The sequence below is a fragment of the Haemaphysalis longicornis genome, unplaced genomic scaffold, assembly GCF_048455015.1.
Source record: "Haemaphysalis longicornis isolate Haplotype H1 unplaced genomic scaffold, Haemaphysalis longicornis Haplotype H1 scaffold_7, whole genome shotgun sequence".
Lineage (NCBI taxonomy): Eukaryota > Metazoa > Arthropoda > Arachnida > Ixodida > Ixodidae > Haemaphysalis > Haemaphysalis longicornis.
In genome coordinates this window covers 172,477,586-172,549,674 of record NW_027526422.1, presented here as the reverse complement: position 1 = coordinate 172,549,674, position 72,089 = coordinate 172,477,586, and the positions used below count along the sequence as shown (strand labels likewise).

The window sequence follows — 72,089 nt, the reverse complement described above, 5'->3', positions numbered from 1 at the left end:
GTGCGGAGAGGCCCTATCCGTAGTGCACATACTAATCACATGCAAGGCACTTCACACAACACGACACAAACACTTCAGAGAACTCTACAGACAACATATTCCCCTACATCCATCTTTTTTCCTAGGTGACGATGCCATTGTTTCCGTCAAACGTGTGTTTGAGTATTTGTCAGAAGTCAAGTTTTTAAACCTCATTTCCTATCACGCATCATGAAATCTGGCCCTTTACACCAGCCATCCTCACTGTCTTTTATTGATTTTACTTTTGTTCTTGCTTATTGATTTCAGTGTCTAAGTTCTCACCTCTCATATCTAACCACTGTTTTGGCGCTCTTTGCCCTAGTTGGCCTTGCGCCATTAACATCCAACCATCATCATCATCATGAATCAGTAAATGCAGGTTTCATTCATTGCCCCGTCAGGCGATACATCCCCAACCCCCGCCGGTTTTTTAAATCCAGCGGTTTGGGCATGGCACTACCGCCTGCCGTGGTCGACTAGCATGCGTCAAGTGCACACAACACGATCACCCATCAGACAACTGCCCATCGCAAAACCTCATGTGTGCTAACTGCCAGGGGCCCCACGGGGCCTACTCTAGAACATGCGAGAAATTCAAACAGGAGAAGGAGATCATCAAGGTGAAAGTCACTGAGAACCTTACCTTCCCAGAGGTGCGAAAGAGGTTCGCCTCTTTCCCCCTGGGGAGGTACGCCGACGCAGCTCGCCGGGGGGCGGAGCGGCGTCTCGTTTCCACAGGGACCCAGTTCAGCGAGTCTGACCTGGGCCCTCCTCCGCCCCCCCCTGGGTTGCCTCTGGCAGCCCAACCCGCCATCACGCCGCTTGCTGAGGCAGCAGCGGTTGTGGTGGCAACCTCTTCCGTCGGGACAGGTGTCACTCCCGCCTCTGTCTCCCCATCCTCCAGTGCGTTGGAGGGTACCGAGGTGATGGACACCACGGGCCCCGCACCGGCTCCCACCGTCACCGCACCGCCCGTGCCACCTCTGGTGCCCCGGACGCCCTCGGCGGTGGCGGCTCAAACGAAGGGCTCCCGAGGGGGGGGCCAAGTCCGGGGGGCCGTGTCCGTCGGGCACCCCTCGGACATCCTACGACGAGATGGATGTCGGGCCGTTCCTGCCTGCAACGCAGCGCAAGGAGCGGCCTCCGACGCCCAAGCCAGCAGCAGAAAGGCCCAAAAAGCCAAATCCTAGAGTAACAGCCCCGAAAGACACATGAACACACATACACACAGACTTCAGTAGCTTCTAAATCTCCATAATGGGAAGAGAAAATATTACTCAATGGAACTGTAGAGGCCTCATTAAAAATCTTGATGATGTCCATGAGATATTGCATTCAAACCAGCCAAGTGTGATGTGTCTTCAGGAGACGCATTTGAATCCCAATCACACAAATTTCTTAAATAGGTACATGGTATTCAGAAAGGATAGGGTTGGCTGCACACACTCTTCGGGCGGTGTAGCCATAATAGCCCGAAAATCCCTAGCATGCCATCCTATCACTCTCAACACCGTCCTTGAGGCTGTAGCAATACGCACAATAATTTTTAATAGGTTGGTAACGGTATGCTCAATTTACATTCGTCCTGATTACCTATGCACTTTCCAGCTCTGACTTCGAGGCGCTGGTCGACCAGCTGCCCGAACCGTACATCCTAACAGGCGACCTTAATGCAGACAACTCTCTTTGGGGCTCCTCCAGAACGGATGCCCGAGGTCGCCTGATAGAGAAATTTCTTACATCTTCAGGAGCATGCCTTTTCAACAAAAAGCAGCCTACATACCATAACTTAGGACATAATACATACTCACATCTCGACTTGGATGTTGGTTCTGCAATTCTCTTTCCATGTCTTGAGTGGGGCGTGGGCACTGACCCATATGGTAGTGACCATTTCCCCACTTCCCTAGCATATAGGTAAAGGCCCATGCAGTCCATCTTCCCATAAAAGGTTTAATGAATCAAAAGCAAACTGGAGCACATTCACACAAACATCTCAACTACACCACACATCCATAAAACACCTACACGTGGAGGAAGCCGCCCAACTCGTCACAGCGCACATCCTTGACGCCGCCGAAAAGTCCATTCCCCACGCCTCTGGTGCCCCGCGCAACCAGAGGAGGCCGTGGTGGAATGAGGACTGCAGGCGGGCGCGAGAGGCCCAGAACAAGGCGTGGGGTGTCCTTCGCCGGTACCCCACATCAGATAATCTCATTTCGTTTAAACGGGCCAAGGCTTTTGGGAAGCGAGTGCGCCGTGAGGCGAAAAGGGAGAGTTGGCGCACCTTCCTCACTTCCATCAACTCGTACACTGACGCGCGAAAAGTATGGGCACGAATACATAAACTAAAAGGACAACAGACACACAGCCTGCCCCTGGTTAGTACAACAGGGGACACACTGGAAGACCAGGGTAACACACTCGCACAACACTTCCAACATGTGTCCAGTTCAGCACACTACACCAACACTTTCATAAAACACAAAACATCCTGTGAGAAGAAGTCCTTGAGAGACAGTAATAAGTCGACCTCATCTTATTACACCCCCTTCTCACTGCATGAGCTGAAGATCGCACTTAGTACTTGTAAACCTTCAGCTCCAGGCGCAGACAACATTACATACACTATGATTCAACACTTGCACACAGACACACTTGAAACCCTCCTTCACCTCTATAACAAAATATTTCTTTCGGGGCACCTCCCAGGGTCATGGAGGGAGGCCATCGTAGTGGCCTTTCTGAAAGAAGGGAAGGACCCTTCCTCTCCCACAAGTTATCGTCCCATCGCCCTCACAAGCTGCCTGTGTAAGCTGTTCGAGAAGATGATCAATAGGAGACTCATGTACTTCTTAGAGTACAACGGTCTTCTCGACAGCTGCCAGGCTGGCTTCAGGGCTGGGAGATCCACCAGTGATCAACTGGTTGCATTGGAAACATATCTAAAAGATGCCTTCATTCATAAGCAGTATTGTATAACAGTCTTCTTCGATATGGAGAAGGCCTATGACACGGCCTGGCGGTACGGCATCTTGTGTGACCTCAAGTCGTTTGGTGTTTCTGGCAACATGCTGAACACGCTCAGTAGCTACATGTCGGAAAGGACCTTTCGAGTGAGGGGTGGCAGTGCCCTTTCGAATGTATACGTGCAGGAAAATGGCGTCCCTCAAGGCGGTGTCTTGAGCTGCACACTGTTTATTGTTAAGATGAACTCACTTGGAAAGGCATTGCCACCAACCATTTCCTGTTCTATATATGTAGATGACGTTCAAATATCTTTTAAGTCCTGTAACTTCTCAGTTTGTGAACGCCAAGTCCAGCTTGGGGTGAACCAACTTGCTGGCTGGGCAGACACAAACGGTTTTAAACTGAACCCTGGGAAGAGTACTTGTGTTGTGTTCTCCCGCAAGCGCGGGATTAAGGCAGAACCGGAGATCACCCTTCATCGCGCTTCTATCCCTGTAAAAAAGGTGCACAAGTTTTTAGGTGTCATATTAGATGAAAAACTCACGTTCATACCACACATCAAACAACTTAAACATAAATGCCTGAAAACACTGAACATTCTCAAAGTCCTCTCCCACCAGTCGTATGGTGCAGACAAAGAACTCCTTCTTCGCGTCTTTACCGCCTTAGTCGGGTCTCGGCTAGACTACGGTAGTGTTGTGTATGGGTCGGCATCAAAAACAGCACTAAAAATGCTTGACCCAGTTCTCCATTTGGGCCTGCGCCTTGCGTGTGGTGCGTTCCGCACTAGCCCGGCCCAGAGTCTGTACGCTGTAAGTAACAAGTGGTGCCTGGAACATCAACGAATGTACATAGATTTATTATATGCTTTTAAGGTCTCATCATTCAATAACCATCCTTTTAAACCTGTCCTCAACGATACATCAACAACCCAGCTATTCTCAAATCGTCCATCTGTTCCTTTGCCCTACTCTCTGAGGGTGAGAGAGGAAGCTTCAGGTATTTCCATTGGGTTTTTAGATGTCTGTACATCATCATCATTTTCTGACGTTATACCACCATGGCAACTGCAGCCTGTTTGTTGTGATGTTTCTTTCATGAAAATAGATAAAAACAGGGTTCCGAGAGCTGCGATTGTGCAGCATTTCTTGTCGCTTCAGGATAAATATAAATGTGCCGAATTCTATAGCGATGCCTCGAAAACTTCAACAACAGTGTCGTGCGCCGCTCATGGTCCCAACTTTATTGCTTGCAGAACCATGAGTGTACACACCACTATCTTCTCTGCAGAAGCATATGGCATCTTACTCATCGTTCAGCACATTCTTAAAAAACAAATTCCTAAGTCCGTCATCTTCACAGACTCTTTGAGCGTTGTGCGTACATTCTCTTCACACAGACCCAGGAAAAACCACATTGTCAATCTTGTCTTTAATTTCATAATGTCAATATATGCAAATAATCTTCAACTGATCCTGTGCTGGGTTCCAGGCCATGCTGGAATCGCGGGGAATGAGACCGCAGATGCCCCGCACGGGGCACCTTGAGCAATCTTGGTGACGGTACTGGCGATACCGCGGACCCCGAGCCCCCAAACATAAGCTGGATCCAACCGTGGCGATGTGTTTATAGGTGGAGGGTTAGAAACCACGAACGGTGGCCGTCGGAGCCCAGGTCAAGCTCCGGCGGATGGGCTCCCTGTCTGTTCACCAGGCAGGGAGCTCCGGGACCTCTTTGACTACCAGGGTAAGGTCAAGGAAGAAAGTACCCCCGTCTCCCTGCTTTTTCCTATGCCATATGGATAAATCAAAACCCCCCCCAGACGTGATCGGCCCCCTAAAAGGGGCCGCACCGAAGTATCTTTTCCTTCTTTGTCTTCTATCTCGCTCCCAAAGCCAGATAACTACCCTTGTTTTTTGATCATGGAATCTGTGGACAAATCGAAGCCGGTTTCCTCTCAATCGGTATTTCTTGTTTCTAAATACCTTGAAGGTATCATCGGCAAAACATGACGCCAAAAAACTCAGAACTGGTGAAGTGCTAGTTGAAGTTAAAACCAAGCAGCAATCTACAATCCTCCTGAAACAAACCCGCATGGCAGATCTGGAGATCAGGGTCACACCCCACCGCAGCCTCAACAGTTGTCAAGGTGTGATCTCTGAGGCAGATCTCCTAACCGAGACAGAGACTGATCTGCTCGAAGGCCTAAAAGAACAAGGCGTGACAGCAGTAAGGCGCATCGTCATCAGGAGAGAGAACAAAGAAATAGCCACCAAACATCTGATCCTGACTTTTGACCGCTGCACACTGCCCGAGCATGTCAACGCAGGTTTCATCCGTTGTTCTGTCCGGCCGTACATCCCGAACCCGAGGCGCTGTTTCAAGTGCCAGAGGTTCGGGCATGGTACCAACTCCTGTCGAGGCAGAACAACATGTGCCAAATGCGCCCAGCATGATCATCTCTCTGACAACTGCACTGCAACCAACTTCACCTCCCCGAATTGCCAGGGTCCACACGCAGCATACTCTCGCGCTTGTGAAAAGTTTCATCTTGAAAAAAAAACATTAACCTTAAGATAACCGAAAACATCACCTTCCCAGAGGCGCGAAAGAGGTTCGCCTCCTTCCCTCTGGGCAGGTACGCCGACGCAGCTCGCCGGGGGGCGGAGCGGCGTTTGGTTTCGGCGGGGACCCAGTACCGCGAGTCGGACTTGGTCCCGCCCCCGCCCCCCCCTGGGTTGCCTATGGCAGCCCAACCTACCTCTGCACCGCCCGCTCACCCAGCAGCGGCTGTGGTGGCAACAACGTCTGTTGGGGATGCCGCTGCATCCACTGCTTCCTCTCCACCGGCCCAAAGCACACGCAAGGGCACGGAGATGGAGACGGAGGCAGTCGCAGCGACCCCCTCCCCCGCCTCACTGCCTGTGCCACCTGTGGTGCTCCCCATGCCTTCGGCACTGGCAGCGCAGGCAAAGAACACCCGAAAGGGTACCACGTCAAGGGGGCCCAGTCCGCTGGCCACTCCCTTGCCATCAGATGACGACATGGACGTCGAGCCCTTCCGGCTTTCATCGCAGCGGAAGGAACGGGATGCGACGTCCAGGTCAGTAGAGAAGGTCAGAAAACCCCTTCCAAGAGTGCAAGCCCCGAAAGACCCTACATAGTCACACTCCAGTAGCTCTAATACATCATAATGGGAAGAGAAAATATCGTTCAATGGAACTGCAGAGGCCTTCTGAATAATCTTGACGACGTGCATGAGATTCTGCATGCCAATCAGCCAAGTTTAATGTGTGTCCAGGAAACACATCTTAATTCCAAACACACAAATTTCTTGAATAGTTACCTGGTATACAGGAAAGACGGGGATGGCTGCACACACTCTTCTGGCGGTGTGGCCATAATTGCCCGCAAATCCTTAGCATGCCACCCTGTCACCTTGAACACTGTCCTTGAGGCTGTAGCAATTCGAACAATAATATTTAATAGGTTGATAACGGTATGCTCCATATACATTCCTCCTGATGTCTCACTCTCGAGCTCTGACTTCGAGGCGCTGGTTGACCAACTGCCCGAACCATACATCCTTACAGGCGACCTTAATGCTCACAACTCTCTTTGGGGCTCTTCCAGAACGGATGCCCGAGGTCGCCTGATAGAGAAATTCCTTACATCTTCTGGAGCATGCCTTTTCAACAATAAACAGCCTACATACCATAACATAGGACATAACACATACTCATGTCTTGACTTGGCTATTGGTTCTGCAATTCTCTTTCCATGTCTTGAATGGGGCGTGGGCACAGACCCATATGGTAGTGACCATTTCCCCACTTCATTAACGTATATAGGTACAGGCCCGAGCAGTCCATCTACCCATAAAAGGTTTAATGAAGCAAGAGCTAACTGGAACACATTTACAGAGACATCCAAACTACACCACACATCCATAGGACACCTACACGTTGAAGAAGCTACCCAACTCCTCACGGCGCGCATCCTCGACGCCGCCGAAAAGTCCATTCCCCACGCCTCTGGTGCCCCGCGCAACCAGCGGAGGCCGTGGTGGAATGAGGACTGTAGGCGGGCGCGAGAGGCCCAGAACAAGGCGTGGGGTGTCCTTCGTCGGTACCCCACGTCGAGTAACCTCCTCTTGTTCAAACGGGCCAAGGCGTTAGGAAAACGTGTGCGTCGTGAGGCGAAAAGGGAGAGTTGGCCCACCTTCCTCACTTCCATCAATTCATACACTGATACACACAAAGTCTGGACACGAATACGAAAACTAAAAGGACAACAGACACACAGCCTGCCCCTGGTTAGTACAACAGGGGACACACTGGAAGACCAGGCTAACACACTTGCACAACACTTCGAACACGTGTCCAGTTCAGCACACTACACAAACACTTTCATAAAACACAAAACATCTGTAGAAAAGAAGTCCCTGCGTGATCACAACAAGTCGCACACTTCTTACAATTGTCCTTTTTCAATTCATGAGCTGAAGGTTGCTCTCAGCACATGTAAGCCTTCAGCTCCAGGTGCAGACGAAATCACATACACCATGATACAACACCTACACCCAGACACTCTTGAAACACTCCTACATCTATACAACAACATATGGCTTTCGGGGCACGTTCCTCGCTCATGGAGGGAGGCCATAGTGGTGGCTTTCTTGAAGGAAGGAAAGGATCCTTCCTCTCCCGCCAGTTATCGTCCCATTGCCCTGACAAGCTGCCTGTGTAAGCTCTTTGAGAAGATGATAAACAGGAGACTCGTGTACTTCTTAGAGTACCATGGTCTTGTCGAGAGCTGCCAGGCAGGCTTCAGGGCGGGGCGATCTACAAATGACCAACTTGTCGCTCTTGAGTCGTACATAAAGGACGCTTTCATTCACAAACAGTTTTGCACAATGGTGTTTTTTGACCTTGAGAAGGCCTATGACACCGCCTGGCGCTGCGGGATCCTCAGTGACCTGAAGTCATTTGGTGTCTCAGGGAACATGATGAACATTCTTGCTAGTTATTTGTCCGAAAGAACTTTTCGTGTGAGAGTTGGTAGCGCACTCTCAAGGGTTCATGTACAAGAAAACGGCGTTCCGCAAGGTGGAGTTTTAAGCTGCACTCTTTTCATAGTTAAAATGAACTCCCTTGGAAAGGCATTGCCACCTACAATTTCTTATTCCATGTATGTAGACGACGTCCAGGTATCTTTTAAATCGTGCAATATGTCCATCTGTGAGCGTCAAGTCCAGCTCGCTGTCAAAAAACTTGCCAGCTGGGCAGACAAGAATGGGTTTCAACTTAATCCAGAAAAAAGCACCTGTGTTGTCTTCTCCAGGAAGCGTGGGATCCATCCGGACCCAGACATTACACTTAATGGCGTTTCGCTTCCTGTGAGGAAGGAACACAAGTTTTTAGGAGTGGTGTTGGATGAAAAACTTACATTCATACCTCACATTAAGCAATTGAAACATAAATGTCTAAAGGCTCTCAACATTCTTAAAATCTTGTCCCACCAGTCTTATGGAACGGACAAGCAACTCCTCTTACGTATTTTCACAAGCCTAGTGGGGTCCCGATTGGACTATGGAAGCGTCATTTATGGGTCTGCAACAAAAACGGCACTGAAAATGCTCGACCCAGTGCTGCATCTGGGTCTTCGCCTTGCATGTGGTGCTTTTCGCACTAGCCCAGTCGAGAGCCTCTACGCCGAGTGTGATAAATGGTCCCTATATCACCAGAGGATTTACATGGATTTGTTGTATGCCTCGAAAATCATGGCCCTGACCAACCACCCTTTTAATTCTACCATTAATAACACATCCTCACAACAACTGTTCTTAAATCGTCCATCCATCTCTCTGCCCTTTTCACTTAGGGTAAGAGGAAGCCTCTGAGCATGAGGTACCCTTTTTAGACATTCACAAGACACCCATTACTGATTTTATACCACCATGGAATCTGCGCCCTGTGCTCTGTGACCTGTCTTTTACGCATCTTGATAAGAACAGGGCACCAAGAATTGCGATTCAGCAGCATTTCATGTATCTGCAGGATAAATACAGGACTGCAGAGTTTTTCACTGATGCTTCCAAAACATTCACTGCGGTGTCTTGTGCTGCTCATGGACCCAATTTTGAAGGAGGTAGAGCCATGAATGCAAAGACAAGTATTTTTTCGGCAGAAGCATATGGCATCTTTCTGGCTGTAAATCACATAGTTGAACATAATATTCCTAAATCTATCATCTATACAGATTCGCTGAGCGTCGTCCGTGCATTATCATCCGGAAAGTCATCGAAAAACCATGTAGTTAAGCTTCTCTTGAAATCAATTATGCTGGCGTATTCTTCAAACCTTGAGGTGACTGTGTGTTGGGTGCCAGGCCACTCTGGCATCGGCGGAAATGAACTGGCGGATGAAATGGCCGCCAATGCTGCACCCCGAAACACAGTAAACATAACAACACTTCCTTACACAGACCTCAAGCCACACATAAGACAGCAACTCCGTAAAACGTGGCAAGCAGACTGGAGCAAACAGACAGACAACAAACTACACGTAATAAAACCACACTTGGGACAATACACTACTGACTCACACAACAGGCACATTGAAGTTACCTTAGCTAGATTACGGATAGGCCATACACATGTGACGCACTCGCACCTGCTCACGGGATCTCCAAGACCCCTGTGTAGCAGGTGTGGGGAGGGCCTATCCGTAGTCCACATACTCATACAATGCAAGGAACTTGACACAACACGACACAAACACTTCAGAGAACTCTACAGACAACATATTCCCCTACACCCGTCTCTGTTTCTAGGTGACGATGCCATGGTTTCTGTAAAACGCGTTTTTAAATACTTGTCAGATGTTAAGTTTTTAAACCTCAATCACATCTGGCCCTATACACCAGCCATCACCATTATCTTTTTTGATCTTACTATGTCCGGTTTACTCTTTTTATACCTACCTTTTGTGGTAATCACTTGTTTTCATTAAATAACTTCTCTGGCGCTCTTTGCCCTCGTCGGCCTTGCGCCATTAAACACCAACCATCATCATCGAGACCGCAGATGAAATGGCCGCCACTGCTGCACTTGCAAACACAATGGACATAACAACAATACCCTACACTGACCTCAAGCCACACATCCGACAACACCTTCGCAAAACATGGCAAGCCGACTGGAATACACAGACAGACAACAAGTTACACATAATAAAGCCACACTTAGGACAATACACTAGTGACTCACACAACAGATTTATCGAAGTTGCCCTAGCTAGATTACGGATAGGCCACACACACGCGACACACTCCCATCTGCTCACTGGATCTCCAAGACCCCTGTGTAGCAGGTGTGGGGAGGGCCTATCCGTACTTCACATCCTCATTGCATGCAAAGCACTCCAGACAACAAGACGCAAGCACTTCCCTCAACTCTACAGACAACATATTCCACTACACCCAGCACTCTTTCTAGCGGATGATCCCGTGATTCCTGTGCAGCGCACTTTTAAGTTTCTCAGTGACATCAAGTTTTTACATCTCATTTCCTATCACGCGTAGTTTTTTAAAGCTTTATTTCATACCACGCACCATCACAACCTGGCCCTTTACACCAGCCATCCTCACTGTCTTTTATTGATTTTACTTTTGTTCTTGCTTACTGATTTCAGTGTCTACGTTTTCACCTCTCATATTTAACCACTGTTTTGGCGCTCTTTGCCCCAGTTGGCCTTGCGCCATTAACATCCAACCATCATCATCATATATAACAAGATATGGCTTTCGGGGCACATTCCAAACTCCTGGAAGGAGGCTGTAGTTGTAGCTTTCCTGAAAGAGGGAAAGGACCCGTCGTCCCCCTCAAGATACCGTCCTATAGCCCTGACGAGCTGCCTGTGCAAGCTCTTCGAGAAGATGGTAAATCGCAGGCTCGTGTACTTCCTCGAGTACAACGGTCTTCTCGAGAGCTGCCAGGCAGGCTTTAGGGTGGGGCGATCGACGAACGATCAACTGGTAGCTCTTGACTCGTATATCAAGGATGCCTTCGCGCATAAGCAGTATTGTTTAACTGTCTTTTTCGACCTTGAAAAGGCATACGACACCGCTTGGCGTTATGGGATCCTTAGTGACCTCAAGTCATTCGGTGTTTCGGGTAACATGTTGAACACTCTTGTTAGTTACTTGTCAGACAGAACGTTTCGAGTAAGAGTTGGTTGTGCACTCTCAAACGTTTACGTGCAAGAAAATGGCGTGCCACAGGGTGGCGTGTTGAGCTGCACTCTCTTCATAGTAAAAATGAACTCTCTTGGTAAGGCACTGCCACCCACAATCTCTTATTCCATGTATGTAGATGACGTGCAGATATTCTATAAATCATGTAATATGTCAATCTGCGAACGTCAAGTCAAGCTTGGTGTCAAGAAACTTGCCGGCTGGGCAGACAAGAACGGTTTTAAATTAAATCCTGTAAAAAGCTCCTGCGTTGTGTTCTCCAGGAAGCGCGGGGTCCATCCGGACCCAGACATTACTCTTAATGGCGTGTCGCTTCTTGTGAATAAGGAGCACAAGTTCTTAGGTGTGGTGTTTGATCACAAACTCACATTCATTCCCCACATCAGGGAGCTTAAAAATAAATGTCTCAAAACAATGAATATACTTAAGGTTCTTTCCCACCAATCCTATGGTTCCGACAAAGAACTCTTGCTTCGCTTGTATACTGCTTTGGTTGGGTCTCGTTTGGACTATGGCAGTGTGGTGTATGGGTCGGCGACTAAGACAGCCTTGCGAATTCTTGACCCAGTTCTACACCTGGGCCTTCGTCTTTCGTCGGGTGCTTTCCGCACTAGCCCTGCTGAGAGTCTCTATGTTGAGTGTAATAAGTGGAGCCTTGAGAACCAACGAACATACATGGACTTGCTTTATGCTTTTAAAATTTCATCGCTGAATAACCATCCTTTTTATCCTGTCTTTAACGACACATCCACATCTCTGCTCTTTGTAAATCGCCCATCCGTTCCTCTGCCCTTTTCACTTCGAGTGAAAGAGCGAGCCTCGGATCTGAGCGCTTCGTTTTTAGACGTGTAGAGGTCATCCTTTTCAAACAGTTTACCGCCTTGGCAAGTTCGTCCTGTGTCGTGCGACCTTTCTTTTATGAAACTTGACAAAAATCGGGTACCGCAGGCTGCAATACTGCAGCACTTTCTGTCTCTGCAGTTTAAATACCCACTTGCAGAATTTTCCAGTGACGCGTCTAAAACCTCCACCATGGTCTCCTGCGCTGCTCATGGTCCGGATTTCAGTGCAGCCAGAACCATGAGCGTCCACACAACAATTTTCTCAGCAGAAGCGTATGGAAGTTTACTGATTGTACGACACATACTTGAAAATCATATTCCAAAGTCTATCATCTACACAGATTCCTTGAGTGTTGTTCGCGCACTGTCATCGCATACACCCCCCAAAAACCACATAGTTAATCTTGTATTTAACACTATCATGTCTGTGTATGCGCAGAAGCATCAGCTGCTCCTCTGCTGGTTCCCAGGACACGCTGGGATCGCTGGGAACGAGTTGGCAGACGAGAGGGCTGCTGCTGCTGCACTCAGGAACACTGTGGACATTACAACGGTACCCTACACAGACCTCAAGCCACACATAAGACAACACTTGCGCAGAACATGGTAAACCCACTGGAGTGAACAGACAACAAGTTACACGCTATAAAACCACGCTTGGGACCGTACACCACTGACACACGCAGCAGACACACAGAAGTCGCCTTGGGTAGGCTGCGGATAGGGCACACCCATGCGACGCACTCGTATCTGCTGACGGGATCTTCTAGACCCCAGTGCAGTAGGTGCGGAGAGGCCCTATCCGTAGTGCACATACTAATCACATGCAAGGCACTTCACACAACACGACACAAACACTTCAGAGAACACTACAGACAACATATCCCCCTACATCCATCGTTTTTCCTAGGTGATGATGCCATTGTTTCCGTGAAACGTGTGTTTGAGTATTTGTCCGACGTCAAGTTTTTAAACCTCATTTCCTATCACGCATCATGAAATCTGGCCCTATACACCAGCCATGCTCATTGTCGTGTTGTGATTTTACTTTTGTTTTTGCTGATTTTACTTAGTGTTTAAGGATTCACCCCTATCATCGACTATTGTTTTGGCGCTCTTTGCCCCAGTTGGCCTTGCGCCATAAACATCCAACGATCATCATCATGCACCACGACTAATTAGATCTTACTCACTACAAGGTGAAACGGGAAAGCCCGGCCCCGTCCACTGAGCCGCCACGGCCGCAGAGCGCCGTAGAGCGCTCTGCGGCCGTGGAGCGCCGTAGAGCGCCGCGTACCTCCCGTTGCGGCCAGAGAGTCGTGGGTTCGAAACCGGGCATGGCCTAAGTATTTTTTTTATAGTAGAGTGCGGACGCCGCCGCCGCGGGACATAGACCCGAGCAAGAGATGCTTCGCATCTAAAATAGAAAAGCCCCCCCTCACATCTAAAATAGAAAAGCCCCCCCTCCCACCCACATCGATGTAGCAATGTCAACAAGCTGTTTGGGAGATACTATCAGTTGTCTTGTTCAATGAAACGATTCATTCAAAACAAAATGGAAATTGGAAATTAGCTTCTCCGCAAGTGTATATATGCTCGGTAAAATAAACTCTGAACAACGGTATGAACATAAAATACAACAATACTTTCCTACATTTAGGCTTTGATTTCTACCTGGAGAGTGAAGCTACGACGTAGCAGTCTTCCTATACAGTGTTTTTTTTTTCTTTTTGAATAAAAGGCAACCCTGTAGAAAGTGGAAGGAAGAACGCCGAGCGGCCCAAAGAGCAGGTAAAAATACGCGAACGCCGATTTCTCTACCGTTTACACATTCGTAGGACACAAACCACATAAAAGAAGAAAAAAAAAACACGGCGATTTTTCTATTTGTATTAATTTTTTTAGTGTGAGAAAGGCAACTTCGGTGGAATGTCAACGCTGGCAGCCGTCGCTTCCTATTTTTCTTTATCCGCTCAGTCTGTGTGGCTTCTGGCTCTTGGAAAAAATGTCAGCTGCTGGTAATCGCTCGTCCCATAGCGCTTGCTAGTTTTACCCGTACATCTGTAGAGTGCGGTTTGCTAAGAATGGGTCCCGCACCAATGACTCCAGCAAAAGCGAAAGTGAAAAAATATCTCTCCCATGACACCTTAGGAAACCGCGCGAAAACGTGGACGAAGAGAAGGCAAAGACAGACGTGTCTGTTTGCCTTCTCTCCGTCCACGTTTTCGCGCGGTTTCCCAAGGTGTCATGTGTACCCAGCTAGCCCAACGTTTGCTTTAGTCATCTCTTCCAAGTACTGCTTATGGGAGAACGGAAGGGGGAGGGGGAAGATATGAGACAGGAGGGAACGATGGCCTTTGATGGCGAATCACGTGTTTTGTATATTCCCGACCTGTCCTCACCATGAAATGTGTTTTCACTCTCCGGATCGTCACTAAACCCCTCTCCCCTAGCATGACAGCGCACCATCCTCAACTGCGGCAGAGAGAGGGAACAATCACGTGGTTTACGCTGTCGATAGCTGGTCACCTATACCAGGGGTTATTGCTGTCTTCTCAGCGGACTGGCGGAGATCGTGCGGCAACGGTAAGCAAGCTTATCAGCAATATTTTCTCATTTCTAGCTAAAATGTGTACAAATGCCGGACAGATTTTGTAACATATTTGCAAATGAGGCCTTCCACGCGTTATCTTGAGGCTCTTGGGGTGTAACTGAGCAGTCAGTACCTATGTAGGTTGTAGTTGAACACATTCCAGTAATGCAGTGCAGACTTACGGCGAAACACAGTTTCTTCATATTCATCATGAAAACCAGCACAAGGACAAAAGAAAAGGGGACGACGGCACAGCGCTGACAGTTTCGTCTTACTCCTTTTTTGTTGATGCCAGGTACGCGTGGCTTTTCAAACAAAGACAACCGAGTTCACGGTGCGAAATCTAATGGCATCGGTCGCTTTTACTGAATGGGGTTGGGGCAGGAGCGCATTCTCGTTGTTCGGCCGAACTTACACAGTCTGTGATGTTTGCTCGCAGATGTTCACCAACTCCCCTGCGGCGCTGTGGGGGCACCAGCTAGTCGGCGACAGCATGCTGACGAGGCTGGCGGTGCAAACTTCAGGCTTGCCTCGTCGCGCAATAGGTGAGACTGGTGGCAGTTCTATCACTCGGCTACAAAGCTAAGCTGCTAATAGAGAGTTTAGCATAGCGGGTCCCGTACGCTACGCTAAGTTTAGCGGGTCCCGACTGCGCATGCGCGCGCAGGGCGAGGTGCGGAACGAATGTGCGCATTCCTTCCGCGGAGCGGGCGCCCATGCCTTGCTGAGACTGCGACGAATTTGTTCGGGTGAAGGGGGATCTCTTTGCCCTCTCCGCGCGCGCATGCGCAGTAGGGTCCCGCTACCCGCTAAACCTAGCGTAGCGTACGGGAGCCGCTATGCTAAAAATCTCTAATAAGTGTGTAAGCGTTGCGTGTTGCTGACCGCCTGAATTTTCTTTCGCACCCAGAGAGCCCAACGCTTGTACCGGGTTGCCGTGCGCGGAGGCTGATTAGTTGCCTGAGAAACCTCCGCCACATGGAGCCCATGGTCGTCCTGATGATCGGCACCAACGACCTGCGTCTGGTATGCACAACAGATGCAATTCTGCCTCTGAGCTAAGGGTATGCTCAGAATTTCTGCATCAACACTGCCATTTTCATTCTTCTTTTTTTCACAGGCCAGAACCATGGACGACGCGTACCAATTGATTGCGGATTTGGAGGTCGTATTGGTGCTGTTACTCGGACGCGGATGTGGTGTTGTCGTGATGACGCTGCCGCCGGTGGCCCGCGCTGCGCGGTCCAGCTCCCACTGGCGAATTCTGAATGCCGTGAACGCGTGGATCCTCGGGCTGACTATGGGTACTATGTCTCTCTTTACGACAGTTTGCGGCAGAGAATAACCTGTTCGTTGCGCTACTTTCACGCAGACGGAGTTGTTGCTCTTGAAATCCATCGCCTCTTTGTGCTGGGCAGACGTCGTGTCCGCTATTGCCTGTACGAGCGGTAAGTTGTCCCGGCTACATAGGTTGTAGTGTAATCAACACTGACACATTTACAGGCGGATGGGGTCGGACCGGCGGCTGGACATGGTGTACTGGAACGAAAAGGCGATGGGTCGTGTGACGATGGTGCTGAGGGACGTCATCGACGCCTGAACACACCCTCCTCCTCTTCTCAGCAAAAAAAAAAACGGATAAGTATCAGTTGCACTGCTTTGAAAAGAACTCGATTATTTCGCAATCTGTTCATACGTAATTTCACACCGACCATACATTTAGGACTCAATTTCCGTTGCAAAAGCACGTAGACTCGAAATTTGTTTATTTTATCTTTTACCTAATGATTTTTTTTCAATTTCACTTCTATGTCCTTTTTCCCCTTCAGGTATGCATAAACTTCCTTAGTACGTAGAAAAAATATTTTTATAGCTGAATTGTGCTGACCGCCACTTCACCATTTCGTTTTGCTGGCCGCATCCGGCATGATTATTTCAAGCGTAGTTATAAATAATCAAAATTAGTCCCGAGAACACCCCATTGTATTGACGAAACATTCCCGTGATATTTTATAACGCGCGTTTTGCTATTGCGCTAGCATCACTGCCCCATTGCAGGATAGCTTGGCTCTTCTTATAGATCATTTGTTTTTGCTCATAGCGTGCACATATCTCACCCATTCTTTTTTTCCTTTTTTACAGCGGAGTTCGGCCACGGCCAACTCCCACCGGGAAGCAAGGGTGGGTTGAAAAGCAATTTCCTGCGATCTCCTGCGCTTGCCTGTGGGAGCTGAAGCCGCTGAGCGACGTATATGCTGAAGCTGATATGGTCTTCGCACTTCGCCCCCACCCCCCCCTCTCATACCACCAGCTGTAATATTTATGTTGGAAGCTAAATAAATATTTCCTCTGACTCGGCGTGCTATGCTCAGTTTCATCCGGTGTAAAGCCGTGATTGCAGTGCAAAGCATGTGGGCTGAAAGGTTCTACGAAATGTTGACTGCCGCAGTGAGATGTTGGCTCTATTTTCGAGGCGATCACGTGGGATGCCACAAAGACATGTGATGTCGGAAAAAAATTTCGAACAGTAGCACGAGGATAAATTCAACAGCGCACCTGTCGCTTCCTTTGACTGGACAAAATGCTTTCGGCATCTTTTGACCTCTATCTTGAACATGCATGATGAATTACGTTTGGTGCCGGAAGGCAAGAATAGAAGACAGGCCATCTGATACTTGCGCATATGGCGCAGTCTATTATATTTGCAGTATTATGTATGTAATACGATAAAAAAACTTTTGTGCCAGACTTAGCTTGCAACCCATACTAGGGTACAAAGGTGTTCTGATTCCGGCTAAAGTTGCTATGACATCAACACAGAGGACATTATTGCACAGCGGGAAAGACGAGGATAGAAGGAAATACACAAGGCCCGTGCCGACGATTTAGCGGCGGTCCATTGAGAAAAACCGCCTGAAATATATCAAGAGACGCCGATAATTTTCACAATATCTCTTTCTTCATTCCTTTACACCGAGCTTTCTTTCTGCTCTTTTTGTAATGTGCGCTGCCAATCATGGCGACATATGTATTGCTCATTCGTCCAACGTTTCACCCCAACAACAGTGAAACGTTTAGTTGATTATTCTGTTTTATTTGTGCTACGCGCGTGTACAGAGCAAAAGCTCTTCAGCGCGATTTCGGAGGCCGAGCGCCGAGCAACTCGCGGCAAGAAAGAAGGCAGGGCCAATCCAGCAACCCACCCCCCCCCCCGTGCACGGCGGCGAACAGAATCGGTTGTTCATGGTTCAGGTTCGGACAAAAGGAGCGTCTCCCCTCGCGAATCGCAGGCGGAGGGGAGGGGACGCCGGTACGGGGAACATCGCGCCCGGAAAGCCTGTGCCGGTATTTTCGTCCGCCACGGGTGGGTGGCGTAGTCTGGTGGCAAACTCTGAACTAATTCCAACATGGCGGGTGTGGGACCGCCACCTTAACCTTAAGATAACCGAAAACATCACCTTCCCAGAGGCGCGAAAGAGGTTCGCCTCCTTCCCTCTCGGCAGGTACGCCGACGCAGCTCGCCGGGGGGCGGAGCGGCGTTTGGTTTCGGCGGGGACCCAGTACCGCGAGTCGGACTTGGTCCCGCCCCCGCCCCCCCCTGGGTTGCCTCTGGCAGCCCAACCCGCCTCCGCGCCGCTCGCTGAGCCAGCAGCGGTTGTGGTGGCAACCTCTTCCGTCGGGACCGGTGCCGCTCCCGTCCCGGCCTCCCCATCCTCCAGTGCGTTGGAGGGTGCCATGGACACCACGGGCCCCGCACCAGCTTCCACCGCCTCCGCACCGCCCGTGCCACTTCTGGTGCCTCCGACACCTGCGGCGGTGGCGGGTCAAACGAAGGGCCCCCGAAGGGGGGCCAAGTCCGGGGGGCCCGGTTCGACGGGCACACCCAGGACATCGGACGACGAGATGGACGTCGTGCCGTTCTTGCCTGCAAAATGAAATTCCCAATTCCATCATTATACAGATTCTTTGAGTGTTGTCCGCGCACTGTCATCGCACAAGCCCCCCAAGAACCACATAGTTAATCTTGTATTCAACACTACCATGTCCGTGTATGCACAAAAGCACGAGCTGGTTCTCTGCTGGGTCCCAGGACACGCAGGGATCGTTGGGAACGAGTTGGCAGACGAGAGGGCTGCTGCTGCTGCACTCAGGAACACTGTGGACATTACAACGGTACCCTACACAGCCCCGCAGGGGGCATCTGCTAAAGCAGATGTTTGCGTGTACTGTGCGACACCACGGACCCCGAGCACCCACGTCTAGCCGTACGTGGCAGCGCCGTGACCGGGGAAAAGAGGGTCCTGGTGGTTGAGCCGACGCCGAGTGCTTGGACCTTTAAGGCCCCTTGGCGAAGGCAACACACCACTTTGGCCTCCGCTTCTCGTAGACGGCACCTCCGGTCTGACCCGCCCGGGGGGAATCGGCAGTCGCCTTTTCCTGTCCTCCCCTTCAACCTTTCACTTTCCTATCTTCTCTCTAACAACTTTCCTGTCGTCTCGTTCTTTCTCAGTTTCCTTTTTTCCTGGTGGCTAGGGTTAACCTTGTGTGGCGGACAACCCTGTGTTCAGCCATATTTGGTTATAGTCGCGGTGTACAGCTGGCGTAGGCATGACTTGGTCACGAGTTCATGTCCCGTCCCCTTGTTGGGCTCCATGGTGGGTGGCTGGCACCATGGCCGAACAGTTTTTTCAATTTATGGCTTCCTTTTTTCGCCCATCTGATCCCTCTCGTAAAAGAGGAGGCACCGATGCAACCGCCCAGTTTTTCACGAAGAACGTTGCCAACTTTCCACGCTTCCACGTAATACACAGCAGTGACGAAGAGAAGACTGCCTGACTTGTGTCGCCATTTCTAGTCGCAAAGACCCTAACTGCCACCATTGGGGAAGGCTATAAGATCAAGAAGCTTGCAAATGGAGACCTTCTACTCGAAGTACTTTACAAACATCAGCTCGACAAGCTCTCAGCGTTAACTTCTTTCGGAGAAATTCCTGTAACTGTCAGTGAGCACCGATCACTAAATACAGTCCGCGGAGTCATCTCAGATGACGACCTAAAGTATGTGTCCGAGGAAGAGCTTCTAGAAGGTCTGAAGGAACAAAATGTGACAAATGTCTTCCGTATCAAAATCAGAAGAGAAAACAAAGAAATTCAGACAAGGCATATCGTCCTCACCTTTGCATCAAGCATCCTCCCAGAATCTGTGGAGGTGGGCTATACCAAAATGAAACTTCGACCCTACATCCCCAACCCACGGCGATGCTACAAATGCCAACGCTATGGCCACGGCTCATTGAACTGCCGGGGCCAACAGACATGTGCGAAATGTGCCTCTCATGAACACCCTCCTGAAAACTGTCAAGCCCAAACATATCTTTGTGTAAACTGTGAGGGCAACCACGCAGCGTACTCACGTGTTTGCCCTGCATGGAAAAAAGAAAAAGAGATAATAACACTCAAAGTAACAGAGAACCTGACATTTCGCGAAGCACGGAGGCGACTCTCCTCGGCGCATACGCGACCCTACTCCGTTGTGGTGCAACAGGGCGCAGCATCACAGCGGTCTTCGGCGCTTGCTGAAGCCACACAGAGTGAGGTTCCAGCAAGGCACCCCGCGCCCCCGGTGGAAGCAGCTAGCGCTGCGCCACCACCTCCAAAGCGGGCTGCACGGACCTCTGGTTCGGCAGTCTCCAAGGCCTCACCCCACACGGTGAGGTCAAACAGTTCGACACACGTGCGTTCTGCACGAACCTCCAGCGTCTCCGAAGAGACGATGGACACATCTGAAGGAGGTTCTGCGCCCTCTACGTCGGATGGGCGGCGGAACTCCCTAGACAACATAAAGAGAAACAAGCCCCGAATCACAGGACCGAAAACCTAGTTTTCACCCCACCAAAAAAAGCAGCATGGCATTCATTGTCCACTGGAATTGCAGAGGACTTTTAAATAATTTAAATGACATCAAAGACATCTTCGCCACACACTCTCCTGTAGCCGTTTGTGTTCAGGAAACAAACTTAGGTCCTAAACACCATAATATACTCAAAGGTTACCAGGTCTTTCGCTGCGACCGAGAGCAGGCGAGTAGGCTCTCGGGCGGAGTGGCAATAATTGTCCAAAATGGCATAGCAACTCGAGAAGACAAACTTAAAACTAGGCTAGAAGCAGTGGCGGTCACCCTGCTTGCATTTAAAACAATTACAGTGTGCTGCGTGTACATTGAACCACACCTCACAGTAACACTGCAAGATTTTGAAGACTTGGTAAACCAACTACCGGAGCCTTTTTTAATAGTTGGCGATTTTAATGCCCACTCTTCTTTTTGGGGGAGCGAAAAAACTGACGCAAGGGGGCAGATTTTAGAGGATTTTATTTTATCCAATAATGTTTGTCTTTTAAACACCGGCAAACCTACATACTGCTCTCCAAGCTCAGGGAAAATGAGCTGCATAGATTTATCCTTTAGTTCACCGAGTGTTTTTAGCGATATTAAGTGGGATGTCATTGATAACCCATACGGGAGCGATCATCTACCTGTAATCATTAGCGTAACATCATCATCACCAACCATTATCCCGACAAAACCACGCAGGTGGAAACTTCAGTTTGCCGACTGGGGTCTTTTTACTTCCGAAGCTACTTTAGACCAAGTTTTTTTCGGACACACTGAGCATCGACGAATTGAATGAAAGGTTTACATCTTGCATTCTTAAGGCTGCACGCTTAGCTATTCCGCAGTCCTCGGGAATGGTGAGACAAAACAACAAAGTATGGTGGACACAAGAGTGTAAGGAAGCCAAAAAGCAGCAAAACAAAGCATGGGGAGTCTTGCGAAGATATCGAACGCAAGAAAATTTATTAGAGTTTAAAAGGAAACGAGCTAAAGCCCGATACATTCGGCGGAATGCCGAGAAAGATTCATGGAAAAATTACGTCTCGTCTATAAACAGCTCAGTCACATAAAAAAAAATGTGGGAGCAAGTTCGGAAACTCAATGGCACGTACTCCCCTTTTACAGTTCCTCTTCTAACAGCACCTGGTGTACAAAGTAGCCTAGAAGAGCAGGCGGATATACTGGGAGAACATTTCTCCAGTGTCTCCAGTTCTGTGCATTATGCAGAAGCATTTTTAAAATACAAACACACTGTAGAGAAACAAAAACTTCCAACACACGGTGGTATAAACGAACCTTATAATAGTTTAATAACGCTCCAAGAATTGAAGAGAGCTCTATCGGCCGGTAAGCAGACTGCACCCGGCCCAGATGATATACATTATGAAATGCTCGCACATCTTTCGGGTCCTTCTGTAGAAGTACTTCTGAAGTTTTTTAATAAAGTTTGGGTATCGGGAAGGATGCCGGTAGCCTGGAAAAAAGCATTCATTGTAGCTTTACTCAAACCCGGAAAGCCGCCAACCTCCCCAAGTAGTTATAGACCAATAGCCCTCACGAGCTGTCTAGCCAAAACTTTTGAACTTGTCGTGAATACCAGGCTAAGTTTTGTACTACAATCAAACGAACTTCTTGACATTCACCAGTGCGGGTTTAAAAAGGCGTGCTCAACAACTGATCATCTTGTCCGCCTCGAAAATACCGTACGAGAAGCATTCATACACAAACAACACTGTCTTGCTGTCTTTTTTGATCTGGAGAAGGCTTATGACACTACGTGGAGGTTTGGAATAATGCGGGACTTAGTAGTTAGGCATCCGTGGAAGAATGTTGAATTGCCTGAATGACTTCATGGCAAACCGTTCATTTCAAGTACGCCTGGGCTCAACCCTCTCGAGAACATTTGTACAGGAGAACGGGGTCCCTCAAGGGTGTATTCTAAGCACAACACTGTTCGTTGTAAAAATGAACTCCATATGCAAAATAATTCCAAAGTCGATTATGTACTCTGTCTATGTTGATGATCTTCAAATTGCTTGTACATCTTCCAATGTAGCAACATGCGAGAGACAAGTACAGTTGACTATAAACAAACTGACAACATGGGCAGACAAATGGTTTCCAGTTTTCAGCACGCAAAACAGTGGCTATTCTCTTCTCTCTCAAAAGAGGCTTACAGACCAATCCGACCCTACACCTCAAGGAAACCGACTTACCCATACAAAACGAACACAAATTTCTAGGCATAATGTTCGACAAAAAACTCACTTTCCTGCCCCACATCAATATGCTTAAAAAGAAAGCTTCGCGAGCTCTAAATATACTTAAGGTTCTGTCACGGAAACACTGGGGTTCCGACAGATCATGCCTTCTACAAGTTTATCGCTCCGTTGTTCGCTCCTGCCTAGAATATGGTAGCATTGTTTATGGCTCCGCGAGACAGTCCTACTTGAAACGATTGGATCCCGTTCACAATTTAGGTTTACGTCTCTCGTCTGGGGCGTATAGGACATCCCCAATAAACAGCCTCTACGTAGAAACAAATGAACCACCACTCACATATAGAAGAACAATGCTCACATGCTCATACGTACTAAAGATCCGTTCACTGCCGAAACATCTGTGTTACCCCATAGTTACAAAATGCCCATCTAGAACACTGTTCAATAATAAACCCCAAGCTATCAGACCATTGCTTCTTCGGTTTGAAGAGAGATGCCAAGAATTCACTACGCTGCACACATTACCTCAAATTTCCCATAGACAGAACCAACTACCCCCTTGGTATAGTTTTCCTACAACATGTGACTTCACACTAACACGCCTTCAAAAAAAGCAGACACCGCAAGAACATATTTTGCAGGAATTTTTGGCACTAAACGAAAAATACAAAGACTACACCTCATTTTACACAGACGGTTCCAAAACATCATGCTATGTTGGGAGTGCAGTAGTGCAAGGGAAATGGGAAAAGGTGATCAGGCTACCCCAGTGCGCTTCGGTTTACACAGCTGAATGTTATGCCATTGCTGTGGCGGTAGAAAGGATAATGAGGAATAAAATTAAACGCAGTATTATATATACAGACTCTCTCAGCGCAGTCACAGCAGTGCAATACAAAAATGCAGCTCAACCTCTAGTAGGAGAAATAATACACAATTTGGTAACAATCACAACACAAGGACAGGAAATTAAGTTGTGCTGGGTCCCTAGCCATGTGGGAATCAAAGGAAATGAGAGAGCCGACGTATGTGCCGCACAGGCGGGTAACGGAACAATAGAGACAGTACAGATTCCTCACAGCGACTGCATGAAATTTATACAGAGCAAACTGAGGGAAACTTGGCAGTCCTCATGGGATAAGGAAATCGACAACAAACTCCACCTGGTTAAACCCACGATAGAAGAGTGGGAATCAAGCAGACATGAAGAACGCCTCAAAGAAGTGATTTTATGCCGTCTCCGCATTGGACACACACATCTTACACATAACTTTCTTCTTATGAAACAAGACAAACCGAGATGTGAAGATTGTGACCAGGAACTTACAGTAAATCACATCTTATTCTCATGTACGAAATTCGAGGCCTTGAGGAAAAAACATTTTAGGCTGTTCTACAGCGAGCAAATTCCATTTCACCCCAGCCTACTTCTAGGAGAGAATGCTGTTGTCAAACTTCCCTCTGTCTTTAGTTTTTTAAAAGAAGCTACACTTCTAAACAAGCTATAACAAGATAAAGCAATCGGTTATTATCCACAAAAAACACAAAACCTTTTGTTTGGCGCATGATAGCCTTAGTTGCTTATGCGCCATAAAACACAACACAACACAACCCTACACAGACCTCAAGCCACACATAAGACAACACTTGCGCAGAACATGGTAAACCCACTGGAACGAACAGACAGACAACAAACTACATGTATTAAAGCCACACTTGCGATGGTACACAGCTGACTCGCACAACAGACACACGGAAGTCACCTTGGGTAGGCTGCGGATAGGGCACACCCATGCGACGCACTCGTATCTGCTGACGGGATCTCCTAGACCCCAGTGCAGCAGGTGCGGAAAGGCCCTATCCGTAGTGCACATACTAATAACATGCAAGGCACTTTACACACAACATATCCCACTACATCCATCGCTGTTTATAGGTGACGATGCCATAGTTTCCGTGAAACGTGTGTTTGAGTATTTGTCAGACGTAAAGTTTTTAAACCTCATTTTCTATCACGCATAATCAAATCTGGCCCTATACACCAGCCATCACCATTGCCGTTAATTGATATACACCAGCCATCACCATTGCCGTAATTGATTTTATTGTTGTTCTGGCTTTAGTAGCCACTAATTATTTTTTTAGGATACTTTTGTTTGGCGATCTTTGCCCCAGCTGGCCTTGCGCCAAAAAACTCCAACCATTATCATCAAGGACACTTGTCTATAACCGGGTGTGCATAGCTAAATGGTCAAGAGTATATGCCCAAAGCCATACATCACTCCTTAGCCAGTTAAAGAACTTTTATTGCTGTTGTGCATATTTAGGGCGAAATATGTTTCATAGACAGCTAAAGTTAACATGATAACAGGTTTTAGACTAAGAGCCCATAGACGGCTCTATAACCGGTTTAAAGAGCTTTTATGGCTCTGTTTCTATACCTTTTTGGCCAAACAATTCACTATAGCTGGCTAAAGGAAGTAAAACGTACAGGACTATATAGATTTAGGGCTTTAAGTGGCTTTATAGCCAGCTTCAAAACCTGCTATGGCCATGGTTCTATAGCTTTTGGGCCGAACACTTCGGTATAGCTAGCAAAAGAAAGCGAAACATACAGGAGTCTATAGATTCACAGCCATAGATAGCTCTATAGCCATCTTAAATAGCTTTTATGGCTGTGTTTCTATAGCTTTCGGGACGAACTCTTCTGTAGCTGGCTAAAGAAAGTTAAACATACAGGAGTCTATGGACTCACAGCCATAGATGGCTGTACTATAGCCAGCTTAAATAGCTTTTATGGCTGTGTTTCTATAGCTTTCGGGACGAACACTTCTCTATAGCTGGCTAAAGAGAGCTAATTGATCTGGGGTCTATAGATTCCCAGCCATATACTGTTCTATAGACAGCTAAAGGAGCTTTTGTGGCTGCTGGTCTATAGAACTGAGGACATACACGTTTCTTTAGCCGGCTAAAGCAACCTGAATAGCTGAGATTCTATAGCTTAAACACAATAGCATGTTCTACAGCCGTCTAAAGAGTATTCTGTGGTCTAGATTCTTTAGCCTGCAGTGCATCAAAAATTCAACAGGTGGCTATAGCTGTTTTATGTAATCATATGGGCGGTCATAGAGCTGCATAGGCGGTGATAGCATACCATAAATGTTTCCATAGGCACCCATAGACCATTTTTGTATGGGTACTCCTGTTTCCCTGTTTTTTGTATCATTATGTTTGTCCGCTCCTGCCTAGGGCTTCTAAATGAAGCTGGCAGTACCCTGCAAATAAATAAATAAATAAATAAATAAATAAATAACCCATTCCCGACGCGTCTGACCTCTTCCGGCGATCAACTTGGATTTACAAAAAAAAGCTTTGCAGCGTTAACTACGTCTACAGCGTGGACAAAAGGGCTGGGGCGGTGACGGCGCTCTGCCACTTGCAGGCTCACCGATCCATGGTCGCACGAAGTGAAATTTAAAGTGAAAGCTTCTTGTTTAAACTAGTACACTTGGTGACGAGGACGTTTCTACAGCAAGTGATAAAAAAAGTAACGCAATCGGCGGTTATCGTGCGTAGATGTTTGCGAGTCCGGCGGACTTCAGGCTCGTCTGCAGCGGTGCCCCGCGCTTTTGCGCACGTGAATGCGCACTATGCGTGTACTTTTTTTAAACACTGCTGATTTGCGTCGCCGTTACGACTACATGGTGCAGCGCTAGCTTGCCGTTTCATTGCGTGGCTGAGTGACAAAATTCAGCGAGCGTCAGAAGCGTGAAATCTGTTTTGTGATTCCGGAAGTGGTGGCCGTAAAACAAAGTGGTCGGGTGAACTGAGTGGTAGCCGTCCTGTTTCCTTGTTTGCTCTCACTTTATTTAATTAATCCCCAGTTCGCACTTAATACCTATACTAGAATAAGGGTCGCCAAAGTATTCAGGTGTAGTGCCGAGTTGCATGAAGTCGACACGACGGAGGGATGGATGGAAAATCAGTTTGGATTCGGAGGGGGCTTTGAAGGCAAAGAGAAAAAATCAGCAGATAATCTGGCAAACTGTAAATATGGAGAACAATGCACCTGGAAGCGATCAATTTTCTGTCCTTTTCTCCTCGTCAAACACTAGTTAAGGTCAAAACTGGCGTGTCAGCGGCGTTCAGATTGTTAGTGACAGGGGTTCTGAGGACGTGCTGGGGCCGCGTAATACAGCTCCGCGGGCTACATTCGGCCCGCGGGCTATAGGTTACCGACCCCTGCAGTAGATATAACCGATACAGTCAGTGACGATCGCGTAAATATTTGGGTCGTGCTCCGTGTATGTAGCTGTGTTATGTTATGTAAATATATAATTACACATCTGCAATAGCGGACATGCGATTTGGTGGTTGTTTTGCGTCCTTTACTTGCGCCTAGCTTGTTTATTTGACGCTATTGCCTCACCTACTTGGTAGTACACATGTACCCTGCCGTTCGTAAATCGTATGGCGTAAAATGTTAAACAAAAATCATTCAGTTTGTGAAAATACGAACAAAATTGCACTCGTCTTCAAGGCGGTGCCAGGCCAGCAGTGTCAGCTGAGTCGGCTGCGCTTCTCGCGTCGTCTTGTATATGCTCCGGCTGAGCAACCATTTACACCCCCTCCGAATCCAAACTGATTTTCCATCCAGCCCTCCGTCGTGTCGACTTCATGCAACTCGGCACTACACCTGAATACTTTGGCGACCCTTATTCTAGTCTAGGTATTAAGTGCGAACTGGGGATATATGATGCAACAGTGTAATTAAATAAAGTGATAGCAAACAAGGAAACAGGACGGCTACCACTCAGTTCACCCGACCACTTTGTTTTACGGCCACCACTTTCGGAATACACTTGGTGACGAGGACGTTTCTACAGCAAGTGATAAAAAAGTAACGCAATCGGCGGTTATCGTGCGTAGATGTTTGCGAGTACGGCGGACTTCAGGCTCGTCTGCAGCGGTGCCCCGCGCTTTTGCGCACGTGCATGCGCACTATGTATGTACTTTTTTTAAACACTGCTGATTTGCGTCGCCGTTGCGACTACATGGTGCAGCGCTAGCTTGTCGTTTCATTGCGTGGCTGAGTGACAAAATTCAGCGAGCGTCAGAAGCGTGAAATCTGTTTTGTGATTCCGAAAGTGGTATAGGATGAGCAGCATTCTGTGTTTATGGTATACTTGCGAACTGTTGCTTTGTCAACGGTGCGCACGAAGAAAGAACGATAACGATCGTCAGGAAGTTAGACCACCCGATTTGGGGATAGTGTCCCACGTCGCTAGGATCACTACAGCTCGCTCAAAAGAACGCCGATAAATCTACTTGTAGCCGATATTATTTTGTTTAGCCTGTGCAACTACTTTAATGACATTTTATTCACTATGCAGTGCAGTCACTCATCTAAACGCACCACAATGTGATTAAATTAAGTACAACCAACTTTCTCTCTCACTTGTAATTGGAAACAAATGGAGGGCGGTGAGGGTCATCTGCTTCTGTACTACCCAGAGGCGTCGGCCTCTAGGGGCGCTGCATGTTGCCAGAACTCCAACGCAGGAGCCCTATTGCGAAGGTGACCGAATTTGTTTTCCTCCGCTCTATGATATACCGGCACATGCAATCACCACGTGGTCGTGTAGCTTCCTAACAGTCTGCCTAAGCCTGTCTACGGGCTACGCGGGCATGACGAAGCGAAATGGGTCACGTGGGTACGCGCTGGACGAACCCGGGGTAGAAATCGAGAGATGAACATCGCGCAACGGCAGTTGAGCAGAAATTTGTAAGATGAAGGGTACGCTGGTTTTCTTGTCTTCTTGGCCATAATTTCCCCCTTAATAAATACAATCGTCTCGTTATCATTCTCCCCGCAGGGGAATCTGTTAAAGCGGATGTTTGTGTGCACAGTGCGACACTACGGATACCAAGCAGCCACACGTAACTGTGCGCGGCAGTGAGCACGCACACGTTTCTTAATGCCAAGCTCAGAGAATAAAGAAGTTACTAAAGCACGTGAAAGATAGCAGCACGGAGCTAACGTGGACTACAATGTGAGTCTTGGTTTGGGCATTTCACGCTCTAAAAGGTTCAACACCGGGCACAGTTCAGAAGCGCGTGAACGTATTGTGGCAGAATGATGCCCTTATCGGGTCCTTCTTTTACAACCAGCCGTAAACTCTGTGATTTCCGCAGAACATCTGCGTGTGCGAGAGATGTGCGCCGAAAAAAAAAGGTCGGAAATTGCGTGCTGCTTAGGGAGAGGAAATTGCAGTACAAGGTGGGGAAACAGATGTGGAGCACTGCAGAGACCCTCGTGACATCCGGTGGCGCTGAGGACGAATAAAATACATAAACATCTAGTCTGGATTTGCAGCTGCAGCTGCTACGTTGCACTTTTGATCGCTTGCGCGATAGGGAAAACTGCCTTGCTGTGTCGCAGCAGGTTTGCGCAGCCAGGGATCCTGCGACAATATCCGCAGTTTATGCTATGTGTGCTGCTGAAAAGGCCGTCGGCATTGTCGTTCTAGTAACCGAAACCGCGTTCTTGTGTTCAGGTCCGACGGTCACCCGACGCTCATAGAATCGCCAAAAAATGCCTGACATCAATGGGAAAGTGGCCTTGATCACAGGTAAGTGTCTTGCTCTAATACAAGCATTTATTTGTATCTTTAAAGATAAATATCAACACACGAGAAGCATTGTAAACGGCAAAAGAAAGCCTTGTCGCGTGGGTAATGAAAGACTAAAAAGGCTGGGTGGGCGTAGCTATGAGAGAAATCGTTAGCGGGATATGTTTCGGTTGGAGGCTTGGGGGGGGGGGGGGGGGGGAGCTCTTTAACTGGACGAATTTAGCTCTATAGTAAAAATAAATCTATCTAACCAAGGCGTGATCAGAATCCTAACATTTGATGCAGTATGTTGCGTGGCTTACAGGGTGAGCTCAGATGCAAATGCAGGGGCACAAGGGAAGAATAAAGCAAGAATGACAGGAGAAACGTCTAACGAAATTATTTTGGTTTGTGGGGCCTAACCCGCCGCAGATACACCTGCGCTACATCCGTTACATAGCGATATGCCTGTAATTGTCGACGAAGTATAAGATATGCATCCCTGAGCAGCGTCTGATATATTTTTTTAAATTTTGAATACGCACATGGTAGGCGCATCATCAGGCATCGGCGAAAGTACAGCACTGCACTTCGCCTCCCTGGGGAGCTGGCTTGCCCTCACGGCAAGAAATGTGGAAAGGCTCGAGAAGGTGGCCGACGCGTGCCGTGCCAAGGGACTTCCACGCGATAAGGTACAATGTTCAAAATACCATGAATTCCTTTAGTTAGTGTGAATGGAGTGCCCAATTGTGTACCCCTCGCGCCAACAACGCATTGGATATAATAATTTTTCTAATCACCCCGCTTTGTTAAAAGACCACAAATATGATATGTCGATGAGCCCCGGAACTAGCTAGAGCTCTGGGGTGGGATGAATATTTGCTTCAGTATAGGCAAATGAAGTCGATCTCACCCTTCATCTATCTATGGTTCGCTGAGTGAATGTGGGGATTCGTTTTGAACTACTTTTTGGCGGTTTAGGATCGAAGTTTTCTTCACATGACCTTGTCCAACCTCGTACATTTACTATGGAACTGTCGCTAGACAGGCACACGCTCACATTCTGCGCTAAACGACTTTATTTATTTCTTTTACTATGCGAACCTTCATTCTGTTTTACATGATGCATTTATACATTGTCTGTCGGCGCGCTTTGATGCAGGCATTTTTTTAAATGAACACGTTGATTACAGCTAGTTTTTGCTCCCTGTATACTATTTTGCGGAGGGAACAAGGAATGGTGGCGCCTTTTTTCAATGCTAAGGAGCCGAGGTTTTGTTGGTTCACTTGGTTTCTCAGAAAACTGCAAAGAGAAGGAGCTGCAAACAGGAGTTTTACGAGGCAGCCGTGTCGTATTAACAAAAATAAAGAAGCCCATTACAGGAGATAACAAAAATAATACCCGATAGACATGCACGAAGTGCTTCCTTCAGCCTACGTAATTAAACTGTGCAAGGGAAAGAATATATTCATACTGGACGAATGTTAGGTGCAGATTCAAATCACGGAAAGGGTATCAGGCACAAAATTATTACGGGCTTGAGAACATTCGACAAGCGCTAAAAAAATAAACACTTAAGTAAACTTCAAAGGTAAAAAATAAACATCTGCCAGTAGTCCCAAAATCTTCAACCACTGTGTACTTTCGGAGATAAAATTATGTGAAAAAACTTCATGATTTTCACACGTCGAAAGAAAACCGAGGGCGGCCTGGCGAACTATCGAAAGAAAAATGATAGGAGTTTTACTTAGGGATAGAAAACCAGTTTCTTGGAATGGGAATAAAATGCGGGTGGAAGACAGAGTACATCAAATTTAAAGAAAAGAGCGGGAGTTGTGCTCGACACGTATAGCGAAATCAAACCCCTCTGTCATTATGGGTTACAAACTGCCACCGAGACACGGGAATAGAAGTAAAATACCAATAATTTCATGGAAGGACGACGCAAAAATGATAGCAAATAGTGGATACGGGAAGCGCACACCCGTTTGAAGTCATTGTAGGAAGCGTTTATCCTGCATTCTACACAAAGCAGCTTTTGGCGGGAGTCATGGTTATGATAATGCAGCCTTCGCAATGCTTGCTTATTTGTCTGGATAAACACTAGAATGCCTGCCTTTTTATTCGGAATAAACCGGCCGTGATTGCCAAGGAAAGGGGAGACATGACACGTCGGGATGCTACCCCGCCGTGAACCAACCCTTGGTCCTTGTTTATTTTCTGCTCGTGGCTGTCACCGCACTGGCAAGGCGCAGCGTTGCCAGCACTATTATCTTCGGCGGTGGCTCAGCCCCAGCACCATCGATCTTGGGGATTGTCCGCTTGAACAAGCATACCACGCAACGTGCTGGGGCAGCGCCACAAAGCGTGTGCTGCCACCACGAACCAATTGCTTTGAGAGTTAATCTTGAACTAAGCATTCGGCGCTTTAGTGATATAATTGGGGGCTTTATTTGGAGCGCGCTCTTTCCCGCGCGATGCAGTCTAGCGTCTAGCTCTGTTGTTGACGGAGTGGGTTGAGTTTCCTGCTTTCCTTACAAAACACTTCACAGGTGTTAGTGCTGCCAGGAGACGTGTCTGTCGAAGCCGACGTGGCGTCTGTGGTGGACAAGACTGCGGCGCATTTCGGCAAAATCGACATTCTCGTAAGTGAACTACAGTAGAATGAGCTTTGTCGTATCACTACTCAGCACAACAGCTGGTGTCTAAACTTGCACGTGCTAAGATGTTCAGCCATGGTTTCTTCGCTCGACACGGGTGTTTAAACGTAGGTGAACAACGCGGGGATTTGGAAGCCAGGAATGATAGACGCTTCATCGGTGGACGACTTCAGAGGAATGTGGTCCACGAACGTTGAAGGTCCTCTCTGCATGATTCAGAAAGCCCTGCCGTTTTTGCGCCAAACAAAAGGTATGAAGGTATTTTTCCGGGATCTCCGATTTTCTGAAAAATCACTGTTGAATGATCGAGAACATAATTTAGGCATATGCTTCCCAAGCAATTTTGCTCAGCGGCGAACTTGAGTAAATTTCTTAAAGCATTGGGGAAAAGCGGTATTCTTGAATAGAGCAAAGTGACTTTGAATGAAAATACTACAAATAGGTTTGAAGGAATCTCAGTAATTGTATTGTTGTAATGCGCCGTGAAGCGTTACTGCCAATTAGGTTATGGCTAACAGCTTCCATGTGTTTATAGCTTGTAGAACATCCCCATGAACTTTAAAGTTCGCGTGAGGCAAGCTGCCTCCTCCACAACAACTGTGCTCAAATAAGGTCTATAACACCAAAGTACTCTAGAGAAGTCCGACCGAATAGAACTTCAATGTGCCGTAAAGGTGCACCTGTACGTGCGTTTGTAGTCATTCACCCCGCTGTGTTGTTGAGTAAGGAAGTGCGACTTTTTATGTGTGGTGTCATGGTTCCTAAAATAATGTTAGAGCTCCCTGTCTTTCGGCCTGCTATTTTATGTTAGGAACATGTGTTGCTCGCCGAGGTCAATTTGGTTCGAAAGTTACATTTGATTCACTGAAGGAAGCTATCACCTTTTCGTTCTGCCTGGAAAATGCCTCCGGAGATTACAACGATGCAATTACCTTTGCACTCTAGCCATCTCGCTCCTTGGTAGGTAAACCGCAGTTTTTATGGAATTCTCTGTCGTTATCTTTATTCTCGGGAGTATGGCCATATTGGTTCCATTTTTGGTTCCCTATTCTTCACGCCTGCAACAAAGCCAGCTCTGTACTGTCAAATGCGTCGTTGCGAATAGATAAAATATTTAAACTTGCTGATTGCATGTAGTGCCATCGCGGCAGTCGCACGAGTTCATGGCTTGCGAAAAAGATGTCATTTCTGGCTTATTGGTTACTTCCGCCCACCATCGTTTCACCCACCTTAAAGAACAAACAAAACTTTTTATACACTACTGAAATAGCTGCATTTCAATAGGCTCCTACATAATTGCCGAATAACGTCTATTGTTTGTCAACTCTATTCGAACTGATTTCTTTAGAGTAGTTTGGTGTTATAGACAAAGTACAACTTTGTTTATGTTTTAAACAAGTATGTTTCAGCGCCTCATTGAGCTCCATTGCAGCAACAAAAGGTGTTTTTAACCGAAAAACGCAGGAAGTATTCAAAATTGTTCAAAGTTCGCGCAGCAGCGACATGTAATGGCAAAGTGATGTCATGTGGGCCCCCGCACGGGGCACCTTGAGTATTCATGGTGACGGTGAGCAGCGACACCGCGGACCCCGAGCTCCCAACATAAGCCGTGTCCAACCGTGGCGACGTGTTTAAAGGTGAAGGGTAGAAGCCGTAAACGCTGGCCGTCGGAGCCTTGGTCAAGCTTCGGCCGATGGGCTCCCTGCCTGTCTACCAGGCAGGGAGCTCCTGGACCTCTTTGACTACCAGGGTAAGGTCAAAGGAGAAAGTACCCCCGTCTCCCTGCTTTTATACTATGCTATATGGCATTTTCAAACCCCCCCCCCCCTGATCTAGACATCAGGGTCACACCCCATCGGAGCCTCAACAGCTCGGAGGGTGTCATATCCGAGCAAGATCTCTTGAACGAAACGGATGCGGATCTCCTTGCCGGCTTGAAGGATCAGGGCATCACTGCCGTGAGACGCATCACTATCCGCAGAGACGACAAGGGGATTCCCACCAAGCACATTATCTTGACTTTTGACCGCGCAGTACTCCCACAACACATAAATGCAGGTTTTATCCGTTGCTCCAACCGTCCGTACATCCCGAACCCGCGGCGCTGTTTTAAGGGCCAGCGGTTCGGCCACGGCACGAACTCTTGCCGTGGCCGAACGACGTGTGCGAAATGCGCGGCGCACGATCATCCTAGTGACAACTGCCAATCCGATACCCTCACTTGTGTAAACTGCGGGGGACCGCATGCAGCGTACTCCCGCAAGTGCGAAAAGTTCCAACTCGAAAAAAAGATAATCAACATCAAGGTAACCGAGAACATCACCTTTCCGGAGGCGAGAAAGAGGTTCCCCTCTTTCCCTCTGGGAAGGTACGCTGACGCGGCTCGCCGGGGGGCGGAGCGGCGTCTGGTGTCCACAGGGACCCAGTTCAGCGAGTCTGACCTGGTCCCGCCCCCGCCCCCCGCTGGGTTGCCTCACGCAGCCCAACCTGGCACCACGCCGCTTGCTGAGGCATTAGCGGTTGTGGCGCAAACAACTCCTGTCGGGACCGGTGCCGCTCCCGCCTCTGCCTCCCCATCCTCCAGTGCGTTGGAGGGTACCGAGGTGATGGACACCACGGGTCCCGCACCGGCTCCCACCGCCACCGCACCGCCTGTGCCACCTCTGGCGCCCCCGACGGTGGCGGCTCAAACGAAGGGCTCCCGAAGGGGGGCCAAGTCCGGGGGGCCCGGTCCGTCGGGCACCCCTCGGACATCCGACGACGAGATGGATGTTGGGCCGTTCCTGCCTGCAACGCAGCGCAAGGAGCGGCCACCGACTTCCAAGCCTACAGAAAGGCCCAAAAAGCCGAATCCAAGAGTAACAGCCCCGAAAGACGACACATGAACACACACTAACACACACATTCCAGTCATTCTTAAATTTAAATAATGGGAACAGAAAATATCATCCAATGGAACTGCAGAGGCCACCTTAAAAACCTTGACGATGTGTATGAGATTCTGCATGCCAGTCAGCCAAGTATTATGTGTCTCCAGGAAACCCACCTCAACTCTAAACAACCAAATTTCTTAAATAGGTACATGGTATTCAGAAAGGACAGGGTTGGCTGCACCCACTCTTCAGGAGGTGTGGCCATTATCGCCCGGAAATCATTAGCATGCCACCCTGTCACTTTAAACACTGTCCTCGAGGCTGTAGCGATCCGTACTATAATATTTAATAGGTTGATAACGGTATGCTCCATTTACATCTCTCCTGATTTTGCACTTCTGAGCTCTGATTTCGAGGCACTGGTTGACCAGCTGCCCGAACCATACATACTAACAGGCGACCTTAATGCGCACAACTCTCTTTGGGGCTCCACCAGAACGGGTGCCCGAGGTCGCCTGATAGAGAAGTTTATTACAACCTCCGGAGCATGCCTCTTCAACACAAAACAGCCTACATACCATAACTTAGTACACAATACATACCCTCATCTTGACTTGGCGATTGGTTCCGCAGTTATCTTTCCATGTCTTGAGTGGGGTGTGGGCACAGACCCATATGGTAGTGACCATTTCCCCACTTCATTAACGTATATAGGTACAGGCCCGAGCAGTCCATCTTCCCATAAAAGGTTTAATGAATCACAAGCAAACAGCACATTCACACAAACATCTCAACTACACCACACATCCATAAAATACCTACACGTGGAGGAAGCCGCCCAACTCGTCACGGCGCACATCCTCGATGCCGCCGAAAAGTCCATTCCCCAGGCCTCCAGTGGGTCCCGCAGCCCAAGGAGGCCCTGGTGGAACGAGGACTGCAGGCGGGCGCGAGAGGCCCAGAACAAGGCGTGGGGTGTCCTTCGCCGGTACCCCACGTCAGACAACCTCATTTCTTTTAAACGGGCAAAGGCTTTTGGGAAGCGAGTGCGTCGTGAGGCGAAAAGGGAGAGTTGGCCCACCTTCCTCACTTCCATCAATTCATACACTGATACACACAAAGTCTGGACACGAATACGAAAACTAAAAGGACAACAGACACACAGCCTGCCCCTGGTTAGTACAACAGGGGACACACTGGAAGACCAGGCTAACACACTTGCACAACACTTCGAACACGTGTCCAGTTCAGCACACTACACAAACACTTTCATAAAACACAAAACATCTGTAGAAAAGAAGTCTCTGCGTGATAACAACAAGTCGCACACTTCTTACAATTCCTGTTTTTCAATTCATGAGCTGAAGGTTGCTCTGAGCACATGTAAGACGTCAGCTCCAGGTGCAGACAAAATCACATACACCATGATACAACACCTACACCCAGACACTCTTGAAACACTCTTACACCTATACAATAAAATATGGCTTTCGGGGCACATTCCTCGCTCTTGGAGGGAGGCCATAGTAGTGGCTGTCCTAAAGGAAGGGAAGGACCCTTCCTCTCCTGCCAGTTATCGCCCCATTGCCCTGACAAGCTGCCTGTGTAAGCTCTTCGAGAAGATGATAAACAGGAGACTTGTGTACTTCTTAGAGTACAATGGTCTTCTCGAGAGCTGCCAGGCGGGCTTCAGGGCGGGGCGATCTACCAACGATCAACTCGTTGCGTTAGAGTCTTATATCAAAGATGCTTTCCTCCACAAGCAGTACTGCATGACGGTCTTTTTTGATCTTGAAAAGGCGTACGATACTGCTTGGCGGTACGGCATCCTTAGCGACTTGAAGTCCTTTGGCATGTCAGGTAACATGATGAACACGCTTGCCAGTTACCTGTCTGAAAGAACGTTTCGCGTGCGAGTTGGAACTGCACTTTCTAGGGTTCATGTGCAGGAAAACGGCGTGCCGCAAGGTGGAGTTTTAAGTTGCACCCTTTTTATTGTAAAAATGAATTCTCTTCGTAAGGCGCTACCACCATCGATTTCCTCCTCCATTTATGTAGACGACGTTTAATTATCCTTTAAGTCTTGTAACCTGTCTGTCTGCGAGCGCCAAGTCCAGCTTGGTGTTAACAAGCTAGCTGGTTGGGCAGACAGCAACGGTTTTAAATTTAATCCGGGGAAGTGCACTTGTGTCTTGTTTTCCAAGAGGCGTGGCATCCGGCCGGATCCAGACATTCATCTCAATGGTGTCTCGATTCCTGTCAAGAAAGAACACAAGTTTTTAGGTATAATCTTTGACGAAAAGCTCGCATTTATCCCACACATAAAACAACTAAAACATAAATGCTTAAAAACAATGACTATCCTGAAGGTTCTGTCGCACATTTCTTTTGGTGCTGACAAACAACTTCTTTTACGTGTTTTTACCAGCTTGATAGGCTCACGACTGGACTATGGTAGCGTTGTCTATGGGTCAGCCACTAAAACATCCCTCAGAATGCTGGACCCTGTGCTTCATCTAGGGCTCCGCTTGTCATGTGGTGCCTTTCGGACTAGTCCAGTCGAAAGTTTGTATGTAGAGTGCAACAAATGGAGCCTAGAACGTCAGCGACCCTACACAGACCTGCTTTATGCTTTTAAAATCTCATCAATGCCTCGCCATCCTTTTACATCAGTTTTTTATGATACATCCATATCTCAACTTCTTACTAATCGTCCATCAGTCTCTGCTCCCTTCGCTTTCAGAGTAAGAGAAGAAGCGTCGCAACTTGATGTCATGTTCTCAGATACCATCAAAACCTCCGCTACTGAACTTCTAGTACCGTGGCAGCTTCGCCCGATATCATGTGATGTATCTTTTATAAGTGTGGAGAAAAACAGAGTGCCTAGAAGCGCGATCGTGCAACATTTCTTGTCCCTGCAGCACAAATATAAGTGTGCTGAATTTTACACGGATGCTTCAAAAACTGCCACAACTGTTTCCTGTGCTGCGCATGGTGGCACCTTTAATGTCTGTAGAACTATGAATAGAAATACAAGTATCTTTACGGCAGAGGCCTATGGCATACTTCTTGTAGTTCAACATATTGTTCTAAATCGAATTCCAAAATCTGTAATTTATACTGATTCTTTAAGTGTTGTGCGTACATTATCCTCACAGAAGTCTAAAAACCATGTGGTCAGTGCTATTATTAGTGCTCTTATGTCTGTGCATGCGTTAAACCTTGAGGTGACTGTGTGCTGGGTGCCAGGGCACACTGGAATTCCAGGTAATGAGACCGCTGACCGAACGGCGGCCGCTGCTGCCCTTACAACTACCGTTGACATAACAACAATACCCTACACCGACCTCAAATCACACATCAGACAACACCTTCGCACAACATGGCAAGCACACTGGAATCAACAGAGTGACAACAAACTACACATTATGAAGCCACTCTTGGGAGCATACACCACTGATACTCACAACAGACACAACGAAGTTACCCTGGCTCGATTACGGATAGGCCACACGCATGCAACACCTGCTCACGGGATCTCCAAGACCCCTGTGTAGCAGGTGCGTGGAGGGCCTATCCGTAGTACACATACTAATAACATGCAAGGCACTTCACACAACACGACACAAACACTTCAGAGAACTCTACAGACAACATATCCGACTACATCCATCACTGTTTCTAGGTGACGATGCCAGTGTTTCTATGAAACGTGTGTTTGATTATTTGTCAGATGTTAAGTTTTTAAACCTTATCTCATATCACGCATAATCAAATCTGGCCCTATACACCAGTCATCACCATTACCTGTAATTGATTTTACTATGTCCGATTTACATGTTTTTTTTACGTACCTTTTTTTGGTAATCACCTCGCTTCATTATATAACTTATTTTCTGGCGCTCTTTGCCCTCGTTGGCCTTGCGCCATGAAACACCAACCATCATCATGTCATGTGGGCCAGCACCAAAGTAATTATTGCGTTAGCGTTCAAGCCATGCGATTCAACTGAGAGGCCGCAAATCGCACAAAGGAGATTGTGTGACCGTAGAGAAAATTTGCTTGAAGGTGGCTGGGGAGTCGCCGCTGCTACACACGTTTTGTTTAGTAAGTCCTTGAGTTGTCCGAAGGTTGCGATAAATTGGTGTTGTTGTTTTTGGGACAAAGCGGTCTTTCTAATGAACCAAACTCTTGTTTTGTCTTCATGGATCCTTTAATTGAAGATGCCGCTGCGGATCATAATAATCCTTATAGTTGTTTGGAACAAACGCATTGGTTTAAAGGCGAAAGCAGCATGGGCGCGTGGGTTAGTTATTCAAAAAAATGTCTCCTGTTACTGTTAAATGTGGCCAAATAAAAAAAATTTATCGGCTTATTTACGTCATGAAGAAACACATCAATTTAGAGCTTAAGGGCTGCTGGGGAGGTTTTCAAAATGTTGGGATGGACAGTCTTGACCAGTACAACCTCACAATAGCTGTTTTTTATTTTTTTCGCAATTGGCGGCTAATAAAAAGTCAAATAGGAGCCGTAGCCCCAATCCAGTGGAACCAACGTCTGAATTTTTATTGTAGTTTTCATTGATAAATAGATTGATTTCATTCAGTGTTTATTATTACCGTTAGTGTCTCATTCATAGATAATATTTGGACGTGCTGCGTGGAGTTTATGCCAGTAATCATTTGGAGATGCTATTTGGGAATCATGTATTCTTTTGTTACGCATTATCGCACCATTTTGGCGATAGCTGATTTTGTCAAACATCGCGCCAATGGTTCGAAATGGGTCGAAACGAGTCCGCACTCTACATGAACCCATTTCCGGCTGGCCGTGGGGAAGCTTTCTCTCTCAACCCCGAACCCTCCTATCCGACGTACTAAATGACGGTTAGGTGTTTACGGAGGTGGGTCACCCACCGCCGTTATGTTCTGTACTGCGGCACCTGCCGCTGCTGTCGATAAGCATGTGCTGCAGAATCTATGTACTGCACTTCACGTAGAACAATCGTCATATACCAAACACCGGGGATGGGAAGCAAGTAAAATAGCCAGAACGGCAAAGGTTCTAAGGAGCAATTATCATTCCGTAAATAGCTAGCGACGAAAGCTTATTGCTCACTCTACTGCACGCTTTATCAAATGGTCCAACAGCTTGCCAAAACTGCCTAAAGAAGCGTTGCACGATTTAGATATCCCTCCGCTTCCGAGAAAGCGCTGTGACGGTTTTTCTATCAGTGACGGGTTGATCCTGTTTCAGGCTCCATCGTGAACGTCTCAAGCATTTTAACGCTTTATGTGGTAAGTGTTACTTTTTTTGTAGAAGCGCCCGCGGCTTTACTTGGAAATGCGAATACGAGCATATCTATCCTAAATATTTTCACGGCCAATAGGCTACCCATTTTTTATTTAAGGGAGCTCTTACGCATTCCACAATTGGGGTTACTAACTGTACATCTCTATAAGGGTTGTATTGTGTGTGACAGGATTTTAGCATGTTTTTTCATTCACGTATGGAGCGCCACCCACGGTGCTTTCACATTAACGTTTTGTTCGGGGTTTCTGTTTTAACACCGAAGGTGTTTAGCAAATCGTAATTTTTCCGGTCGAGCGCGCCCAAGTGAGCGCGTGCCTCGCGGGGACAGCGCAGCTTCCGCTGGCGCACGTTTGTCAAGCCAAGCATACCCACTTAAAGGGACACTGAAGTGAATTTGTCAAGCTCCCGTTTTTGCTTGCACTGTGTAGACTGGCTCAAATTAGCACACTTTTCATCGTTTATCCGGTTGACAAATCGGTAATTATTTTACAAAGCGCGAAAGAAGAAAAACTACCATGCGCGGTTTGCGGCGGCCGCGCAAACTAAGCTGTGACGTTGGGAGGAGGGGGCGCCGTGATTGGACGATGCCCAAGGTTAGCAATCAAACAAGTTTCGGTTTCGGTCTGTAAAACAACATGTTTGACATTCGATGGCGTCATTGGATGGGCATTCTCAATATCCCAGTTATCGTAGTACCGTGCTTCTGCCATGTTGTCGGCTGTAAAATGCATCAGATAAGCCTCCCAGGACGGCTTGGAATCGTAGCATTCACTATCTGAGGCCTACGCAGTGCATGAACGCCCTCAGCGTCCCCGCAGACGCTCAAATGCATGCGCTTTTCCGGCAGAGGCTTACGGTGTACTTCTTGTTGTCAATTATATACTTCAAAGCCACATCCCACAATCCATTATCTATACAGATTCCCTCAGTGTTGTGCGGGCACTGTCGTCAACAATGCCTTCGAAAAACCACGTTGTCAATCTGATCGTCAAGGGTATTATGTCTGTGTATGTACGCAAATTTGAATTGGTTCTTTGCTGGGTCCCTGGCCACGGTGGTATAGCCGGGAACAAAGCAGCGGACCGAATGGCTGCTGCTGCTACACTCTCGAATACAGTAGACATAACCACATTACCCTACACCGACGTGAAACCACACATCAGACAACAACTTCGCAAAACATGGCAAACACACTGGAGTGAACAAACAGACAACAAGTTACACAATAAAACCACACTTGGGACCATACACCACCGACACACGTAATAGATACACTGAAGTCGCCTTGGCTAGATTACGGATAGGGCACACTCATGCAACGCACTCGCACCTTCTCACGGGGTCTCCAAGACCTCTGTGCAGCAGGTGCGGAGAGGCCCTATCCGTGATCCACATCCTTATACAATGTAAAGCACTTGACAGAACACGACACAAATACTTCCCACAACTACACACGCGACATATTCCACCACACCCGTCATACTTCTTAGGAGATGAAGCCATGTTTTCAGTGAAACGCGTTTTCGAGTTTCTTATCGACGTAAAATTTTTACATCTCATTTCTTATCATGCATGTTGACAACCTGGCCCTTTACACCAGTCATCTTTATTACGTTGTGTTTTACTTTGTTTATTTTTACTGAAATGTTCTACTTTTACTTTCATGCCACTTTCATGTAATCACTATTCTTTGGCGCTCTTTGCCCCTAGTCGGCCTTGCGCCATTAAACTCCAAACATCATCATCAGCATGCGCTTTTCCCCCATATTTGAAGCTTGCCTCGCTCATGCCTGTATCGTAAAAAGCGTGTTCGCACCAGGCCAAGGGTCTGTTGATTCTGGCCTGTGCCCACTGCCCGCAAGCAGTCGGTGCTTATAGCAACAGCACGCCAACGAGAACTCGCTAGCGCGGCAGTGCCAGTCTGCGCGAGTTATGTGGACTAGTTCGTGGAGCAATGAACGTTGCGGCACAAAAAAGGTGAACTCAGCATAGAAAACATCGGCGAAAAACGAAAAAGTTAACTCATAAAAAAAAAGCACGTATACGCGCCGGTTCGAACTTGTGACTGCAAAACACTCATAGTGACATACCTAGCGCCCCAGACGACTAGGCCACAGGGGCCCGGAGGCGGGGATTGGAAAATATAAGGTATATAATGTATAACCAGTTTACACTTTTATTTAGTTTTAGTATTTCAAGCACCTTAGGTGACTATTTGTTGTATTGCGCTCGTGCAGTAAGCGTCCCCCGAGTTTCCACAATAGCTCACGTCTAGCAATTGCCCCGCACGGGGCACCTTGAGTATTCATGGTGACGGTGAGCAGCGACACCGCGGACCCCGAGCTCCCAACATAAGCCGTGTCCAACCGTGGCGAGGTGTTTAAAGGTGAAGGGTAGAAGCCGTAAACGGTGGCCGTCGGAGCCTTGGTCAAGCTCCGGCCGATGGGCTCCCTGCCTGTCTACCAGGCAGGGAGCTCCGGGACCTCTTTGACTACCAGGGTAAGGTCAAAGGAGAAAGTACCCCCGTCTCCCTGCTTTTATACTATGCTTTATGGTATTGTCTAAAACCCCCCCCAACCGTGATCGGCCCCCTAAAAGGGGCCGCACCGAAGTATCGTTTCCCCCATTGCCATCTTTGACATTTCCTGAACCAGATCATTACTCTCGATTTCTTGTCATGGAGTCCCTGAATCCAACCCACCCTCTTGCATCTCAGTCAGTCTTCTTGATCGCCAAGTATCTTGAAGCCATAATAGGAAAATCATATCAGGCCAAAAAACAAAGAACTGGTGAACTCCTCATCGAGGTAAATGACAAGCAGCAGTCCACAAAGCTTCTAGCTCAGACTAGACTGGCTGATCTTGACATCAGGGTCACACCCCACCGGAGCCTGAACAGCTCGCAGGGTGTGACATCAGAGCCAGATCTTCTGAACGAAACCGATGCGGATCTCCTTGCCGGCTTGAAGGATCAGGGCGTCACTGCCGTGAGACGCATCACCATCCGTAGAGACGACAAGGAGATTCCCACCAAGCACATCATCTTGACCTTTGACCGCGCTGTTCTCCCACAACATATATATGCAGGTTTTATCCGTTGCTCCATCCGTCCGTACATCCCGAACCCGCGCCGCTGTTTTAAGTGCCAGCGGTTCGGGCATGGTACCAACTCTTGCCGTGGCCGAACGACGTGTGCGAAATGCGCGGCGCACGATCATCCAAGCGATAATTGTCCATCCGATACCCTGTCTTGTGTGAACTGCGGTGGGCCGCATGCAGCGTACTCCCGCAAGTGTGAGAAGTTCCAACTTGAGAAAAAGATAATCAACATCAAGGTAACTGAAAACATCACCTTCCCGGAGGCGAGAAAGAGGTTCGCCTCTTTCCCTCTGGGGAGGTACGCCGACGCGGCTCGCCGGGGGGCGGAGCTGCGTCTGGTGTCCACAGGGACCCAGTTCAGCGAGTCTGGCCTGGTCCCGCCCCCGCCCCCCCCTGGGTTGCCTCACGCGGCCCAACCCGGCACCACGCCGCTTGCTGAGGCAGCAGCGGTTGTGGCGCAAACCACCTCTGTCGGAACCGGTGCCGCTCCCGCCTCTGTCTCCCCGTCCTCCAGTGCGTTGGAGGGTACCGAGGTGATGGACACCACGGGCCCCGCATCGGCTCCCACCGCCACCGCACCGCCCGTGCCACTTTTGGCGTCCCCAACGCTTGCGGCGGTGGCGGCTCAAACGAAGGGCTCCCGAAGGGGGGCCAAGTCCGGGGGGCCCGGTCCGTCGGGCACCCCTCGGACATCCGACGACGAAATGGATGTCGGGCCGTTCCTGCCTGCAACGCAGCGCAAGGAGCGGCCTCCGACGGCCAAGCCAGTAGAAAGGCCTAAAAAGCCTAATCCAAGAGTAACAGCCCCGAAAGACGGCACATGAACACACACGAACACACACACTCCAGTCATTCTTAAATTTAAATAATGGGAACAGAAAACATTATTCAATGGAACTGCAGAGGCCTCCTTAAAAATCTTGACGATGTGTATGAGATTCTGCATGCCAGTCAGCCAAGTATCATGTGTCTGCAGGAAACCCACCTCAATTCTAAACAAACAAATTTCTTAAATAGGTACACGGTATTCAGAAAGGACAGGGTTGGCTGCACCCACTCTTCAGGAGGTGTGGCCATTATCGCCCGGAAATCATTAGCATGCCACCCTCTCTCTTTAAACACTGTCCTCGAGGCTGTAGCGATCCGTACCATAATATTTAATAGGTTGATAACGGTATGCTCCATCTACATTCCTCCTGATCATGCACTTCTGAGCTCTGATTTCGAGGCGCTGGTCGACCAGCTGCCCGAACCATACATACTAACAGGCGACCTTAATGCGCACAACTCTCTTTGGGGCTCTTCCCGTACGGATGCCCGGGGTCGCCTGATAGAGAAGTTTCTTACATCCTCTGGAGCATGCCTTTTCAACAATAAACAGCCTACATACCATAACATAGGTCACAACACATACTCATGTCTTGACTTGGCTATTGGCTCCGCAGTTCTCTTTCCTCTTCTCGAGTGGGGTGTGGGCACGGACCCATATGGCAGTGACCATTTCCCCACTTCATTAACGTATATAGGTACAGGCCCGAGCAGTCCATCTTCCCATAACAGGTTTAATGAATCACAAGCAAACTGGAGCACATTCACACAAACATCTCAACTACACCACACATCCATAAAACACCTACTCGTTGAGGAGGCCGCCCAACTCGTCACGGCGGACATCCTCGACGCTGCCGAAAAGTCCATTCCCCAGGCCTCCAGTGGGTCCCGCACCCCAAGGAGGCCCTGGTGGAACGAGGACTGCAGGTGGGCGCGAGAGGCCCAGAACAAGGGGTGGGGTGTCCTTCGCCGGTACCCCACGTCACATAACCTCATTTCTTTTAAACGGGCAAAGGCTTTTGGGAAGCGAGTGCGTCGTGAGGCGAAAAGGGAGAGTTGGCGCACCTTCCTCACTTCCATCAACTCATACACTGACACACACAAAGTCTGGACACGAATACGAAAACTAAAAGGACAACAGACACACAGCCTGCCCCTGGTTAGTACAACAGGGGACACACTGGAAGACCAGGCTAACACACTTGCGCAACACTTCGAACACGTGTCCAGTTCAGCACACTACACCAACACTTTCATTAAACACAAAGCATCATGTGAGAAAAAGTCCTTGCGAGACACTAATAAGTCGAACTCATCCTATAACACTCCCTTTTCACTTCACGAGCTGAAGGTCGCACTCGGTACTTGTAAACCTTCAGCTCCAGGTGCAGACAGGATTTCATACACAATGATACAACACTTACATGCAGACACGCTTGAAACACTTCTTCACCTCTACAATAAAATATTTCTTTCGGGGCACTTCCCACGCTCTTGGAGGGAGGCCATAGTAGTGGCTTTCCTAAAGGAAGGGAAGGACCCTTCCTCTCCCGCCAGTTATCGCCCCATTGCCCTGACAAGCTGCCTGTGTAAGCTCTTCGAGAAGATGATAAACAGGAGACTCGTGTACTTCTTAGAGTACAATGGTCTTCTCGAGAGCTGCCAGGCAGGCTTTAGGGCCGGGCGATCTACGAACGATCAACTCGTTGCGTTAGAGTCGTATATTAAAGATGCCTACCTCCATAAGCAGTACTGTATGACAGTATTCTTTGATCTTGAAAACGCGTACGACACTGCTTGGCGGTACGGCATCCTCAGCGATTTGAAGTCCTTTGGTATGTCGGGTAACATGTGGAACACGCTTGCCAGTTACCTCTCTGAAAGAACGTTTCGCGTGCGAGTTGGAACTGCACTCTCTAGAGTTCATGTACAGGAAAACGGTGTTCCGCAAGGTGGAGTTTTGAGTTGCACTTTGTTTATTGTAAAAATGAACTCTCTTCGGAAGGCTCTGCCACCAACCATTTCCTGCTCAATCTATGTAGACGACGTGCAATTATCCTTTAAGTCTTGTAACCTGTCTATCTGCGAGCGCCAAGTCCAGCTTGGTGTTAACAAGCTAGCTGGCTGGGCAGATAGCAATGGTTTTAAATTTAATCCTGGAAAGTGCACTTGTGTTTTGCTTTCCAAGAGGCGTGGCATCCGGCCGGATCCAGACATTCAACTCAATGGTGTCTCGATTCCTGTAAGAAAGGAACACAAGTTCTTAGGTATTATCTTTGACGAAAAGCTGACATTCATCCCACACCTAAAACAACTAAAACATAAATGCTTAAAAACAATGAATATCTTGAAGGTTCTGTCGCACATCTCTTTTGGTGCTGACAAACAACATCTCTTACGTGTTTTTACCAGCTTGATAGGTTCACGATTGGACTATGGTAGCGTTGTTTATGGGTCAGCAAGTAAAACATCCCTCAAAATGCTGGACCCAGTGCTTCATCTAGGGCTCCGCTTGTCATGTGGTGCCTTCCGAACTAGTCCGGTCGAAAGCCTGTATGTTGAGTGCAACAAATGGAACCTACAACGTCAGCGAGCATACACAGACCTCCTTTATGCTTTTAAAGTTTCATCCATGCCTCACCATCCTTTTAAATCAGTTTTTCATGATACCTCCATGACTGAACTCCTTTTAAATCGACCATCGTTCTCTGCGCCCTTCTCTTACAGAGTTAGAGAGGAAGCGTCAGAGCTTGCTGTCTCCTTTTTAAATACCATCCAAAGTTCTGTAACAGATTTCATAGCACCATGGCATCTCCGCCCTGTCTCATGCGACACATCATTTACACATGTAGATAAAAACCGAGCTCCCACATGTGCAATTCTGCAGCACTTCTTGTATTTGCAGCAGAAGTATCAATTTTCTGAATTTTATACGGACGCCTCTAAAACTGCCACCTCTGTGTCCTGCGCGGCGCATGGGCCCGGCCTTAATGTCACTAGAACTCTTAACAGTAATACCAGTATCTTTACGGCAGAGGCTTATGGTGTATTTCTTGTTGTTAATCATATCCTTCAAAGTCACATCCCACAATCCATTATATATACAGACTCCCTCAGTGTCGTGCGGGCGTTGTCGTCAACAAAGTCTTCAAAAAATCACGTTGTAAATCTAATAGTCAAGGGTATTATGTCGGTGTATGTACGCAAATTTGAACTGGTTCTTTGCTGGGTCCCTGGCCACAGTGGTATAGCCGGGAACGAAGCAGCGGACCGAATGGCTGCTGCTGCTACACTCTCGAATGCAGTAGACATAACCACATTACCCTACACCGACGTGAAACCACACATCAGACAACAACTTCGCAAAACATGGCAAACACACTGGAGTGAACAAACAGACAACAAGTTACACGTAATAAAACCACACTTGGGACCATACACCACCGACACACGTAATAGATACACTGAAGTCGCCTTGGCTAGATTACGGATAGGGCACACTCATGCAACGCACTCGCACCTTCTCACGGGGTCTCCAAGACCTCTGTGCAGCAGGTGCGGAGAGGCCCTATCCGTGATTCACATCCTCATACAATGTAAGGCACTCGACATTACACGACGAAAACACTTCCCACAACTACACACACGACATATTCCACCACACCCGTCATACTTCCTAGGAGATGAAGCCATGTTCTCTGTTCAGCGAACCTTAAGGTTCCTATCTGAAGTTCATTTCTTACAACTCATCTCTTATCACCCATAGTTTTACCCCTGGTCCTATACACCAGCCACCGTATTTATCTTTTAACCACTCACGTTCTTCACCCTGGCCCTTTACACCAGACGTGCTCATAGTATTTAACTGACTTTATCCGATTTCCCTCCTTATAAAATAACTTTGTATTTGGCGCTCTTTGCCCATGTCGGCCTTGCGCCATTAAACTTAAACCATCATCATCATCACGTCTAGCAATTGCATTTCGAAGACGGGAAAGCGTTCGCAGATGCGTAGTCGTGCTCCTGACCGCTCTGCTTGTTCGCCCAGCGCAAAAAAGTGCTTCCCGCACCCTAGTTTTACGCTGTACGGTAAAAATATCAGTTGATTTTATTTCCTTAATACCTATTATGACTTCGCTCACTCTTCTCCCCCTTCAAGAGGCCTTATATTTTCCTACTGGCGTACCAGTCAGCGAAGTGTCGCATGTGAGCTTGTGCAGCGCTTGTGTGAAGCGACCTTGACTTGGAGCTAGATACAGTGTACAAACTGACGAAGTAAAGAAAGGCGCATTCTTCCATTCCCAAACGTGTTGCGGCTTAGTTTCAACTGATCGAGCGAATTGCGACGACCCGTCGGCGGCCGGCGGACTAAACGCTGGGCCGACTGACTCGGTCGCGGAAGGTCGGCGAGCCGTGCAGTAGCGCAGCCAGTTGTCAGCTCCTCTCCTGCTGACGTCACACGAAAACGCCACAGAAAATGGGCCAGCGTAAAGAGAGGAGGACAGCATTTTCGAATTGATTTTTCTACTAAATAAATTCGCACAAACGCGCACAGAGTGGTCGAAACAGGGCCCAGGGACTCCGGACTACAGTTTGCGCTCGTAATCCCGCATTGTTTACAAATCACTTCAGTGTCCCTTTAAAGAGTTTGGCCAAGGTGGCGGCGACCGCCCGCAGTTAAAAAAATCTAACAAAATGGCGACCGCACGTTTGTCAATCCACGCATGCGCACTTACGGAGATTGGCGAAAATTGGCAAAAAAAAAACTCCAGCGTTCACCGTAATCGTGGCAACAGTTGCTCGGAAGGAGAAAGACTGCAGCGTTCGCCGTAACCGTGGCAACACTTGCTCGGAACGTGAAAGACACGTCATAGTGTACGCCCCTGCAAGGTCATGTCCTATGATTTTCACTTCGAAAAAATTAAGGCAGCTCACACTTAAAGCAAGAATGATGCAGTAAGGGTCGTTGCGGCAGCGAACAAGGAGGAAGTCTGCTCCAATCGTGGACTTAAACCGTCGTGATGACCGTGAAGGTTGCGTGCAGCTTCGCTACCTGCACCTTGACTATTCATGGTGACGGTGAGCAGCGACACCGCGTACCCCGAGCTCCCAAACATAAGCCGTGTCCAACCGTGGCGAGGTGTTGAAAGGTGTAGGGTAGAAGCCGTAAACGGTGGCCGTCGGAGCCTTGGTCAAGCTCCGGCTGATGGGCTCCCTGCCTGTCTACCAGGCAGGGAGCTCCGGGACCTCTTTGACTAACAGGGTAAGGGCAAAGGAGAAAGTACCCCCGTCTCCCTGCTTTCCAACGTATAATATGGCATTTTCAAACCCCCCCCCACACGTGATCGGTCGCTGAAAAGGCGCCGCACCGAAGTCTCCTTTCCTCCTTTGTCTTCGATCTCCATTCCAAAGCCCTATAATTTCTCGCGCTTCCTGGTAATGGAATCCCTAGGTAAATCAAAACCCATCACTTCCCTGTCGGTCTTTCTCATTTCCAAGTTTCTTGAAAGCCTTGTAGGCAAATCTTACAAGGGTAAAAAGCTCACAACCGGAGAAGTCCTAATTGAAGTCCAAAACAAACAACAATCCTGTAACATCTTGAAGCAAACGCGCATGGTCGATGTTGACATCAAGATCACGCCCCATCGCAGTCTGAATAGCTGCCAGGGCGTGATCTCTGATGGAGATCTAATAAATGAGACTGAAGCAGATTTGCTCGACGGCCTTAGCGATCAGGGCGTGACAGCAGTGCGGCGAATCACGATACGTCGAAACGACGAAATAATAGCTACTAAACACATAATCGTGACATTTGACCGCTCAATACTTCCTGAGTCGGTCAACGCAGGCTTCATGAGATGTCCGGTCGGACCCTACGTGCCAAACCAACGCCGCTGCTTCAAGTGTCCCCCGCACGGGGCACCTTGAGCAATCTTGGTGACGGTACTGGCGATACCGCGGACCCCGAGCCCCCAAACATAAGCTGGATCCAACCGTGGCGATGTGTTTATAGGTGGAGGGTTAGAAACCACGAACGGTGGCCGTCGGAGCCCAGGTCAAGCTCCGGCGGATGGGCTCCCTGTCTGTCTACCAGGCAGGGAGCTCCGGGACCTCTTTGGCTACCAGGGTAAGGTCAAAGAAGAAAGTACCCCAGTCTCCCTGCTTTTATACTATGCTCTATGGCATTTTCAAACCCCCCCCCCCCAAACGTGATCGGTCCCTGAAAAGGGGCCGCACCGAAGTATCTTTTCCCCAATTGCCATCTTTAACATTTCCTGAACCGGATAATTTCTCTCGATTTCTTGTGATGGAATCGCTCAATCCAACCCACCCTCTAGCATCTCAGTCAGTCTTCTTGATCGCCAAGTATCTTGAAGCCATAGTAGGAAAATCATATAAATGCAAAAAAACAAAGGTCTGGTGAACTCCTCATCGAAATAAATGACAAGCAGCAGTCCACGAAGCTTCTAGCTCAGACTAGACTGGCTGATCTAGACATCAGGGTCACACCCCATCGGAGCCTCAACAGCTCCCAGGGTGTGATATCCGAGACAGATCTCTTGAACGAAACGGATGCGGATCTCCTTGCCGGCCTGAAGGATCAGGGCGTCACTGCCGTGAGACGCATCACTATCCGCAGAGACGACAAGGAGATTCCCACCAAGCACATTATCTTGACTTTCGACCGCGCAGTTCTGCCACAACACATCAATGCAGGTTTTATCCGTTGCTCCATCCGTCCCTACATCCCGAACCCGCGGCGCTGTTTTAAGTGCCAGCGGTTCGGGCACGGTACAAACTCCTGCCGTGGCCGAACGACGTGTGCAAAATGCGCGTCGCATGACCATCCGAGTGACAACTGTACATCCGACACCCTCTCTTGTGTGAACTGCGGGGGGGCACATGCAGCCTACTCCCGCAAGTGTGAAAAATTTCAAATGGAAAAGAAGATAATTAACATCAAGGTCACGGAGAACATCACCTTCCCAGAGGCGCGAAAGAGGTTCGCCTCTTTCCCTCTGGGAAGATACGCAGACGCGGCTCGCCGGGGGGCGGAGCGGCGTCTGGTTTCCACAGGGACCCAGTTCAGCGAGTCTGACCTGGTCCCACCCCCGCCCCCCGCTGGGTTGCCTCATGCAGCCCAACCCGGCACCACGCCGCTTGCTGAGGCAGCAGCGGTTGTGGTGCAAACCACTTCTGTCGGGACCGGTGCCGCTCCCGCCTCTGTCTCCCCGTCCTCCAGTCCGTTGGAGGGTACCGAGGTGATGGACACCACGGGCCCCGCACCGGCTCCCACCGCCACCGCACCGCCTGTGCCACCTCTGGCGCCCCCGACGGTGGCGGCTCAAACGAAGGGCTCCCGAAGGGGGGCCAAGTCCGGGGGGCCCGGTCCATCGGGCACCCCTCGGACATCCGACGACGAGATGGATGTTGGGCCGTTCCTGCCTGCAACGCAGCGCAAGGAGCGGCCACCGACTTCCAAGCCTACAGAAAGGCCCAAAAAGCCGAATCCAAGAGTAACAGCCCCGAAAGACGACACATGAACACACACGAACACACACATTCCAGTAATTCTTAAATTTAAATAATGGGAACAGAAAATATCATCCAATGGAACTGCAGAGGCCTCCTTAAAAATCTTGACGATGTGTATGAGATTCTGCATGCCAGTCAGCCAAGTATTATGTGTCTCCAGGAAACCCACCTCAACTCTAAACAAACAAATTTCTTAAATAAGTACATGGTATTCAGAAAGGACAGGGTTGGCTGCACCCACTCCTCAGGAGGTGTGGCCATTATCGCCCGGAAATCATTAGCATGCCACCCTGTCACTTTAAACACTGTCCTCGAGGCTGTAGCGATCCGTACCATAATTTTTAATCGGATGATAACGGTATGCTCCATTTACATCTCTCCTGATTTTGCACTTCTGAGCTCTGATTTCGAGGCACTGGTTGACCAGCTGCCCGAACCATACATACTAACAGGCGACCTTAATGCGCACAACTCTCTTTGGGGCTCCACCAGAACGGATGCCCGAGGTCGCCTGATAGAGAAGTTCCTTACATCCTCCGGAGCATGCCTTTCCAACAAAAAACAGCCTACATACCATAACATAGGACACAATACATACTCGCATCTTGACTTGGCTATTGGTTCCGCAGTTCTCTTTCCATGTCTTGAGTGGGGTGTGGGCACAGACCCATATGGTAGTGACCATTTCCCCACTTCATTGAAGTATATAGGTACAGGCCCGAGCAGTCCATCTTCCCATAAAAGGTTTAATGAATCACTAGCAAACTGGAGCACATTCACACAAACATCTCAACTACACCACACATCCATAGAACACCTACACGTGGAGGAAGCCGCCCAACTCGTCACGGCGCACATCCTCGATGCCGCCGAAAAGTCCATTCCCCAGGCCTCCAGTGGGTCCCGCAGCCCAAGGAGGCCCTGGTGGAACGAGGACTGCAGGCGGGCGCGAGAGGCCCAGAACAAGGCGTGGGGTGTCCTTCGCCGGTACCCCACGTCAGACAACCTCATGTCTTTTAAACGGGCAAAGGCTTTAGGGAAGCGAGTGCGTCGTGAGGCGAAAAGGGAGAGTTGGCGCACCTTCCTCACCTCCATCAACTCATACACTGATACACACATAGTCTGGACACGAATACGCAAGCTGAAAGGACAACAAAAAAACAGCCTGCCCGTGGTTAGCACAACAGGGGACACACTCGAAGACCAGGCCAACACACTTGCACAACACTTCGAACACGTGTCCAGCTCATCACACTACACAAACACTTTCATGAAGCACAAAACGTCTGCGGAAAAGAAGTCCCTGCGTGATAGCAAGAAGTCGCACACTTCTTACAATTCTCCTTTTTCAATTCATGAGCTGAAGGTTGCTCTGAGCACATGTAAGCCTTCAGCTCCAGGTGCAGACAAAATCACATACACCATGATACAACACCTACACCCAAACACTCTTGAAACACTCCTACATCTATACAACAACATATGGCTTTCGGGGCACATTCCTCGCTCTTGGAGGGAGGCCATAGTAGTGGCTTTCCTGAAGGAAGGAAAGGACCCTTCCTCTCCTGCTAGCTATCGGCCCATCGCCCTTACAAGCTGCCTTTGCAAGCTCTTCGAGAAGATGATAAACAGGAGACTTGTGTACTTCCTTGAGTACAACGGTCTTCTCGAGGGCTGCCAGGCAGGCTTCAGGGCGGGGCGATCTACAAATGACCAACTTGTCGCCCTTGAATCATACATAAAGGACGCTTTCATCCACAAACAGTTTTGCACAACGGTATTTTTTGACCTTGAGAAGGCATATGACACCGCTTGGCGTTACGGGATCCTAAGTGACCTAAAGTCTTTCGGTGTTTCGGGCCATATGCTCAACACCCTTGCTAGTTATTTGTCCGAAAGAACGTTTCGCGTGAGAGTAGGCAGCGCACTCTCAAGAGTTCATGTGCAAGAAAACGGCGTTCCGCAAGGTGGAGTGCTAAGCTGCACTCTGTTCATAGTTAAAATGAACTCCCTTGGGAAGGCATTGCCACCTACAATTTCTTATTCAATGTATGTAGACGACATCCAGCTATCTTTTAAATCATGTAATATGTCCATCTGTGAGCGTCAAGTCCAGCTCGGTGTCAAAAAACTTGCCAGCTGGGCAGACAAGAACGGTTTTAAAGTTAACCCAGAAAAAAGCACCTGTGTTGTCTTTTCCAGGAGGCGTGGGATCCATCTGGACCCAGACATTATCCTTAATGGCGTATCTATTCCTGTGAGGAAGGAACACAAGTTTTTAGGTGTGGTGCTGGATGAAATGCTTACGTTCATCCCTCACATTAAACAATTGAAACATAAATGTCTAAAGGCTCTCAACATTCTTAAAATCTTGTCCCACCAGTCGTATGGAACGGATAAGCAACTCCTGTTACGTATTTTCACAAGTCTAGTGGGGTCTAGATTGGACTATGGGAGTGTTGTGTATGGGTCAGCCACTAAAACAGCACTTAAAATGCTCGACCCAGTGCTTCACTTGGGGCTTCGCCTCTCTTGTGGCGCATTCCGTACGAGCCCTGTACAGAGTCTTTACGCAGAGTGTGACAAATGGTGCTTATCACACCAGCGAACCTATGTTGACTTGTTATATGCCTCTAAAATTTCATCAATGGACAACCATCCTTTTAAACCGGTTTTTAATGATACATCCACATCAAAACTCTTTTTAAATCGCCCGTCCATTCCTGTTCCCTTCTCGCTCAGAGTAAGGGACGAGGTCACTATTCATGAGGTCTCCTTTGTAGACACATTCAAGTCATCTATCACTGATCTTGTAGCACCATGGCATCTTCGTCCTGTTGCATGTGACTTGTCTTTCTTAAAATACAATAAGAACAGGACACCGAAAAGTGGGATTCTGCAGCATTTCATGTATGTGCAGGATAAATACAAGGCTGCAGAGTTTTTCAGCGATGCATCGAAAACGTTCACTGCAGTGTCTTGTGCGGCGCATGGGCCGAATTTCGAAGCATATAGAACAATGAATGTAAAGACAAGTATTTTTACGGCAGAAGCTTATGGCATTTTTCTTGTTGTAAGTCACATAGTTGAACATCATATTCCTAAATCCATCATCTATACAGATTCACTGAGTGTCGTCCGTACATTGTCATCCGGAGAGTCCTCGAAAAACCATGTAGTTAACCTTGTCTTGAAATCAATTGTGCTGGCATATTCTTCAAACCTTGAGGTGACTGTGTGTTGGGTGCCAGGCCACTCTGGAATCGGCGGAAATGAACTGGCGGATGGAATGGCCGCCAATGCTGCACTCCGAAACACAGTAGACATAATAACACTACCTTACACAGACCTCAAGCCACACATAAGACAACACTTGCGCAGAACATGGCAAACACACTGGAATGAACAGACAGACAACAAACTACATGTAATAAAGCCACACTTGGGACGGTACACATCTGACTCGCACAACAGACACACGGAAGTCGCCTTGGGTAGGCTGCGGATAGGGCACACCCATGCAACCCACTCGTATCTGCTGACGGGATCTCCTAGACCCCAGTGCGGCAGGTGCGGAGAGGCCCTATCCGTAGTGCACATACTAATCACATGCAAGGCACTTCACACAACACGACACAAACACTTCAGAGAACTCTACAGACAACATATTCCCCTACATCCATCTTTTTTCCTAGGTGACGATGCCATTGTTTCCGTCAAACGTGTGTTTGAGTATCTGTCAGAAGTCAAGTTTTTAAACCTCATTTCCTATCACGCATCATGAAATCTGGCCCTTTACACCAGCCATCCTCACTGTCTTTTATTGATTTTACTTTTGTTCTTGCTTATTGATTTCAGTGTCTAAGTTCTCACCTCTCATATTTAACCACTGTTTTGGCGCTCTTTGCCCCAGTTGGCCTTGCGCCATTAACATCCAACCATCATCATCATGCTTCAAGTGTCAGCGGTTTGGGCACGGCACAACCTCTCGCCGTGGTAAACCGACGTGCGCAAAATGTGCAGCACACGATCACCTAACCGACAAATGCGAATCCGAGAGCTTCCCCTGTGCGAACTGCCAGGGACCGCACGCTGCCTATTCCAGGAGCTGCGAAAAATACAAACAGGAAAAACAGATCATTGCCTTGAAAGTAAACGAGAACATCACCTTCCCAGAGGCGCGAAAGAGGTTCGCCTCTTTCCCCCTGGGGAGGTACGCCGACGCATCTCGCCGGGGGGCGGAGCGGCGTCTTGTTTCGGCGGGGACCCAGTACCGCGAGTCGGACGTGGTCCCGCCCCGCCACCCCCCCCATGGGTTGCCTCCTGCGGCCCAACTCGCCTCCGCAGCGCTCGCTGAGCCAGGAGCGGCTGTGGTGGCAACCACGTCTGGTGGGGATGCTGCTGCACCCACTTTCTCCTCCTCTTCACCGGTCCGATGCACATGCGAGGGCCCGGAGGAGATGGAGCTGGAGGAAACCGCAGCAGTTCCCACCTCCGCCGCACCGCCTGTGCCACCCGGGGCGCTCCTGACGCCCTCGGGGCCGCGGCCAAAACGAAAGGCACCGAAAAGGGTGCCCAGTCCAAGTCTAGGGGGCCCAGCCCGCTGGGCACCCCCTTGCCTTCAGATGACGACCTAGACGTCGAGCCGTTCCGGCATGCACCAGAGCGGAAGGAACGGGCTCCAGCGTCCCGGTCAGTAGAGAGAATCAAAAGGCCCCTTCCAAGAGTACAAGCCCCGAAAGCCGACACATAAACACACACATACTCCAGTAGCTCTAAACTTCAATAATGGGAAGAGAAAATATGCAATGGAACTGCAGAGGCCTTCTTAAAAATCTTGATGATGTCTATGAGTTACTGCATTCCAATCAGCCAAGTGTGATGTGTCTCCAAGAGACCCATGCACACAGATTTCTTGAATAGTTACATGATATTTAGGAGGGATAGAGATGGTGGTGGCACATCCTCAGGCGGTGTGGCCATCATTGCCCGGAAAACCTTGGCGTGCCACACTGTCCAACTACAGACCATCCAGAGGCTGTTGCCATTTGAACGATAATTTTTGATAGGCTTATAACACTATGTTCTCTTTACATCCCTCCTGACTTCGAACTATCGAGCACAGATTTCGAGGGTCTGTAGATCAGTTACCCGAACCTTTCATTCTTTTAGGCGACCTCAACGCACATAACCCTTTTTGTGGCTCTGCTCGCACGGATGCCCAAGGTCGCCTAATTGAGAAATTCTTAACATCGTCGGGAGCATGTCTTTTCAGCCAAAAAAAGCCAACATATTATAATATAGGACACAACACTTATTCACACCTTGACTTAGCTATTGGATCTGCAGTTCTCTTTCCATGTCTTGAGTGGGGTGTGGGCACTGATCCATATGATAGTGACCACTTCCCCACCAAACTAACATATATAGGTAAGGGCCCGAGCAGTCCATCTTCCCAGAACAGGTTTAATGAAGCAAGAGCAAACTGGAATATATTTACAGATTCATCTAAACTACACTACACGTAAATTACACAACTACACGTTGAGCAGGCAACCCAACTACTCACGGCGCACATCCTCGACGCCGCCGAAAAGTCCATACCCCACTCCTCTGTTGCCCCGCGCAACCAGCGGAGGCCGTGGTGGAATGAGGACTGTAGGCGGGCGCGAGAGGCCCAGAACAAGGCGTGGGGTATCCTTCGTCGGTACCGCACGTCGAGTAACCTCCTCTTGTTCAAACGGGCCAAGGCGTTTGGAAAATGTGTGCGCCGTGAGGCAAAACGCGATAGTTGGCGTACATTCATAATATCAATTAACTCCTACACAGACACACAGAAAGTATGGACACGAATACGCAAACTCAAGTGACAACACACAGCCTGACTCTGGTCAACACAACAGGGGATACACTCGAAGACCAGGCTGACACACGCGCACAACACTTCCAACACGTTTCCAGTTCAGCGCACTACACAAACACTTTCATTAAACACAAACTCGTGGCCGAAAAGAAGCCTTTACATGACAATGACAGGTCAGCCACTTTTTATAACTCTGACTTCACACTTAATGAGCTGAGGGGTGCTCTGAGCACGTGTAAACCCTCAGCTCCAGGCCCAGACAACATTACATATACAATACTACAGAACGTACACACAGACACTCTTGTAACACTTCTTCACCTTTTCAACAAGATATGGCTTTCGGGGCACATTCCAAAGTCTTGGAGGGATGCCATAGTTGTAGCATTCTTGAAAGAAGGGAAGGACCCCTCTTCTCCCGCTAACTATCGACCCATTGCCCTTACCAGCTGCCTGTGCAAGCTTCTCGAGAGGAAGATGATAAACCGGAGGCTTGTGTGCTTTTTGGAGTACAACGGTCTTCTCGAGAGCTGCCAGGCAGGCTTCAGGGCGGGGAGATCCACAAACTATCAACTTGTGGCACTGGAGTCATATATTAAGGATGCCTTCATTCACAAACAGTTGTTTAACTGTGTTTTCCGACCTAGAAAAGGCCTATGACACCGCTTAGCGTTATGGGATCCTTACTGACCTCAAGTCATTGGGTGTTTCAGGTAATATGTTTAACACGCTTGCTAGTTATTTGTCGGAGAACCTTTCGCGTCAGAGTTGGTTCTGCACTGTCAAAGGTACACGTGCAAGAAAATGGCGTGCCGCAAGGCGGAGTTCTAAGTTGCACTCTCTTCATAGTAAAAATGAACTCTCTTGGGAAGGCACTGCCGCCTACAATTTCTTACTCCATGTATGTAGATGACGTGCAGATATCTTTTAAATCATGTCATATGTCAATATGCGAACGCCAAGTCCAGCTCGGCGTCAAGAAACTTGCCAGCTGGGCAGACAATAATGGCTTTAAATTGAATCCTGTAAAAAGCTCCTGCGTTGTGTTCTCTAGGAAGCGCGGGGTTTATATGGACCCAGACATTACTCTTAATGGCTTGTCGCTTCCTGTGAACAAGGAGCACAAGTTTTTAGGTGTTGTGTTTGACCACAAACTCACATTCATTCCCCATATCAAGAAACGTAAGCATAAATGTCTCAAAACAATAAATATCCTTAAGGTTCTCTCCCACCAATCCTATGGTTCCGACAAATAACTCCTGCTTCGCTTGTATACTGCTTTGGTTTGTTCTCGTTTAGACTATGGCAGTGTGGTATATGGGTCGGCGACTAAAACAGCGTTGCGAATGCTTGACCGAGTGATACACTTGGGGCTACGGCTTGCGTCGGGTGCTTTTCGCACTAGCCCTGTCGAGAGTCTGTATGTCGAATGTAATAAGTGGAGCCTTGAGAACCAGCGAACGTGCATGCACTTACTTTATGCTTTTAAAATTTCATCGCTGAATAACCATCCTTTTTATCTTGTCTTTAACGATACATCCACATCTGTGCTGTTTGTAAATCGCCCGTCCGTTCCTCTGCCCTTTTCACTTCGAGTGAGAGAGCGACCCTCGGATCTCAGCGCTTGGTTTTAAGATGTGTACAGGTCATCGTTTTTAAACATTTTACCGCCTTGGCAAGTTCGCCCTGTGTCCTGTGACCTTTCTTTTATAAAACTTGACAAAAATCGGGTACCGCGAGCTGCAATATTGCAGCACTTTCTTTCTTTGCAGTTTAAATACCCACGTGCAGAATTCTACAGTGACGCTTCTAAAACCTCCACTATGGTGTCGTGCGCTGCTCATGGTCCAAATTTCAATCCAGCCAGAACCATGAGCGTGCACACAACAATTTTTTCAGCAGAAGCGTATGGAATTTTACGACAACCCGATTCCCAATTCCATCATCTATACAGATTCTTTGAGTGTTGTTCGCGCACTGTCATCGCACAAGCCCTCTAAAAATCACATAGTTAATCTTTTATTCAACACTATTATGTCCGTGTATGCCGAAAAGCATGAGCTGGTCCTCTGCTGCGTCCTAGGACACGCAGGGATCGCTGGGAACGAGTTGGCAGACGAGAGGGCCGCTGCTGCTGCACTCAGGAACACTGTAGACATTACAACGATACCCTACACAGACCTCAAGCCACACATAAGACAACACCTGCGCACAACATGGGAAACACACTGGGATGAACAGACAGACAACAAACTACATGTAATAAAGCCACACTTGGGACGGTACATAGCTGACTCACACAACAGGCACACGGAAGTCGCCTTGGGTAGGCTGCGGATAGGGCACACCCATGCAACGCACTCGTATCTGCTGACGGGATCTTCTAGACCGCAGTGCAGCAGGTGCGGAGAGGCCCTATCGGTGGTGCACATACTTATCACATGCAAGGCACTTCACACAACACGACACAAACACTTCAGAGAACTCTATAGACAACATATCCCACTACATCCATAGCTGTTTACAGGTGACGATGCCATAGTTTCCGTGAAACGCGTGTTTGAGTATTTGTCAGACGTTAAGTTTTTAAACCTAATTTCCTATCACGCATAATCAAATCTGGCCCTATACAGCAGCCATCACCATTTCCGTTAATTGATTTTATTGTTTTTCTGGCTTTAGTAGCCACTATTTGTTTTAAAATACTCTTGTTTGGCGCTCTTTGCCCCAGCTGGCCTTGCGCCAAAAAACTCCAACCATCATCAACAGCTTCGCTACCTTCAAGTCAAGCCTTAGTGAGAGCTTCCTTCATTTTTTGTGTCGGATTTCTGCACGCCGTTTCTGGCTTAGTTGATTTGTGGCACGGCGAGCTAATCATCCCACTCCGTGGAGGAGAGTGCCCGGGGCTTTCTTAGCACACGGCATAGAAGTGATACAATTCAAGTTGGTGGTGTGAGATCACGCGTACGAAACGGTGGGATTCCGGACACGATACATACGTGCAACCGCAGCCATACATTTCGCCGCGGTGGAACGCGGGTAATCCAATCTGTCTACCGAAAGGCGGTGTTCGGGTTACAGCGCTCAGTGAACGCACGCACAATTCCGCGGGAAGACAAAACACCCGCTGAAGGGCTTACAGCGCCCTTACAGAGTACCCACTTACAGCGGGTACGCTGTAAGGGCGTACCCGCGGAGAACTTAGCTGCAGCCCATGCATAACCCTCCCTTTGGAACGAACGCGCAATTTGACGTTTTCACCGCGGAAGCCGTCTCCGCCTCGAATTGGTTCGGTCTGTAGCCGAAACCTGGTCTTTGGCGCTTCGTTCGGCGCTGAGAATCGCATGTGCGCTTGCTTGACTTTTAGCGCACGAGGCACTTTCTTAGAGGTCATATGGACGCTACCAGATTTTCCTTGGTTTTTACTTGAAGTAAAAAACTTCGCCTAAAAATGTCACAGTAGTCAAGGATGTAAAAGGGATGCAGTAACGGTGTGTAAAATATAGTGGCGGTTAGGCTTCTGGTCGCAAACGCCTTGTCCCTAATTTCTTGCGTTGGGGTAACTATACATTCATTCTTGAGGAGGAACAGTTGTTTCGTCCGCCCTTCACTAACGTGACGAAGGGAGTCGGATTCAGGAGCTGGGCAGCTAAAGTTTCTTTTTGTAGGCGAAAGCAGCGATGACGATATACCGGAGAGATCCTAATGAATACGTTGTGTGAACAGCCTTGCTGTAGGAATAAGTTAGGGGCGGATTGAACATTCCGATGCAGTGACCCTGGTTCTCGTCGTTAGGAGCAATTAGGAGCAAGGCGACAAGGCAATTAGGAGCAAAGAAGGGCAACTAGGCGCAATGCAACGGTTCATCTCATAATGAGGCATTGGTGGACGAATACACTATAGAGTAAAATAACACGGGATTCACTTCCGCTGACCTTCATTACAAGTCAAAGCATAACCTTCCTCCTAAAGTAGTGATATGCCAATTTAGACACATCGTCACAACAGTATCCAGTGTTGGCCAATTTTCTCGAAAATGATGAAAGCTCACCTTTTCATTTTGAAAGCGACGTTTGAAAACATGAAAAACCTAGATCTTTCTTTGGTTCTGGCGTTCTGAGGCGGAGTGTCACCCGTTGCAATGTTCGTGAAGTTCGGTGTAGTAGGATAGTCCCGCACTTGTTGCTTCCTGTCGGGGCGAAAGACCCACAGAAAGCAGAAAACCTGCCGGAAGCAGAGTGGAAGGCGGGGCTGGTATATTCTCATTCGTGGTGTTCAACAGCGAATACACAACAACAGGGTGTCGTGTGTGTCTTTTTAGTGTCATTTATCTGATGCGCTGTGCAACGTCCGCTGCAGAAAGAGGTACTTTTTGGAGACCATTTCGTACTAGGTAGTCCCACCTATGTGTACCTTTGCAAACGGTTTTCTGTTACTGGACCCTTTCTTCAGCAATACAGCACGTCCGCCTACAGCATGAGTAAAGCAGCCCTGGACCAGCTGACCAAGCACGCGGCCCTTGGTGAGACATTGTGTTTCTGCTGTACTGTCCACTCCCAAGACGTGTCGTACCAGTGACGTACGCCCGTGTCACAAATGGCTTTACCGCAAACGAGGCCAATCAAAGGCCGATATCAAAGTTGGCTGCACGTTTTTGAAAGCCAGATCCCTGGAAAACACTGCAGAGATCCTCAATATTCAAATGCACTATTTTCTGTCTCCATTTTCTTGCTCACCAGAAGTTTGACAAAAATCAGCTACAAAATGGCGGTAACAAATATGACAAAACCTCTAATACAAGTTGAAAGCAAGGTGAAGAGGGAAAATTGTGGCACCTGTAGTGCTCGCTGCTACATTCTCTAAGACAGTGTTTGGTGGGATCGAATTAGCAGTGCTCTGACGACTTGTGGTTCAAGCTGAATGACCTCGCAGAATGTGGTCTAGCATCACATGAGTAGTGAAAGCGCATCAACATATATTTCGAGTTGGGTACGAAACAAAGTTTCCGCTGCAGTTTTGCTTGCCCTTTGTAATTAAGCTTTAAGGATAAGTGCAGTGTTGCGTTTTGCAGCGCTTGCTCGGAAAAATAAAGCAAATGGTAAGATAAGCAAGAGACAAAAAGGAAGGAGAATTATAGGAAGGGCTACGACTACACAGCGTTGGAGTTTTGGTTTTGCTTGTGCGTTCATCGCCTGCAATCATGGCCTGTTTTGAAGAAACTTCGGAAGACAGCACAGTTGTTTTGTAGGCATAGTTCAGTGCAACCAACATGACTGTTATAGGCTACTTAAGCACTTTCGCCAAATATTGAAACTGCACTCAAATCAGGCACTCAAATGGTCTTTCGTTTACCAACATGACTGTTATAGGCTACTTAAGCACTTTCGCCAAATATTGAAACTGCACTCAAATCAGGCTTATTTAAAACCGGCATTGTGCTTTTTAGTTTCTGACCAAAGAAGAACGTAAAACAAACAGCAGAATAGAAGGATTTGTTTACATCTTCACTGCTCATACATAGCCACTGATTTGGTGCTCTTTTCCCTAGTTGGCCTTGCGCCATAAGAATCCAACAACCACCGTCAGAATAGAAGGATTACTTTTATCCATATATTGCAACGGCAGCTCTCAATGGTTGTATAAATGCAGTACTCATTCTTGGAATATTTTTGGTGCAGTCACTACGTTCCAGCGTGTCCTTAATCCATGTGTTTTTCCCTGTGTCTATAGCTAATGTCACGTAGTCAGTTTCGAAATTCTAGGAATCCATACGAGGCTCTCCTTCGAAAGCGGGCATCCTAACCATCAGTCTTCGCTAACAGTACGTTACAACTGCGTGTTCTTTGTAAAAGACCTGTGTCGTTGTTAAAGCTTAGGAGTGGGAAGTATATTTTATCATCACGCGACGGTTTTTCTTGCAAAGTGAAAAATACTTGCCTTTGCTGGCCTAGACCAACGCCCATGGGGATAAGGTCGGAAAAGCTTTTACAAAGAGACTACACCAGAAATGACGACGCAAACACTTTATTGGTAAGAGTGAAGTTATCTATAATGAGTGATTTTTGAAGGCACGCCCACGCCATGTTTCTTCCTTGCTTAGAACGGTGGCTGTATTCCTTGCGAAATGACATATTGTCCCCGGATAATCACCATAATTTCAGAACCGCTCGTCAGCATCTGTGGCTGCACATGATCGAAAATGGCATCATCTTAACCAAAAGCCTGCGGATCTTAGTTCGAGAGTGTCTTTCGTATATGCCCATCACCAAGCGAAACACAAACTCACCGTGCTATGCCTATAGGGGGGGTCGGCAACCTGGCCCCTGCATGAAGTAGTATGCAGCCCCCAGGAAGACATCAAAACCTCCCTCAGGTTTGGAAGGGACCTATCCGTAGTCCACATACTAATCACATGCAAGGCACTTGACACTACACGACACAAACTTTTCCCGGAATTATACAGACGACACATTCCACTGCACCCATCAGACTTAGCCGACGAACCAATGTTTTTTAGTCAACGTTCCTTTAAGTTTTGAGCTGAGGTAAACTTTCTGCAGCTCTTGTCATACCACGTGTAATCATCGTGGCCCTATACACCAGCCATCTCCATTGTCTCTTGTTTTGTGTGACTTTTACTTTTAGTCACATGTTTTAGTATTCACGGTCTCATCAAAATTCAGTAACTTCTTTTTTGGCGCTCTTTGCCCACAGTGGGCATTGCGCCAAAAAAACCCAACCATAATCATCATCATCATCATCAAAACTGCCCTCCCCTTGTCACTTCAAATTTCGGTGATCGCTGACGGGGCAATTTTAACCTGAAGTGGGGTTAGATAGGCACAAGGCAAGATCGCTTCCAGTTGGCTATGCGCCTATCCTCACACTTCGCCAGATAAAGTCTTCACTTTCTTTGCACCTTTAAAAACAGCCCTTCCTCCCCCCTCTCCGATTTTCCATCCGGCCCTTGCCCGGTCCGCTTCATGCAACTCGGCCCTCCACCTTGAAAGGTTGCCGACCTCTGACCTATGGAATAACTACAAAAACAAACTAAAGTATTCCAAGAGGGATCTTAATAACATCGTTGGTCCGATTCTTATGCAGGCCAAACCATCCATATACCTTTCTTTATCAGGCTGAAGACCCCTTCAAATATTTCGCAATAACAGGCTGCATGAAATTCTTCGCACTTCGAGAGCTGTATATGCGATTAGTTTGTCCCCTCCCATCTAAATCCCACCATGAACGATACATCAAATTTACAACTCTCTTTAAACAGGTCATCTATTCCCTTACCGTTCTCTCTCAGAGTTAGGGAGGAGGCTTCTGCGCTCAATGTCCCCCTTTCAGACACGCACAAGACACCCATTCATAATTCCATCGCACCATGGCATCTTCGTTCTGTATCATGCGACCTGTCATTCACTCTTGTAGAAAAAAATAGGGTACCCAGGAATGCAATTCTGCAGCACTTCCTGTTCCTGCAGGACAAGTACAGGTGCGCAGAATTCTATAGCGATGCGTCGAGAACTGGTTCTACGGTATCTTGTGCAGCGCACGGACCAAATTTTAGAGTAAGCAAAACAATGAATTTTCATAACAGTATTTACACGGCAGAAGCATATGGCATTTTACTCGTTTCAAACCACATCATCAAACATAAAATTCCCAAATCCATTGTGTACACAGACTCTCAAAGCGTTGTACAGGCACTGTCATTAGGAAGGTCATCTAAAAACTATGTCATAAATGCTCTCTTCAAGGTACTAATGTCTGCATATGCCTCAAATCTTGAAATAACTTTATGCTGGGTACCAGGGCATTGTGGAATCCCTGGCAATGAGGCCGCCGACCAAATGGCTGGTGATGCTGCTCTCATGACTACAGTTGACGTTACAACAGTACCTTACACCGACCTAAAGACACACATCAGACGACAGCTTCGTTACACATGGCAATTACACTGGAGTCAACAAACAGACAACAAACTACACGTAATAAAACCACAACTGGGACGCTACATAACTGACTCACACAACAGATACACTGAAGTCGCCCTGGCTAGGCTGCGGATAGGCCACACACATGTTACGCACTCCCACCTGCTCACTGGAACTTCGGGACCCACGTGTAGCAGGTGTGCAAAGGGCCTATCCGTAGTCCACATACTAATCACATGCAAGGCACTTGACACAACACGACACAAACATTTCCCTGAATTATACAGACGACACATTCCTTTGCACCCATCATACTTTTTAGCCGACGAACCAATGTTTTCTAGTCAACGTGTTTTTAAGTTTTTAGCTGAGGTAAACTTTCTGCAGCTCTTGTCATATCATGTGTAATCACCCTGGCCCTATACAACAGCCATCTCCATTGTCTTTTGTTTTGCATCATCTTTACTTTTAGTCACATGTTTTAGTATGTACGGTCTCATCATAATCCAGTAAATTCTTTTTTGGCGCTCTTTGCTCATAGTCGGCCTTGCGCCAATAAAACCCAACTATCATCATCATCATCCCCTCCCATCTACTCCAAAACCAAGATGAATACCGAAGCGCTTCACTGATTTCTGACTTTTATGCAATGAAGCAAAGTTAGATGTTATGCACTGTCGTTTTTTGCCATCTCTTGAAGAATGTACAGAACTTGTAGAATGACAAGTGGAAGACGGTGTATATATGTGTTCTCTTTCGCCCTTTTCGTACCATATTGTCATGCCTTGCCGCAGTGAACGAATATCCTGAAATAAACCAAATGAGTAATGAATACAAACGCGTTGAAATTCTTGTGCTAGGAAAATTAATATTCGCTGATGTTCAAAAATGAATCAGTGAATTTACACAAACATCGCTATTGTTACACTGGACGTTGCTTAGGGAACGAATACACGCGGTATATGCTAGTTTATGCGAGTGTACATGTCAAGTTTGGGAAAAAGTATGACCTCCCCTTTTCTATTCCAGAAAACGCACCGTTCGGCGTTCGCGTGAACTCTGTCAAGTAAGCTGGCATTCATTTCTGTTTAAACAACTTCGCTCAATTATTAGCTACATTTTTTTGTTCTTTTCGTAACATCTAATGCCTAACCTCTCCATTCGTATACGCCGAACCACACCCGAGGACGAGCGCACTCACGTTGTGCCACGCACGTAAAAAAAATGCGGCAATTTTTAAAAGTCAAACGGCAATGGGGCTTAATGCACGGAAGCTGCTCTTTATGTGTGGTTCGCACTGGTGAAAGGCTCCGGGTTGTCTTAGACCACTAGAAAGTTTTACCGCGCACTAAAAAATCGACACACAGGCGTTCTTGTTTTTAGCCTCCAAAAAGACCGCACACACAGGAATTAAATATGCAACTTTTGACACACTAGCGTAACGTTGAGCGAGAGAAGTACAGTGACAGGTAAATAAGGGTAGAAAACGGAAGTCAGTCGTAGCGTACAGTGTCGAACTGACTGATTTTTAACTTACAACACTACAAGAGAAATGATGGGGAAGACAGCAACAGGAATATTGAGAAATTGACACTTTTTCAAAAGCTCGTATTACCAAGCTATTTCAACGTACAAGCTGCTATGTTCCTCGCACACAAAACATTCATGTTTGGAAAACAAAGCCGGAAATCAAAAAAAGTTGCATGCTTTGACACAGATAGCCGTACGTCTTACACAACAAATTGCGTTAGAGTTGGGAATCAAGCAATCACGTTGGCGCGATTTGGTAAATAATGGCCATTTTTGTGTGTCCACATTTTGAAGAAATGACTGCCGGCGGATGCATGTATGATTCCTGAGTGCAGTAAAGGTGCCGTCAGAAGTATGTGGAGCATGGGGCCTGTTGCTGAACCGCATAGGAGCGCCGCGTAGCCGCACCGGTGGTAACCGAAAGAAGAACACTCACACCTTCGGACGGTTGTAATCTATTTGTACCTCTCACGTGCTTCTATTACGCGACTAAGAGCATTATTTGCAGCAAACTAGTCTCAGCGATTCCGTTAGTAGCAGAAACACATCTGGCAGCGTCTCTCGCAGACTTCCAGCACACGCAAGCTGCTGCAGAGGTGGCGTTATTGCAGAGACCTGCGGTGGCAATTTTTCGTCTAAAATAATTTTAGGCGTGTTTTGGCTTTCAGCACCATTGCAGAGACCAGTAAGCTCGAACATTGATCGAAGCCAGGTTAGAAGAAGTGGCATGAGAGGTATACATTGGCTATCGCCGTCGGCATGCGTTTTGTGCTTCTTTCGCTGACCGCCCGTGCAGCTACACGGCGCTCGTAAGCGGTTCGGCAACAGCTCTCGCGTTCCACTTACTTCTCAAGGCGGCTGTACATTATGTAGGCCAGTTTACAATAAGTGAGTTATGTATAATTTATTTTTTTGAGGTTTTATTGTTTGCTATTTGCAGTTTGTAGGGAAGGTGGGAAGTGCGGATAATGTTAATTCCCAGTGTGTATATTAGGGTGTCCTGAGCGAAGTCAGCGATGTCACACAGGTCAGCCATACTTTGGCGCTTGTTTCACCACTGTAAAGTGCATGAGTTCGATACCAAGCTGGCCGTCAAAAACTAAAGGTTTAATACGCTAGGCGCAAGGCAAAACTTGAAGCTTTTTCGACGACAAACAGAACTATGAATAACTGGACTCGAGTGATTGATTGATTGATTGATTGTAGGGTTTAACGCGCCGACGCAACGCAGGCGATGAGGCGCGCCGTAGTGGAGGGCTCCGGATTAATTTTGACCACGTGGGGATCTTTAACGTGCGCCGAAATCTCGTACACAAACTGGACTCGAGTGCTTACGTTGCCTATGGAATCGAGTGCTTACGTTGCCTATACGTTATGTTTCACGTCTGGCCACCATTGATAAGTAGTTTAAGGCAATATTGTTTCCAGCACATAATGTTTTATAATAGAATAAGACTAAATTTGGTTACCAATATAGCAAATAACAGCTTTTGATTTAAGATGACGCCTAACTCAGCTGTTAGAAGGCTAAAATATGAAAGGTTAAAGATTCAATAAATCATTTATTAGGAATTGAGTGGTGATGCAGCCTTTATTCATCTCTTGATGTTTCATAAGATTCCATTTTATTGCATTTTGGTCCAGCCCTGCGACCATCAAAACTCCCATTGGAAAACTACCGGGATTCACTGACGAGGAGCACATGAAGGTGTGTTGAAAGAACAGTTGAGCTCTCATTCTTTTAGTAACTACTATGTTGAAAACATCACGCGAAACTGTAAATTATTAAGCATACATACTTACGTTCAATATATAGGAAAGCCTTGAAACCTACCCAGGAGTGGCAAATGCTACATACCGCTTGTTCTGCGTCGAGTTCTGTAAAAATGGCGCTCACGCATATCCAATTTTTACCAAAAATATGATGTATAAGAGGTGGTATTGGTAGTGGTAACGGCGCATTGTTGCTTGCGTTGTTTACAATGTTGCTTACATGCGTTGTGTGGCGTTACAATGCGTTACGAAGCTTGCGTTATGTACAATGTTTCCCCAGAGTTCTTTACGGTGTTCCTGGTTTAGCAGTTAATGGGGAGGTTTTGCTCAGGGGTATACATTTCACCGGACAGTACGATGGAGCAGCTAGTGGCATTTGTGGCTTTATTTAGGCCTTGTTTTCTGCTTGTATGTGATTTTTGTGATGTTTCCGTTTGTGATTTTTCCGCAAATAAAAGCGTGCCGTGCGAGGCATCGTTACTCGTACCCAAATTTTGTTTTACATGTAAGGAACCTATGCTTAGACAGACTTTCACGAACCCGAAGTTTGAGCCTAGTGAAAACTGAGCCAGAGGGAGCGGTCTGTGCAACGTTGCCGGAAATGCCGCTAGGTGCTTGGCTGATAACGAGAACCAGATAAATAGCTGTGGTTTCAGCATAGCACTAGGTATCCCATGATCACACGTAAACCGGTCAAGCAACTTACAAAAGACAACGGTTACCGATTAGTACTCGGTAGTCCCTGATTCCATGGCAAATTGACCAGGAATGGTGATCCTTTATTGTCTGGCATGTTCGGAAATAATACTGAAATTAGGGTCAGTAATATTCGTACGTTGCTAAATACGCCGTAAAAAATTTCAAGGCCAATCTGCGCTGCGTTGGTGGCTTACCAGCAGAGTTGCAATGGCGTCACTTGTCGCTTAGTAACTGAAATCTCGATGGCTTCGTGCTCGCTTTAATATACAGTGATGAATATGCTCACAATTGCACACTCATCTTTGGGTAATGTGTAATCGGTTCGCGTATTGCGCTGGATGGTCGGAAGGGCGGTATCGGCGTGCCATATAAGCCAGGTGTCTCCAACACGAAACGCGTAAAGCATTCCTTTTTGAATGATTAATTGAGGATTGTGTTTGATGGTGCAAAAGCATGATCACCATTGAATTCCAAATTTGCCCTTTGGTCTGTGAACTTAAATGATCCGAAGTGTACAGGTGAAGAGGGCCTTAAAAAGAAAAATAAAACAAAGTTTTCAAGAAGCAAGGTAAAGGAAGGCCAGAAAGCTTGGGTGTACACATTACATAAAATACTCGGTGATCAGCAAGAATCCATATGAGGCAAGAGCGCTGCAATATTAAAGTAAAACCACTCAGCCCTGCCCTACTGTTCAGAGGGAAGACTGAAATTGTGTCCTTCCGGGCGCATTTGCCTTGAAGTAACCGACTGCAACCACAGGGTATACTCTAATCGCATCGAACCCACGCAGTGAAAGTAACCATGAGCTCCCACATTGGCGCAGTGCTTCATGTTCAGAAGCCCCCACCAGACATGGGCTCTCCATCGGAACTCGTGCTCAATACTATGCAAGCAGATTCAATTACGAAGCAGCAAAGTGTCTTGGGTTTGCTTCGGCTCTTTCTGGCAGTGTTTGCTTTTGTTCAAGACATATTTAATTTTATTCGTGGAACGTTTAGCATGTCTGCGCAAGTAAAATGGTAGAACGCCCGCAACGAACTTTGTCGAAGCTGCAGGCACTCAAGGGGTGCACGCTCAATTCGTGGACCAGGACTGTATAGAATGGTCATATCTCATCTTGTGGTAGGTGTTTTAAACACAATGATGCATTCCTATTTTTCCTTCATTTGGAACTGAACATATTGCAATAGCTGAGGAATCCTCGTTGTCCGACGTCAGTATATGTATATGCAGACGAAAGCATGCATTTCATGAAAAGGAGTTTTTGTTCACCAAAATCCGCAGTGTGTTTGCCATTGAAGATTTCGCAGCGGAAGTTTAGAGCTCTTAACAAGCTTGGGCAAGGTAGACTTTCTTTCACCGCGTATCGTTTCCAGCTACGCTTGTTCTCTGTGAGTTGTGATGTTTTGTCCTTACAAGTTACATGTTTACCACCATCAAGCATACACCCAAAGTTTGACACATCTCCTTTTGAGAACATTGATGGTGAGAGCATTAGGTAGTCGACGAAAAGGTAACTTCAGCGCTTACTGCTCTGCTTTGTGGATTCAGTGTTCGATCATTTTCGCCTATCTTTCTTGGGGGGGAGGACTCAGCAAGAGACACTTTTTTATCAGTACCCTACCACAGATCAGTAAGCTTACCACGCAATGCCATGAAGCGCAAGTAATGAGTCACTACATTTTCTATCTTTGCTTTTTCAGCTGATGGAGGAGCTGAGTAAGGACAAACACGCAATGGGTCGTGTGGGCACTCCCGAGGAAGTTGCCCGCTGCATTGCCTTCTTGGCGTCAGACGAGGCTTCTTTCGTTACAGGCGTCACGCTGCCCGTCGACGGCGGACTGCTCCTCAAGTCCAGCGACGGTTCTAGCTCCAGCTCCAGCGCTGAGCAACGCTACGCTGCTTTATACGCACAAATGAAGCGTGGGGAATGTGACAATGCTGGAAAAAATTAAGGCGACATTTACATGAGGAATTAGGGATTTAAATCACTTCTGGTTGCGTAAAGACTGGCTGAAAGTCTGGTGTGACCCATCAGTAATGCCATTTAAAATTTTTGCCTTTTTAGGGAAGCCTGAGAAAATAGTAGACACTTATAGCACCTTTGAGATTTAACAAATCGATTTGTTTATAAGGAGCACTTGTCTTCTTCATTTGCTTGTAGAACAGACGTGTATCCGACCATTGTCAGTCAGCGGTAGTACCGGTTTTGGAACTCATGTGGGGCCATGAGCACCACCCATCCGTGACAGCTTCCGGTTGCCCACGTTGTTCCAATAAATAAGTGAATGCGGTGGTGGAAAATTTCTAGATTTATTGAATGTAAGATTAAGATATTCCAATTTGATTCATTCATTAGGTCATTCACTGTTGTATTGCAGATTGATACGCTTGCGTGGATGCTTTCTAGTGAAAGGAGGAGACTGACCTACGGTGTAGTTCAGTTTTGAGTTGACATTTATTTTAGGTGGATGCACGTTTAAGAAACCCTAATCTTTCTTTTCGCGCCTTACAAAAAATTAGAAAGTATATAAAATATAATCGGATAGAGAAAGGTCAGAAATA

The 72,089-nt window shown here is 47.7% G+C and overlaps 1 protein-coding gene and 1 pseudogene across 4 annotated transcripts; both read left to right on the top strand.

The window, feature by feature from the left end:
- Nucleotides 1–19,228: 19,228 nt before the first annotated feature.
- LOC144145525 (uncharacterized) lies at nucleotides 19,229–21,331 on the top strand (annotated as a pseudogene).
- Nucleotides 21,332–29,092: 7,761 nt separating this feature from the next.
- LOC144147227 (3-oxoacyl-[acyl-carrier-protein] reductase FabG-like) lies at nucleotides 29,093–71,857 on the top strand. 4 transcript variants are annotated; one of them, XM_077679308.1, is made up of 10 exons: nucleotides 29,101–29,428; nucleotides 29,960–30,099; nucleotides 31,961–32,053; nucleotides 32,180–32,318; nucleotides 40,198–40,238; nucleotides 62,035–62,104; nucleotides 66,552–66,588; nucleotides 68,697–68,760; nucleotides 71,228–71,243; nucleotides 71,340–71,855. In XM_077679308.1, the coding sequence occupies exons 1-10, from the start codon at nucleotides 29,392–29,394 to the stop codon at nucleotides 71,477–71,479; spliced, it is 777 nt and encodes a 258-aa protein (XP_077535434.1). In that variant the 5' UTR covers nucleotides 29,101–29,391; the 3' UTR covers nucleotides 71,480–71,855. The 4 variants fall into 4 exon arrangements, with proteins under 4 accessions (XP_077535435.1, XP_077535434.1, XP_077535436.1 ...); XM_077679310.1 differs by lacking the exon at nucleotides 71,228–71,243 and having other exon boundaries at nucleotides 29,104–29,428; nucleotides 71,340–71,856; XM_077679307.1 differs by having other exon boundaries at nucleotides 29,112–29,428; nucleotides 71,228–71,853.
- The last annotated feature ends 232 nt before the right edge of the window (nucleotides 71,858–72,089 follow it).

Bases quoted from the DNA above. Each gene is read 5' to 3' on its own strand.
- LOC144147227 (XM_077679307.1), top strand. From the start codon at position 29,392: ATGCCTGACATCAATGGGAAAGTGGCCTTGATCACAG. The intron at 32,054-32,179 runs GTAAGTGAACTA...GTTTAAACGTAG, and splicing joins TCGGCAAAATCGACATTCTC to GTGAACAACGCGGGGATTTG. The intron at 66,589-68,696 runs GTAAGCTGGCAT...ATTTTGGTCCAG, and splicing joins GTTCGCGTGAACTCTGTCAA to CCCTGCGACCATCAAAACTC.